Source organism: Cololabis saira, chromosome 5 (assembly GCF_033807715.1).
Source record: "Cololabis saira isolate AMF1-May2022 chromosome 5, fColSai1.1, whole genome shotgun sequence".
NCBI lineage: Eukaryota > Metazoa > Chordata > Actinopteri > Beloniformes > Belonidae > Cololabis > Cololabis saira.
Genome location: NC_084591.1, coordinates 47801564 through 47857070, shown reverse-complemented (window position 1 = coordinate 47857070; position 55507 = coordinate 47801564). Strand labels below are relative to the sequence as shown.

At 42.3% G+C, this 55507-nt stretch overlaps 2 protein-coding genes and 1 pseudogene across 3 annotated transcripts; all 3 read right to left on the bottom strand.

The window, feature by feature from the left end:
- Positions 1–3661: 3661 nt before the first annotated feature.
- LOC133444824 (cytochrome P450 2F2-like) lies at positions 3662–20618 on the bottom strand (annotated as a pseudogene).
- A 3860-nt stretch (positions 20619–24478) lies between these two features.
- On the bottom strand, positions 24479–41799 carry syt19 (synaptotagmin XIX). 2 transcript variants are annotated; one of them, XM_061722312.1, is made up of 9 exons: positions 41643–41799; positions 38993–39226; positions 38822–38895; positions 33986–34105; positions 31944–32183; positions 29930–30082; positions 28134–28253; positions 25058–25163; positions 24479–24962 (listed from the first exon to the last, which is right to left on the bottom strand). In XM_061722312.1, exons 2-9 carry the CDS (start codon positions 39192–39194, stop codon positions 24655–24657), a joined length of 1323 nt encoding a protein of 440 aa, XP_061578296.1. In that variant the 5' UTR covers positions 39195–39226; positions 41643–41799; the 3' UTR covers positions 24479–24654. The 2 variants fall into 2 exon arrangements, with proteins under 2 accessions (XP_061578296.1, XP_061578298.1); XM_061722314.1 differs by lacking the exon at positions 33986–34105.
- A 3221-nt stretch (positions 41800–45020) lies between these two features.
- On the bottom strand, positions 45021–54523 carry si:dkey-12e7.4 (uncharacterized protein LOC558132 homolog). The gene is made up of 6 exons (XM_061722724.1): positions 54286–54523; positions 53526–53577; positions 52993–53180; positions 50689–50859; positions 48215–48325; positions 45021–45354 (listed from the first exon to the last, which is right to left on the bottom strand). The coding sequence occupies exons 1-6, from the start codon at positions 54436–54438 to the stop codon at positions 45241–45243; spliced, it is 789 nt and encodes a 262-aa protein (XP_061578708.1). The 5' UTR covers positions 54439–54523; the 3' UTR covers positions 45021–45240.
- Positions 54524–55507: the final 984 nt, after the last annotated feature.

Here is a 55507-nt window from a genome sequence, read left to right as displayed (position 1 = left end):
TTCATCAGACCGGGACCTCCAGCATGTGCTGGGGCGGTTTGCGGCCGAGTGCGACGCGGCAGGGATGAGAATCAGCACCTCCAAGACCGAGGCCATGGTTCTCGACCGGAAAAGGGTGGCATGCCTTCTCCGGGTGGGTGGAGAAGTCCTGCCTCAGGTGGAGGAGTTCAAGTATCTCGGGATCTTGTTCACGAGTGAGGGAACAATGGAGCGTGAGATTGACAGACGGATCAGTGCAGCGTCCGCAGTAATGCGGTCGATGTACTGGACCGTCGTGGTGAAGAGGGAGCTGAGTCGAAAGGCGAAGCTCTCGATTTACCGGTCAATCTACGCCCCTACCCTCACCTATGGTCATGAACTTTGGGTAGTGACCGAAAGGACAAGATCGCGGATACAAGCGGCCGAGATGAGTTTCCTCCGCAGGGTGGCTGGACGCTCCCTTAGAGATAGGGTGAGGAGTTCGGTCACCCGGGAGGAGCTCGGAGTCGAGCCGCTGCTCCTTCACGTTGAGAGGAGTCAGCTGAGGTGGCTTGGGCATCTGTACCGGATGCCTCCTGGACGCCTCCCTAGGGAGGTGTTCCAGGCATGTCCCACCGGGAGGAGACCCCGGGGAAGACCCAGGACACGCTGGAGAGACTATGTCTCTCGGCTGGCCTGGGAACGCCTTGGACTCCCCCCGGAAGAGCTGGAGGAAGTGTCTGGGGTGAGGGAAGTCTGGGCATCCCGGCTGAGGCTGCTGCCCCCGCGACCCGGTAACGGAAAAGCGGGAGAAGATGAGTGAGAGTGAGTGAGTGATATAATGAGTTTTACGCGCGCGTGAAACCTTTAGGTGCGGGTGTTTAAGCCTAAATTAGGGTCCCGCGTTAAAACGACGCAGAGCCTACGGCGTAGGGTACGCGGTGACGCACACCTATGCCGTAGGCTCTGCGTTGGTGACGCAGAACCATAAACCTTCCCTGAGCAGCTCTGAGGGGAGACGGGAGGGGAGGAGGGGGAGCGGGGGGTGAAGTGGGGCTGCCGGGCCTTCGCACAGGGTGTGATTTGCAGTTAATGGCTGATCCTACAGTTAGTTTTTAAACTATAAAAAGTGGGGGGGACAAAAACATGATTTTGAAAAGACGGGGGGACATGCCCCCCCTGTTGCGCCGGGGCACTCACGGCGTTCCGCGCAGCAACGGCGTGCTGCCACTCACTCGCTGTATTTTATACTATTTATTTTTCTACTTTTACTGTGACCACAAAATAATGTCGTTTTCCTGTCCTCCACCTCATCCACAACATCTCGATCTCAGATCTCAGTGAAATTCAGTGGCACGGTGGCTCGACACATCTCATTCATTTTGAAGCCAAACAGGCTGCAGGAAGCCACTGCGCATGCTCAGCAGGCTCATTCATATGCAAAAACATACCATTCATGGTATGAAGTGGGCGTGTAGAGGGCGGGATATGAGGTGGATTCAGCTGCACAACCTTCCAGCTGGACTGTGATTTATAAAGAGAACATTGCGTGCAAGTCGCACGCGGTTTTATAGATCCGGATTTTTTTTTGCGCCTGCCATTTTCGGCTTTTGGGTGTACGTGCACTTTTAGTATGAATTCTACGCACTCCATTTTAAATGAGGCCCCAGCTCTTTGAAAACGCCCGGTTCTCCAAATCCTCCAACAGTGCAAGATAAGCCATGGTACTTGTATTTTCTTTTCAGGTCGTCCTGCCACAGCTGTCTTTAATAGTTTGTCACACCAATTATTCAAAATGTCTGCTAAATTACTAATGGAGAATTTTTATTAATTGGAGGAAACAGGGAACATGTGTGAAGTTTGAGATCGCTGAACACTGTGACTCTTTTACTGGGTTCTATTTGTAGTTTCACTGTTCTACCACTAGGTTTTGTGTGTACGCATGGTCGGAGTTGTGCTTACATTTACACACGTTCCTATGCACAAGTACATGTTGATAAATTCCATACTTTGCGTGTGAATGTTCTTACGCACACATTACGCACATATCTGTGCGTACGCACGGTTGATAAATGAGGCCCCAGGAATTTTGGGAAGATACCCTTTGCCTGATTTCAAGATTAACAGAGTGTACAATTCCTGTTGAACCTAGATTATGTCTATTACATAGAAACCCTGAAGACTTTGGTGCAAATGCAAAGAAAAGAAAGCTCATAGATTTTTGTTTGTTACAAGTCAAAAGTGTGATAGCCTTGAAGTGGAAGGATGTCCAGAGTCCTAATTCCACCCAGTGGTTAAAAGAGATGTCTTCACACCTAGTATTAGAAAAACCATCATACATTTTCAGAGGTAAAGTTGAAGAATTTAATGACATGTGGTCACCCTTCTTACATTTTATGGACAATCTGCCCAATGATTCTCATGTACAAAGATTAGATGACAATTAATTTTTTTATTATTTTTCCCTTTGAGTTAAGTCCTTTTATTTTCCTTTATTCTTTACTTTTGATTATTACTAGTTATTTTATGTATTCACATATTTTCTGTCGAGTACTTTTGATGAGGACTTTGGGGTGGTGTTGGGCTTGTTATGGTTATTAGAGTGAAAATCAATAAACAATTTGGAAAAAAAAGTGTATTTACTTTACTTTTCTCCTCTCATCTCTCTTACACCAGTCATAAAGCCCCTGAGCCATTTTGAGTTACTGACACACACACACACACACACACACACACACACACACACATACCCACACACACGCATACCCACACACACACATACCCACACACACACATACAGACCCACACACCACATAATCTGAAGTTTGTGTTTACGTTAGTCAGTGTTTTGTGTAGTTTAGCCATCACACTTTATCCGAGGTGTTTATCATCTTCTTGACACTTGTGTAAATAAATTCTGATTAATTTAATTGAGAGAAGTTGTTTGTGCTTATTGTATGCATATTTTTCACAACTGCTGGTTGACAAAGGCCTGTGTTCAAACTCCTCCCTTCATTATTATTCTGAAGAATAATCTACCTTGAGACTGATTTCTGCTGTTTAGTTATTATTTTTCCTGATTACATCAGGTGGTGCCCCGTTTTGATTAAGTCATTTTGATAATTCAATTTGCTAAATAATCTATTTTATTAATTATGAAGTCATTAATAACTCTTGATAACTGAACCAGCACGCCCCCTGTTGCACAACAGAGCGTACCTTTGACTTTCATGTAACTTGGTACAGTTGTAGTCAAGGAGTTGCTGAATCCAGGCAGTGGTATCTTTATGCATACATGCATTGTTATCATGGTGTTTTCCACTGTGCAAACTAAAAAAAGGATAAAAATGTCATTTTCTTTCTTTGGTTTATCACAATTTGCTCAGGTATGTCAACATTCACAATTTTTCTGACGCTGGAAATGCATGCTGTGAGGTCTTAGCTATCCATTGAGACCAAGATTATGCATATTGTCCTTATAATAAGATATAGTTGATTTAATTTGGATAGGCCTGTTTAGACGAAATTCACCTTGAAAAATCCCTACGGATTAACAGGTTACTTAGGGCACTTAGGATCGATCAAGTTTTGTATTCAATGTTGTATTTTGTTATAAATAAAAGAGCAACACACCCAACCTCTCTAAATGTTTTAATCAAATTTTAACAAGATAATCCAAACTGAATATTCATTGGAATTTTCATCAGTTTCTGCTGAGCATCTGCACTCAAGACGTGTGGACTGTTGACCTCCGTTGGACCTTCATGTGATAAGGTTTGGGAGTTAAAGTGGCACCAAAGACTGGAGTAAAGTCTGGTTCTCCTGCATCTTCAGGCCAGATGAAGTTAAACCTCCTCAGCAGAGTCACCATGATGAGGAAGAGCTCCATACGAGCCAGACTTTCTCCGAGACATATTCGAGGACCTGAGGCATATAAAGACATCAAAGTAAACAACATTTGATTCCAGTACTTGAGTTGTAAAATAAAATCAGGGGGGACGGTGGATTTTAACATATGGGGACAGATAATTTGTGCTGATTACAAATAATATAATATATTACAAATAATAGCAGTGACCAAAACACCTGCAGAAATAGTGCAGGAATGACATAGCAGCAGTTAAATGCAGCCTTCTGTAAGCTTTAAATATCCACTGGGCTTACATCAAATACATCAAAACACAACAATAAAACACACTTTTCTGAACTTATCAATATGATTCTTTCCTTCACAGGATAAGTAAAATGGATCACTGCAAAAACTCAAAATCTTAACAAGAATATTTGTCTTATTTCTAGTTAAAATGTCTCATTTTAGTAAAAAAATCTCATTACACTTAAAGCTGCACAACGTAACTTTCAGCTTTTCTGAGTTTGGCGGCATCTTTTGGACAAAAGCGGTAGTGCTTTACCAGAAAGAACACTACGTTTCCCATGAGCACCAGCGCGTACTGCCGGAAAACTCCTGTCCCGTCGCGTGCATTTGTTTTGAGAGAAGACGGGACGCTTTTCTGTTTCACCAAGTGAACAGACGGAACGCAAAAAAAAAAGATGCTAAATAAACTGCTGGAAAGGAACTGGAATTTACCGGGATACCTTAAACAAGGAAGCCAGGGAGCGGTATATGGAGAAAATAATGATTATTAACGGTCTGGATCCATATGAAATCCCTACTAAAGAGTGGCGCTCCTCGTCGGAGCTCCACTCTTTATAAGGGATTTACTGCTGCAGTTCTGCAGAACCACCGTCTCCGGCTACCTTGTTTAGGAGTGTTTGGCAGCTGCTTTGGTAAATGTTTGACTCGCCATGTGTTTCAATAAATTAGTATAATAGTACAACAAACAGTACATGTTTTGTATTACTCTTACTTTTCTTTTCTTTTTTTTTGACTGCTTTGAAGAGGCTCCGAGGCGTGAGCAATATTTTTGTTTCCTCGTGAGATTATTTTTTTCCTCTGCAGCTACAAATCAAATAGTTAATATTTTTTCCTCAACAAAATTAATCGCACCGCAGAGAGCTGGCCAACAACTGCGTTTAGCTGGAGAAGTGGAGAATAAAACCCGTTTGAATGATCCGACCCCGTTCTGTGAGTGTTTGTTTGTGGTTTAATAAACCCGTGTTTTGATCCGACGCCCGTCTGGGTGCGTGTTTGTTTGTTTACTGAGGAACGTTATGTTTGGTCGGACTCGTTACAGTCGCGATCCAACCGAGCCGACGACTCTTTTACTTTTTTAATTTGTTATCTCAGATACTTGGCCTCCGTGGTTCTGCCTCCGAGCAGGAAAGCGGTGAAAAGTTAAACCATTAGGATCTTTTCCCCACGTCTGTTGTGTGGAGCTGCTGCAGCCACAACGCAGCAACGGGTTACCAGCTTCTGCGGAGCTGCGCTCCACGCCCCGCCCATTTTCGTCTCGACTACGAATCGGGAAGGAGGGGGAAGTGACGTATGTGCCGTAAAGCAGTCAAAGTCGTAAAAATGTGTAGTTTTTTAGTGTGGCAGGGTTCCTACCATGCTCCTCAAAGTTACATAGTGCCAGTGAAGGCGATACAGACCCCTCAGACCATGACAGAGGTTCATTAAACCTGTTGGAAGTTGATGTACCATCACAATGACTCTGGAAATATGATATTAAGGTGGAAAAGTTACATAGTGCCGCTTTAAAACAAGACTCATCACTGGAAAAAACAACAATTTTCACCTGTTTCAAGTAGATTTTCACTTAAAATAAGTAGAAAAATGTACCAGTGGAACAACATTTTTTTGTTTGTAATGAGAAGATAAATCTTGTCCCACTGGCAGATTTTTCTACTTATTTCAAGTGAAAATTTACTTGAAACAGGTGAAAATTGTCAAATAAGTTATTTTTCTGGTGATGACTCTAAATGTTGAAATAGCAGTAAAACCACATTAATTGATGAAATGAAATAAGGGATGGAAAGGAGGGATGGTAGTTTTACAGGGGGGATGATTTGGACCGTTTTTATTTCAGGGGGGGATGATTTGGACCGTTTTTATTTCAGGGGGGGATGATTTGGACCATTTTTATTTCAGGGGGGGAATATTTGGACCGTTTTTATTTCAGGGGGGGATGCCATCTTCACTCATCCCCCCTCAACTCCAGTACTGCATCTATCTGTGTATGCTACCACAGATGCAACATCATTTTTATGTACCAGCAGAGAAAGGCATAAAGGCTTCTGGTTTGAAGAACTCTCCCTTCTCATTGAGAAAGTTTTCTGGGTTAAATTCCTCAGGATATTTCCACTGTCCTTCCTCCCTCAGCACAGAGCTCAGATTCGGAATGACCGTTGTACCCTGAAGAGAAACCAAAAGGACAAAAGTCATGAAGTATTGGGCTCCGATACCCAAATCTTTTAACCAGGTGCCTCTTACCTTGGGAATAGAATATCCCATGAGCTCCGTGTCCTTAGTTGTGCAGTGAACGACACTGAGAGGAACAGTGTTGGCAATCCTCTGCAATTCATTGGATCACAGCCTGGATAAAGAGAGATATATTACTTATACTTGTGAGAGATATATTACTTATGCTTACTTAACGATGAAAAAGAACAAAACAGGGGGCAAAATTGCAAACTATTCAAACTTTAGTCTGGATTACTTCCAGCAAAATGTCGACAGCTAGCAATAAGGTATGTTTATGGAATGGAAGATATCGCCAAAAATGGATAGATCTAGAAACCATTAAATTTGATATTTCAGCTTGTGTAATGCTGAACAGAAAACTAGACCCAGGTGCTGACTTGATGAAAAAAGTGAGGACATACGGGACCTCGCGCGTGCAATTTGCACCAATTATGGTCAAGGACTCAAAACTAAGTCCGATGACACCACCCATGACTCTTTATATCAAACCATTCAAAAGTTATGGCAGAAAGTAGGAACTATCAAATATCGACCAATCAGAAGAAGGGGCTAATTCACACCAATTATGGTCAAGGGTTTAAAAACCATGTCCAATGACACCACCCACAAGTCTTTATGTCAAACTATTCAAAAGTTATGGCAGAGAAAAGTATTCTAGGGGGCGCTGTTGAGCTGTTAGGCAACGCCCATTAATGCAAACCATGAAGTATCAAATTTATCACCAGGCCTGGCTTGGTGCAAAATTTGGTGACTTTTGGGGAACTATCAAATATGGACCAATCAGATGAAGGGGAGGCACGCTTTTTGGCGTCTAGCGTCGCCACGGTAACGCTTTTGAAAGATAAAAGTAATGCGCGTAGTCGCAGGATGGAGACGCACATTTTGATGTATAACACACCTGGGTGCACGTTACGGTTCGGGCCACATTAACTGCCGAAGAAATAGCATAAATTGCGCCAAAATTAATTCAATTCAATTAAATTTTATTTATATAGCGTCTAATACAACAGATGTTGTCTCTAGACGCTTTCAGGAGGGCCCCCCCTTACGAGCCTGGTCCTGCTCAAGGTTTCTTCCCTCCTAAAGGGGAGTTTTCCTTGCCACTGTTTGGCTTAAGGTTTTTCTCCCACTAGGGGAGTTTTTACCTGCCATTGTTTATGTAATAACTGCTCGGGGGTCATGTTCTGGGTATGGGTCTCTGGAAAGCGTCTAGAGACAACTCTGTTGTATTAGACGCTATATAAATAAAATTGAATTGAATTGAATTGAATTTCCAGAGATCCAGAACATGAACATAAACATAAACATTTACACAATTAATTGAAAATGGCCGACTTCCTGTTTGGTTTCGGCCATGGTGCCAAGAGACTTTTCTTTAAGTTGTGCCATGATACAGGTGTGTACCGATTTTCGTGCATGTACGTCAAACCGTATTGTGGGGCTTGAGGCACAAAGTTTTCTAGGGGGCGCTGTTGAGCCATTTTGCCACGCCCTTTAATGCAAACCATTAAATATCAAATTTATCACCAGGCCTGTCTTGCGAGCAAAATTTGGGGGGCAAAAAAGGCCCTCCTTTCGTCAGAAGAATAATAAAGAAAAATTCCTACAGATACAATAGGGCCTTCGCACTGTAAGTGCTCGGGCCCTAAATATGTGTGATGAAGTAAAAGAGAGTACTGTACCTGCATGTACGGCATCTTGTGTCTGTCCTCAAAACTGACCCGATCCTTCCCCTCCGCTACCTGGTCTATCTCCTGCTGACATTGTTCTGCAAAAGCAAATGGAATCACACTGAGTGCGTTTACATGGAAAGTTTAATTCCTCTTTCATTTTAATTCTAAATGAAAGAGGAATTAAACTTCACATGTAAACGCACTCAGTGTGATTTAGAGTTTGTGATCGTAGAGTTTGTGATCGTGTCTTCCCTGCGATATATGATGTTCCTTTTTTTTTTGTCCTGTGATTAAATTTCTTGCTCCAGCATAGTGTTCTCTGCAGCTTTCATCTCTTTGATTGGTCGAGCTGACTCTCTGGGCCCTAATACAGATGTTGATGCATTACTGTCTCACTTTAACTTAAACTGTCAAAGCATTTTGGGTTGTTGTTTCATGTTGGATGAAAGTGTGCCACCACTGAATAAGAGGAAAACAAATCTAGACCTGAGCACCTGGATGCACGCGGTGAGACAGGAGTGCAGAAAGCTAAATGGAAGGACAAGCAACACTTTTTCCAACTTATCTTTTCTTAGAGTTTACTTAGAGTTCAATTTTGAAAAATGCAATTTCTGAACTTCGGAGAGAAAAGAAAGGTAAAATCGTTTTCAGTTAATTATTTTATCTACACAGGTATACCTTGTATGTGTGGGTAGTTCATCAGGTACAGAAAAGCAGTGAGCAGAGTGCTCGACGTGGTGTCAGTCCCAGCTAGGTAAAGATCAAACGTGCTTCTCAAGAGTTGCTCCTCTGAAAAGGTTGAATCATCACTTCTCTGAAAAGCAGTAAGTAATTATTCTAAGAAAAACACAGAATTGGGAAAAAAGCAAAATAACCACAGGCGATCCAGAAAGAAACACTGTAAGAGATGAAAAGTGTCCACAAGTATCCATCCATCCATTTTCAACCATTTATCTGTGGTCAAGTTGAGGGGGCAGTAGGCTAAAGGCTGAATTATGGTTCCCTCTCGGTCTGTGTTGGGTCTGCGTCGCCTCGACGCGTAGTTAAATTTTTTGGGAGGTGCAGGTCAGTGACGGCGTAGGCTACGGAGAGACTCCCGTGTAGCCCAAACCCTACGGCGTGGGTTTAACGCAGAACCATAATTCAGGTTTAAGCAGGGAAGCCCATACTTCCCTCTCTTTGACCAGTTCATGAACATCTGCACCTCAGAGTTGGATCATGAAACAGACTTTTGTGCTGCCGTTGCTGGTCGAATAAAATGAACAAGAAGCCGTCAGAGTCTCTTTCTCTGATTTCCTCCTCCTGACTCAGACGTCTGACTCCAACCCCCCGACCAATTGGTGGCCTGTAGTGTGATGACGTCAGATACAGCCGACTCAGCAGCTTAAAACCTCGGCGGAATAGTTACAGAAAAAGTGTCTACTCGGCACGTTAGACACCTAGTGGAAAAGAACCAAACCGAGGCGACTCGAGTCGAGCTGAGTAGGTGCTGGTGGAAAAGCGCCATTTGAGAACCAGTTTTTTGATTCTCATCTGAGGACCACTCCTCAGACCACTGGTACCAAGGACCAGGCTTTAACACTGGATTTACAGGGACTGGACATCCCGTATAAGGGATTCCAGTAACTCCCAGAATGACCCCCACAGGAGTCTCTGAAGAAGACTGTCAGATGCCTTATCCAAGTCCAAAAAAGCACATGTAGACTGTTGGGGCAAACTCCTATCATCCCTCCAGGACCCTACTGAGGGTGTAGCGCAAGTTCACTTTTCCAAGGACAGAAAACCACTGCTGGAATCCAAGGTTCCACTATGCAACGGACCCACCTCTCCTCTACCCCTGAAAAGACCTTACCAGGGAGGCTGAAATGTGTTCTTCTTCTGTAGGTGGAGCACACCCTCTAGTCCCCCTTTTCCCCCAAGTATGTACATTCAACATTCATCTATGAGCAGAATAACAGTGGAAAGTGAATGCTTATTTTGCTACACACCTTATCCAGTTCATCCAGATAGCAGTCAACAAAATCTCGTGGCTCGCCCGGTTCTCTGGTCTTTTTGTGTTCAGTCATAATATGGTGAACAATACCTAAATAAGTCTGAAAAACAAAAACAAAAGGAAAAGGTTAGTGAAGTCTAGTGAAAGTGCTGCATTTACTACAAACTTGCAGAAGCGTGTATGATCTCAATAGTATATAGTACTGTGGCAGGGTGCAGGATTGGGGCGTGGTCTGCAGGGGAGAGAGGGAGTGCGGGGGAGTGGCGCACAGGTGACGCGGCTGGAACAGCTGACGATACACAGAGAATGATAAGATTCACCTGTGTACCGTCAGCTGTTCCAGCCGCGTCACCTGTGCGCCACTCCCCCGCACTCCCTCTCTCCCCTGCAGACCACGCCCCAATCCTGCACCCTGCCACAAGTACATAAAGAAAGAAATTCTAGCACTGGCATGGCAGCACCTGTGTCCAACTGGACTCACAGCCGTCTGACCAGCACGGATCCAGCTGGACCTTCCCATGGGATTTCTTGATTGTGTTCTTTCAGATGTAAGTCGCTTTGGATAAAAGCGTTACAGTAATAATAGTGGTAGTAGTAGTAGTATATCAATGATTTATCCTTATACACCTACTAAGATGTACTGTGATGTACACAACTGAGTTTTTCTAGGAACTACTAGTTTTAAGGAATATGATACAGTTAAGTGCGCAGAAGTCAGAAAAGGGCGGGGTGCCCTCTCCGAGTCAGGATTCAGAAAATGCCCCAAGTGGCGGAGTTCAAATATTTTGGGGTCTTAAAAAAAAACAGAATAACAGGAGCGCTGCTGGTGTCCCCACAACCAACGGTGCTCTTGCAATGTGTGCAACAGTGAACTCAAAAGAAAAAAATGCAGGCACTCTGGTGGATTGAAAAAAGTTTAAAAAAAAACTTTATTTAGACTGGGTTACATCTAAAAAACACCAACGCGTGTTGGCTTGCGCCTTCCTCAGGGTGTATGGAGACAAGAGACAAAAAACAAACGTAATTGTAGGGGATTGGGTTCAGCTGTGGCTCCTCAGGTCTATGCAGTTCTCCTCCAGGCCTGAAGGAGGCACCGGCAGGAGCACCCACATATTCTGCTTCCTGAACAATCAAACAAAATAAATTGACCGGTAATAAGTTACACAGTGTAGCAGTATAATGTAAATCATGGGTGCCTAAATGAAAACCATACAAAGAATAATAAACTAAATATATAAAGAAAATATCCCCTCCCTTAAACAAAACATGACAGTAAATCACAAAATGGGCTAAAAAGTAATGCCAAAACAGAAGAGCAACGTGAATATAAATGCAAACAAAGAAACCCAACAGAAGAAGACTGACATTTCCTACGTTGACTAAATCATAGAAAAGATGAAAGGTCAAAATCGTCATTGAGGCCAGGGAAGCTGGTGGCCCTCAGGACATGAATCCAATATATATATATATATATATATATATATATATTACCAACGAGCATTAAACACACTTTCATCATCCAGCAATATTAGCGGGATCCAATTTAAAAACGCCTAATGTTTCTTGGCTGAACTTGGGATCCCCCCTGATGAGCTGGACGAAATGAGGGGGAAGTATGGCTTTCCCTGCTTAGGCTACTGCCCCGCGACCCGATGTCTGACAAGTGGAAGAAAATAGATAGATGCATAGATAGATGCACAGCAAAAATCCTTTTACTACTTACTTATTCATATACTTGTGGAAAGTTGCGTATTATCAATCAATTAGAAGGATTTAACATGATTAACACAGTTTTTTACTCTCAAAATCATACATCAGACACAATTACAGTTTATTTTGGGTTCAGGGTTCTAGTGAAAGGTTTGTCCTTTTCTCAGATTTTCATAGATTTTGTGTTTGTTTAAATGGATTTCCACCATTACCTCAACATTCTCAAAGGCCTTTCTGAAGGGCAGTGGCAGGGAACGCACCATCGGAACACTGTTGTACAGCTGAAAATAACATTAAGAAATCATCATTAGTTCATACAAATTTGAACCAAAATAATAATTCCGCTTCTAGAGATAAAGTATTGAGAACAACCTGTCCTATCTCCAAATATTGTCTTACTAGGCAGTTTCACAAGTGCTTAAAAGACAGGAATTGAAAGTCTTTCTCAGGCAAACCCCTAAGAGCTCATCTTGTATAATTTCAGATTTTTGTGAAATACATCCAGATTCTATACATATTATCCACAATATCTCATTGTAAATTGTGTGATAGGCATATTGTTTGCTATGAGGAAAAAAATCTGTTTCAGGATTTGTAAAAGCATTTTTGCAGATTGTTGATTCAATTCAATTCAATTTTACTTGTATAGCGTCTAATACAACAGATGTTGTCTCTAGGCGCTTTCCAGAGACCCAGAACATAAACCCTCGAGCAATTATTGCATAAACAATGGCAGGTAAAAACTCCCCTAGTGGGAGAAAAGCCTTAAGCCAAACAGTGGCAAGGAAAACTCCCCTTTAGGAGGGAAGAAACCTGGACCAGGACCTGGATCATAAGGGGGGTAGAAACCTGGACCAGGACCTGGATCATAAGACTGGGGGGTCGGGGACGTCAGCAGCACACAGCAGTCATGTGGAAGCAGCAGCGGGATGACCAGAGGGGCGGGGGGAACCGCAGGCAGGTGGAAGCAGCAACGGGATGACCGGGGGGGGGGGGGGGGGGGTTAATTTTTACAAGATTATTTGGGTTAACGCCTCCATAACGCCGCACCTGGGGAACTGCAACCACTTCTATTTTGCTAGGCACCTGGTTAGAGTCGCCAATTACATAATGCAATCCTACAGTTTTAGAGTCCCCAATTACATAATGCAATCCTACAGTTTTGTTGGCAGGCGTTGGTCCTCGGGAAGCAGCAGAGAAACGTGTTAAACTGCAGCTCTGCATCCTGGCCTGGACCCTGCATTGTCAGGGGGAGTGTCTAATAAAACTTGACAAATTACTAGAGACAAGAGCTGCACCACCCCGGGTGGGATGAATGCCGTCTTTTCTAATCAGACCGGGCTTTCCCCAGAACGTCTCCCAATTGTCAATGAAGTCCACGTCGTTTTCTGAACACCACGAGACAACCAGTGGCGCAGCGAGAGCATGCGGCTAAACATGTTATCGCTGGTCAGATTGGGGAGGGGACCAGAGAAACTTACGGAGTCCGACATACTTTTGGCGTAGTTACACACCGAGACAATATTCATTTTAGTGACTTCCGACTGGTGAAGACGGGAGTCACTAGCTCCATTTATTTTATTTTATGACATTTATGATAACTTTACCAAATTTAAGATTACTCCTCACCAGCAGCTTCAAATTTGCTTCAATGTCGCCCGCTCTGGCCCCTGGAATGCACCTAACTATCGTTGCTGGAGTCAGCCTCATGACTGACTATGGAGTCTCCAATCACCAGGGTTGGCTTCTCAACAGATGTGTGGCTGAGTGGGGAAAATTGGTACAAATGAAGCGGGTGGTGGTGTTCCGTGCGCCCTTTAGGACTAGGCTTCCTCCGAACCGTCACCAGCCGCCCTGACTGGCCGGCTGCTCGGGAGCTGCAGGGGAGCAGCTAGCAGCTGCTGCTACAGGCTGGTCCGCCACTAACTTAGCCTGGTTAGCTGACGAGTCTATCGGACTATGGTCAAGTTGGCGGAACAGGACCTCTAACTGACTAAGCCTCGCCTCCAGTCCTGCAAATAAACTACACTTCAAGCACTTACCGTCTTCGCTAAAGGAGGCAGAGGAATAGCTAAACATTTCAGACACTGAGCAGCAAAGAGGTGAAACGGTGGGAGACGGAGAGGCCATGCTAAGAGGCTAACAGAGGCTAACAGACAGAAAATGTATTGGTGATTGGGGACAATGAAAGTTGCGGAAGAGAAAAATGTGCAAGTGTTGAAATAAAGACAGAAATTTACCAGATATGGTATTATTTTACCAGAAAACAATCTAAGTTTAGACCTAAAAGTCTGTAGAGATCAGAACCTGCAACGCCGTGCAACGGCAACAGACCAGGAAGTGACGCGATGCTTTCTAAAATGATTTCTAAAAGATGAATAGGACGTAGAATTGATTAATTGGCTTTTTATTAATTGGGATCATTTGGAAGGAGCTGAATTATATTGTTGAAGTGCCTTGAGACGACATTTGTTTTGATTTGACGCTATATAAATACAGCTGAACTGGAAATTTAATAGAACTGTCACAGAACTGCTAAGTAAACAAAAAAGTTTATTTTTAGCACTGCTCAATTTTCCACACTTTCTTGCCTATATCATTTTTAAGATATTTAAGACACTTTTTTTTAAGACATTCAAAATGTGCAAATATTTTTAATGAAGACATGTTCATTACCTTAGAAACATACATTAACTCACCATAGCCCACGGTCCATTGGATATTTTAGCAATTTCTGCGAAGCATCGAACAATCACTTTGATTGTCTCGTCTTCATGCTCATAGCGTGTACCAAACAGAACCCGGCAGATGATGTTAGAGGCCGTATTATGAAACAAAACCTGAGGACTCATGGTTTTACCTGGGAAGGAAAATATTTTAAAAACGATTTTAAAAAATTGTCAATATTTAAAATCATATGTAACAAAACTGTAAACAAATCCAGAATAATATTGAAAAAGGGAGACCACAGCACAACTTTTGAATTCTTGGGAGAGTAGACCCAAAGATGGCGTACCAATGCTCTTTTCCAGTATGTCAATAGTATATTGAAGCTCGTCATAAATTCTTGCCTCCATTGATGTTTTCCCCAGACCGAAGTTCCTCAAGGTCATCAGAGCAAAGCGACGATGTTCCCTCCATCTCAAACCATAATCTACGAAGAGCAATCCTACAAAAACACAGCACCCAAAACAGCAACTAGCTCTTAAAACCATTATTGTTTTGTTTTTCTTCTATTGTAATGCGCTTGAATAAGAGCTCTACAGTACGTGCGAATGTTACCTCTATATTTACATATTTTACTTTTGTGCTGTTATTTGCAAAGTCTTGCCCTTATTACCAGCTGCATCTACTTTACAATTTTGTACATATCACCTCTGTGGCATATCTAAGTCCCATTTGAATGATTTTCTGAAAAAGGATGTTTTTCCGTCCAAACTTTGTCTGAAACACCTTAGCGTGAGACTTGCCAATAAATCAACTGTTTGCATTTTTTTGACAGAATCATTTTCAGAGAATTAGTAATAGTATATTAAGTGGTTTGGAAAACGGCCTTCCTATAAATCATTTTACTTTTGACATCCTCACTCAATACTAAAGACAGTGGCCACGGTTACATGATGTTTCTTAATTCGGAATTAAATAATTCAGAATTAAACTATTTTCCTTCGAGTTTACATGGAAATAGTAATTCCGAATTGAGGTTTACATGGAAAACACGTTTCATCAGCTTTGTCCAATTCCTCTACAGGTCTGGGGGTTGGGAAGGTTCTGATTGGATATGGGGGCGGACCGGAAGTTAAACTACCAGAAGAAAAACTAACTTAGCCCCTACAACTTTGAAAAGCTCACAATTGTTATGTTTCCTGTTTCCATCTGTTCTTTTAATTATTTCTATTTATTAAATAAATAGTCTCTGCTCTTGACCAGCGTTTACTGCGTGCTGCATCTTGAAACTTTGTTTGGAAAACCAGCCCAGCGTGGAATATAAGCGTCATGGAGACAGACGGGCGAGGGAACGAGCAGAAAGAAAGACTGGAATTAATTTAAAGAGGAATGAGTGTAAACATGATCCCTGAATTATTCTATTCGGATTTAAAATCGTAATAAACCTGCCACTTACTTCGGAATTAAGTTTAATTCGGAATGGCCATTTTCATTCGGAATTAGGTGTTTACATGGTCATTTTTACTCATTTTAGATCCGGTTTAATTTCAATTCTGAATTAAAGAGGAATTAAACTTCCCATGTAAACGCAGTCTGCTCATTACAGGCAAGAGGCATTGATGCAACAGTATTCCATCAAAGATTTTTGTGAAAAAACATAGTTCTTTCCCATCCCAGTAAACTTCCACCCCTGGTTTTTCCATTTCATATGGAGTTGCATCTGCTTCTTGTGCATTTATTAGGGCCCGAACACTTACAGTGCGAAGGCCCTATTGTAACCGTAGGAATTTTTTATTTATTTATTTTTCCGACGAAAGGAAGGCCTTTTTTCCCCCTAAACGTGCCCCAAAAGTCACCAAATTTTGCACGCAAGCCAGGCCTGGTGAAAAATTTGATATTTAATGGTTTGCATTAATGGGCGTGGCCTAATGGCTCAACAGCGCCCCCTAGAAAACTTTGTGCCTCAAGCCCCACAATACGGTTTGATGTACATGCATGAAAATCACTACACACCTGTATCATGTTGCAACCATGATACAGCGCCATGTCCGAAACCCAACAGGAAGTCGGCCATTTTGAATGAATCGTGTAATTTTGGCGAAATTTATGCCATTCCTTCGGCAGTTAATACGGCCCGAACCGTAACGTGCACCCAGGTGTGTTATACATCAAAATATGCATCTCTATCCTGCGACGACGCGCATTACTTTTCTCTTTCAAAAGCGTTACCGTGGCGACGATAGACGCCAAAAAGCGCGTCCCCCCTTCATCTGATTGATCCATATTTTATAGTTCCTACTTTCTACCATAACTTTTGAATGGTTTGGTATAGAGAGTTGTGGGTGGTTTCATCCTCTAAATGTCCAGGCCTGAAGAATCTACATCAAGTCATACAAGCTTCCACTGCAGCCTGAACGTGCACAAGGGTGCGAGGGCCTGTTCATTGCTGCTTGCAGCTTTAATTCTACCTTTTCTCTGGAAGACGTCACAAAGCAGCAGATCTTGGGGTCGTCCAGCAAAATCTGTGGCCTTGATCACCATCGCCTCCTTTAGGGCCTTCAGCCCATTGATGACAACAGCTGGTTTTGTACCGAAGTACAGACTATAGACGTCTCCATAAGGCTTCCTCACCTAGAAGGAAGGAAGATGGATGTGTCATATCTTACATTTACTGTAGATAAAAGGAATTTAAAAAAAAATCTGTGTTTTTATGGAACAGAGAAGTATGGTACAAACAGCAGAGCAGGATCAATAGGGACAGGATTAAAGATTTAACCCTTACTGTCTTTGGGTCAAAATGACCTAATTCTCCTGTTCCTTCTTTCCTCCTGCTCTCTCCTTCCTTCTCCCTTCCTCTTTTCTCCCTTCCTTCCTTCTTTCCTCCCTTCCTTCTTTTTTCCCTTCTTTCCTTCCTTCCTTCCTTCCTTCCTTCCTTCCTTCCTTCCTTCCTTCCTTCCTTCCTTCCTTCCTTCCTTCCTTCCTTCCTTCCTTCCTTCCTTCCTTCCTTTCTCCTTTCCTTCCTTCTTTCCTCCCTTCCTTCCTTCTTTCCTCCCTTCCCTTCCTTCTTTCCTCCCTTCCTTTCTCCTTTCCTCCCTTCCTTTCTCCTTTCCTCCCTTCCTTCCTTCTTTCCTCCTTTCCTCCCTTCCTTCCTCCTTTCCTCCCTTCCTTCTTTCCTCCCTTCCTTCCTTCTTTTCTCCCGTCCTTCCTCCTTTCCTCACTTCCTTCTTTCCTCCCTTCCTTCCTCCTTTCCTCCCTTCCTTCTTTCCTCCCTTCCTTCCTCCTTTCCTCCCTTCCTTCTTTCCTCCCTTCCTTCCTTCTTTTCTCCCTTCCTCCTTTCCTTCTTTTCATTATTCCTTCCTTCCTTCTTTCCTCCCTTCTTCTCATCCTCCTTCCTTGACCCAAAGACAGCACAAGGGTTAAAAATGATGAGCAATCCTATAAAAATACTGAAAAGTGTGAAAGCTTTCTAAAATTAAACCAAGCCCTTATTCTGAAATTTGCTGTAACATTTGAATCTTTATTCAACAATTCAAGTATAATTTTCCCTCACTCACTTAATTGCATTTACAGTGAAAGATTAGATGTGGATATGTACACAAGTTAATTATGCATCAAAGTATTTATCCTTATGGTGAAATAAATTAAATTCAGAGTACCTAATCTTAAAATTCTTGACTATTTAAAGGAGCCGTCTGTAAGAAATGTCCAAAACTGGTACTGCAGTCACTTTCAAAATATTGTTGAGCGGCGTGTACCCTCCCCCTCCTCCCCCCGACCAGAGGTTGCCAGGTAGGCTGCAGAATGCAGCAGGAACGTAGGCTGCCATGGCTGCCATAATTAGAGCCGAGCTGGCAACCCGGATGCCGAAACACTATTGACTTGGTGATTGGGAGATAGGTGGAGGGTGGAGCTTCAGAAACAATACTGACTTGGTGATTGGGAGATAGGTGGAGGGTGGAGCTTCAGAAACAATACTGACTTGGTGATTGGGAGATAGGTGGAGGGTGGAGCTTCAGAAACAATACTGACTTGGTGAATGGGAGATAGGTGGAGGGTGGAGCTTCAGAAACAATACTGACTTGGTGATTGGGAGATAGGTGGAGGGTGGAGCTTCAGAAACAATACTGACTTGGTGATTGGGAGATAGGTGGAGGGTGGAGCTTCAGAAACAATACTGACTTGGTGATTGGGAGATAGGTGGAGGGTGGAGCTTCAGAAACAATACTGACTTGGTGATTGGGAGATAGGTGGAGGGTGGAGCTTCAGAAACAATACTGACTTGGTGATTGGGAGATAGGTGGAGGGTGGAGCTTCAGGCCAAAACAAAAAATGACAACATAAACATCAGTTGAGGGCTGCAACTCCTCTTTTTAAACTGGAATATCCTGGTTTGAGTGCTGTTGTCAGTGACATAAGTATTTGAAATGAACATGATTTTTAAATGTCTGTTGACATATCGGGGTCATTTTATGATTCATTTTATTATTGCTCTTACATACAGCTCCTTTAAAGTACATTTTAAATACATATTGACTGGATGGTTGCATTATTCTCTTACTACACTCCCCAGGCATACATCCACTATTTAGAAGACAAACAACTTTAATCTCATATGTCACAGATTTGCAACTCCAAAATAAAGGGAATAATAACAGAACGAGCCAAAAATCAGAGAGTAGAGAAAAACATCAGTGAGGCTTAACGCAGTGTTAAAATATTACATTCTTTTGAATAACCTGTAAGAGTAAATCCTCTTGAACTCGTTATTTAGGCAGCATATTCTTATTCCTGGCGAGCCCTGTATTTATTTTAACTCACGGTTTCGTACATATGTCAAACATAAAAGAAAATGTATCCAGTTAATTCACTTTAACCTGTTTATTGTTTATTAGGTGGTTATATTGTTTCAGAACCAAATCAGTAAAAACTAAATCTGTTATAAAACACAGATTTAAAAAAAAAAGGAAAACAAAGCTCCGTTAAGAACATTTTGGGAAAAACTCCTTTCACAATGAGGATGTCTGTTTTCATGCTGTCATGACTGAGCATCTTTAAGAGCCATTTGTCTGAAACTCAGAACAAACTTTCCAACTAGATTTGGCTTGATTTCAGTTTTCTACTGCAGTTCCATACTGGGACAAAAGTATTTAAAGTATGTCAAAGGCAAAATATTTCCAAATGTGGTGTTACCTGAACCCCTTGTGCACACTCAGATAACTGTTCAGTTTTTTTGTTATTAAACTTTTTATTAGAGAAATAAAGTCAGTTATACAAGTTGCACATCATTACAGTATCAATCGAGTATTTATTTTTCATAAAAAAGGAGAAAAAAAGAAAAAAGAGGTGGAGGAGAAAATAAAAAATCCATCAATCAATGAATAAATAAAACAAATCATCAACCAAAATCCGATGTACAGTCAATCCAAAACTAATACCAAACAAATAAATAAATCAAGAAGAAATCAAAAAGAAGAAGCATTTGTAAGGAGATAGCAAAAAAGGGATTTTCACTTTCGTCCCTCGAACATTCTGAGAAGTCACCTTAAAATACTAAATTCCACCTTCCAGAAAAAATTTATGAATAAAATAAAATAAATGAATAAATAAATAAAATAATAAAATAAAATAACTTAAAAAAAAATTATTTGGTACACCATCAGCACAAGTTATCGGTCGACAATAATAGTTATAGAACCAATATACACATTTACCTCATGTAAACTCTTTGACCTTCATATCTGTAAACAAAACCTAGAAACAAAAATAATAATCTTAAACAACGTCCATTAAACGCCAAAATCTGTGTATATATCACGACAACGACAACCAATTGACTTTGCATAGGTACAATATCCGTGGTGCTCACACGGAATTTCACCACTTTCCGTGCTAGTGCCACGGAAAATATTGGTAAGAAGTCGTGGGCATTTCACGGATTTTTGTGAGATCAGGCTGAGGTGCTTTATCATTACTATTATCATAATCATTATTATTATTATTATTATTATTAAGAAATACGAGGATTTAAATCATTCAAAGGGCTAACAGCATTAACTTCAGCATTTCTTACCCTCTCCAATCCTTTCAAGAGGTCCCCTTGAGTCAGGGTTAAAAGGTTCCCCAGAACCGGCAGTGCTGGAGGTCCCGGGGGGAAGTTCTTGGGCCTCCGGGATTTCAGTTGAAGGATGATGAAGAAAACACAGAGGAACATCCAGACTGTTGACACCAACATGGTAACTGGAGTGAGTGAAGAGGCCAGCTGGTTGACTGGTAAAATGTTGGTCTGACTGTGAAGTCGGTTCCTCTATTTAAAGCATAAGAGAAACCTTGCAGAGACAGGGAATGGGTTGTTAATGTGTAATCGGTACACAGCAACTGCTTTATTGTGTACAGGACTGTCTCAGAAAATTAGAATATTGTGATTTTCTGTAATACAATTACAAAAACAAAAAAATGTCATACATTCTGGATTCATTACAAATCAATTGAAATATTGCAAGCCTTTTATTATTTTAATATTGCTGATCATGGCTTACAGTTTAAGAAAACTCAAATATCCTATCTCAAAAAATTTGAATATTCTGGGAATCTTAATCTTGAACTGTAAACCATGATCAGCAATATTAAAATAATAAAAGGCTTGCAATATTTCAGTTGATTTGTAATAAATCCAGAATGTATGACATTTTTGTTTTTTTAATTGCATTACAGAAAATAAAGAACTTTATCACAATATTTTAATTTTCTGAGACAGTCCTGTAAATATGGACTTAAAAGTTTAACACTCAACACAAGAAACTTGTTGGTTTCAACTATTTCACAGGTGTGTTTATTAACTATACAATAGTTATCCTCATATAAACACTGACAAATGTAAACGCAAAAATTACCCAAAAGTTTGTGAGGTTTTTTTAATTTTTTGACAGACTTTAAAAAAAAAAAAAAACAACAACAAACAGTGTTTTACTTCAAATTGCATACACCATGTATTGATAAGTGGGACAATATTTTTAATACATCTAAGTGAATCATTAAATGGTGCTTAGGAACAAGGTTTTCTTTTAGGGAACAAGGTTTTCTTTCAGGGAACAAGGAACGTGCTGTGCTGGTCAAAGATTAGATGCTCTAAGTAAAGTACCATGCCATCGGAGACAACACTGTCAATAATTTGTAATGAAAGGAACATAAAGTTCCTGTCACAACACCAAGCGGCCAGAGGACGCAGATGCAGGGATAGGAGGAACAAAAAACCTTACTGTGAATGCCACAATAGGAAGACACTTCAAGAAAAGGAAACAGAAAAAATAGGCTACAAAAACTACCCACACTTCTTCCAACTGGGAAGTTTAGTTTAGTTTTTAGTTTAAGTGTATTTCAGTCATATATACCTTTCAAGGGTAAGAAACAAATTTTACAATCTGCAAACATGCACAAAAGAGAAAAAAGGGGGCCAGCACGAGAAACTACAGGAACGATGGAGATTCGTCAGTCCTTTTTTTCTCTCTCTTATTGTTGCGTAGAACCGTTTATACTGTATACACGTATTTCCATGCTTTACACGAATGGCCCTGCCCCTTCTCAACCTTTCCCCGACCCTGTACCCCAACCTGGGACTTGCTGATTGGGCCGGAGCTTCGGGAGCTGCGTGCTGGCCTGCGGTCCCCACCCCCGGTCATCCCGCTGCTGCTTCCACCTGCCTGCTGTGCTGTTGCCGTCCCTGACCCACCAGTCTGGCCTTCGGCAGGAGGGTCCCCCCTTACGATCCAGGTCCTGCTCAAGGTTTCTTCCCTCCTAAAGGGGAGTTTTTCTTGCCACTGTTTGGCTTAAGGTTTTCCTCCCACTAGGGGAGTTTTTTCCTGCCATTGTTTATGTAATAATTGCTCGGGGGTCATGTTCTGTGTATGGGTCTCTAGAAATATATATATATATATATATATAAATAAAATTGAATTGAATTGAACTGAATGTAAAAATCATGAAACTTAGTATTTCATGAATCATTAATAAAACAAAAATATCATTGAAAAGCGCTCTCTCTCTTTCTCTCTCTCTCTCTCTCTCTCTCTCTCTCTCTCTCTCTCTCTCTCTCTCTCTCTCTCTCTCTCTCTCGCACAACTCTTTTTTTTTTATTAATATTTTTATCCCCGATTTTTTCCTCATTTTATCACCCAGTGCTCCTACCTAACAGTCCTGGGCATTGCCATCCTCTACCAACCCCGGGAGTTCCTGCACTGAGCTCAGGTCTCCTCCTTAACCTGAGGAGTGAGCAGCAGCAGCAGCTTCTTTTCACCAGACAGGGTGGGGATTCTCCGGCCGGATGTAGCGTGTGGAAGGATCACGTTATTCCGGCCGGATCCTCCCCACCCCATCTGTTCCCCGGTTGGCCAGAGGGGGCAGTAGAGCCCAGGACTGCTGCATGTTTTTATGAGGGTAGCTCACATTAGCTACTCAAGGGAACACGGGGAGAACATGCAATATGCAAATATATGAACCAGTGTATATATAGCAAATCTACTCTTATAGTTATTCAAGTATATTGTTATACCATTGCTGTCTATCGTTCTCTATTATATTGTATTATAGTAAAGTAATGATAATGTAATACTATGCATTATAATTACTTCTATTATTACATACATACATAGTAGAACAACTAAATGCTGGACGTTTGTTTTGTCTTCTTTTGTTTGCTTTGATTTGTTTTGATTTTGACTATATTTATATATACATATAATTGAGTATTATATCACTGTATTGAACAGTTATTGAAACTCGTGTTATTATATGTAAGAATGTATGTAGATTCAGGGGTAGGACTCGATAAGTGGTTACTTCATTCCATTTTGAGCATGTTGGGGATCCGTGAACTATTATTATATGAAGTGCTGTACATATATACATATATATATTTGTATTCAGTTTTTTCACTTTTTTGTATGCTTTTTTATGCATGTTCGAAATAAAATCTTCAAATCAAATCAAATCAAATCTGGACGTCAGTGCAGTGTCCCATTGAAACCCACGTGTAATACCCAAGTCGTCCACAAGAGGGAGACATAGCTCCACAACTGTAGCAGCGACACCTCTTAGTGAACCAGGACAAATGTCAACTGAAGTTGCAGATCAAGCTAAAATTATTGTAGGCTACTACGGCAGTGATATGTGTAAACTTTACTTGAAATCCAAAAGATGTTTGCAACTTTTCTAATTTTTATGTGTATCACACAACGTTACTGTTAATCAAAGTGCACTTTTGAGTTTGAGTTGTATGTTTTTGTCTGCTTTTTGGTACTTTGTGGAGTCACAGGAATTCACATATTAAAGAGATGACAGAACGTCAGGTTTTACTGTCGGACGCCTCTGGGATGATTTGGAAGACGGTGTGTCCGGATTGGTTTGGGACCCTGTGGCAGCCGTCCCAGATCTATGAAGACGCTGTCAGGATTCACACCAAAACCCAGAACAGATTCATCCGGAGGTCTAGAATATATCAGGCTCTTTCCGTGTGGAACAAGTTGCCAATTATGATTATTGAAGCACCGACTGAGGCAAGTTTTAAAAAACACATTAATTTGAATCCAAATGTTATCTAAATTCGAGGGAACTAGATGGGATATACTGTAGTTGAATGTATTGTGATGTTTAGTTTTAGTGTACTTTAGTTTGTTTTAATTTGAAGACTATACCGTTAGTTTTTATGTTTTGTTTTTATGTCTTGCATTGTTTTTGTATGTTTGCTTTACTTGTTTTTATAGTTTTTATGTTTTGTCAGACATGATATCTGTTGTGTGTCATGTGATGTTTTGTTGATGTCTTATTGTGTTTATGGGTTGTTTTGTTGATTTATTGTGTCTTATGTGATGTTTTGTTGTGTGTGGACCCCAGGAAGATTAGCTGCCACTCGGGTGCCAGTCTAATGGCGCTTTTACACTAGTACTAGTAGCTTCTTCTTCATTTTATTCTACCAAAAATTGCAGCGCAAAAGTCTGTTCTGGTCCAACTCTGAGGTGCAGATGTTCATAAACCTGGTGGCTGAGGAGAGAATTAAAAAGGGATCTAGATGGAGATAAGGATCGACAAAATCCACCAGGATAAATACAATTTATTTTTCCTTTGTAAGCAAAGGTGGTGGCCCAATGAGTTTATTAAATTAAGTAGGAACTCTACAGTGGAGTTGGAAAGAAGAATCATCTTCATTAACAGCCTGATGCAAACAGATGTAAACAATCAAAGCAGCACATTGGAGGATATTTAAGAGATATTTATATTTAAATCAGAAGGCCGTGCCACTTTGCCACCGGCTGACGGACGGAGCGCAGCATCAAGGTCCAGTGCTCGTCTTCTGAGCTGCTCTCCTTCGCCACGCTTAACTGTCCAATCAAACGTTTGCTTGATTTCTTGGGTGTGCGAGTCTCGTACAAAGAGACTAATATTTTACACTGCTCCAAAGGAAACTCCGGCAGGGAGAACATGAGGACCTCGTTGAAGACGGTCACCAGGCAGCGCGGCACTGCAGAAGTCTTCTGATACCTCAGTTTACTCTGGTTGCACTGGATGCTGATCCGGGCATACATGGCTGCAAGACAAGGAAGCACAGGAGCTGCGTTTAGATTTGTTGATTCAAATCAATACTATTCATTTGTTAGTTTCATTTTTATGGATTACCAGTACCTGAGTCCGTCTCAGAGACGGCCAGTCGGACCTTCAGCAGACCGACCTCCAGCCTCTGAGAGGTGGGAAGAAACCTTAATGACAGGAGCACCTCTCCTACAAGATCCTGGGCAAAGAGAGAATTACTCCATCAACATTATGTACATGTGTATGTAAAAATGAGATGGCAATACTGTTAGCCCTTGTAGCACCCTATAATGTAATCGTTTCCTATAATGTAATCATTTCCTATAATGTAATAATTTCCTATAATGTAATAATTTCCTATAATATAATAATTTCCTGAAAATGTAATAACGCCTGAAAATGTAATAAAATTTGCACTTAACTCAATCGAAAATGTAATAAAATCCAATAATGTAATAACTTCATCAATAGTGTAATAAAATATCCTGACTGATATTGTAATAACATTTTTTACAGATAACCTTACATTATTGGGAATTTATTGCATTTTTAGGTGGGCCTTTTTTTTCAAAATTGATAATGTAATATAATGTAATATATAGACTATGTTCATTGTTCAAAAGTGAAAAAACAGAATACAAATATATATATATATATATATATATATATATATATATATATATATATATATATATATATATATATATATATATATATATATATATAGATATATAGATATATAAATATGTAGAGCACTTCATATAATAACAGTTCACGGATCCACCAACATGCTCGAAACAGAGTCCTACCCCTGAATCTTACATACATTCTTACGTATAACTAGACGAGTTTCAATATATGTTCAATACAGTGATATAATACTCAATTATATGTATATATAAATATAGTCAAAATCAAAACAAATCAAAGCAAACAAAAGAAAATAAAACAAACGCCCAGCATTTAGTTGTGCTACTATGTATTTATGTACTAATAGAAGTAATTATAATGCATAGTATTACATTATCATTACTTTACTATAGTACTACAATATAATAGAGAATACCATAGGTGAGGGTAGGTGCGTAGATTGACCGGTAAATCGAGAGCTTTCGCCTTTCGACTCAGCTCCTTCTTCACCACGACGGTCCAGTACATCGACCGCATAACTGTGGACGCTGCACCGATCCGTCTGTCAATCTCCCGCTCCATCGTTCCCTCACTCGTGAACAAGACCCCGAGATACTTGAACTCCTCCACCTGAGGCAGGACTTGCACGAGGGACACGGTCAAATGCCTTCTCCAGATCCACAAAACACATGTAGACTGGTTGGGCAAATTCCCATGAATCCTCGAGCACCCTGCGGAGGGTATAGAGCTGGTCCAGTGTTCCACGACCGGGACGAAAACCGCATTGTTCCTCCTGAATCCGAGGTTCGACTATCGGCCGTAATCTCCTCTCCAGATGATTTGGTGATTTGGATTGTAGAAATAATTGATTAGTGTGATCCTGGTAACCTTGAGAGAATAAAAGATGGCTAACAACGCGTCACTGGTATGGAGACAAGAAAAGAAAGTACACTGCAAAAACTCAAAATCTTAACAAGAATATTTGTCTTATTTCTAGTTAAAATGTCTAATTTTTAGTAAAAAAAAATCTCATTACACTTAAAGAAGACTCATCACTGGAAAAAACTATTTTCACCTGTTTCAAGTAAATTTTCACTTGAAATAAGTAGAAAAATCTGCCAGTGGAACAAGATTTTTTTGCTTGTAATAAGAAGATAAATCTTGTCCCACTGGCAGATTTTTCTACTTATTTCAAGTGAAAATGTACTTGAAACAGGTGAAAATTGTCAAATAACAAGTTATTTTTCTGGCAATGACTCTTGTGTGATGAGATTTTTTGACTGAAAATGAGACATTTTAACTAGAAATAAGACAAATATTCATGGTAAGATTTTGAGTTTTTGCAGTGTATTTCTTAAAATCTTTCTGCTCTTGTGCTCTGTATTCTGTTCTTTACAGCTTTACTGAGATCACACAGATAAAAAGAATCATTCCTATAGCGACTATCCTGCCAAACAATTAGCCACTCGGCTGGGTGCGGGACGGGACTTCTTTTTTGACACGCCCAGCTGGATGAGTGAATGAATGAAAAGTACACAGCAACGTCCACTGTCGGGTGAGGTTCCCATTTATTATCGTTACTGTATATTTCAAAGCATGTTTGTATTATGGAAAAACTGTTTATGGAGTGATCTGGATTAATTGTGATGGTTCTGGCTGGTAGTAAAGCTGTCTTTAAAGAGCGGTAAAAAACCGTGCGGCCTCCCCGTCACCCATGCATTAATTGGCCGCCCAGAACACCTGCACCTAAATACCAATTGCACCGGTAGTGACGTGGACCCAAATCACCATCTAACCTGCCACCAATTGACAACTTCAGGTAAATAAACAAAAAGACTGAAATAAGCAGACAAATAATGGCTCCTACAAGTCCTTTATTATTCCCACAATAAGGAAATCCTCGCTATAGCAGAAAAAGATATTTAATTTGGAAAATATTGATTTTAATTAAAAAATGAATATAAACAAATGAAGAATATCAACAAAGCCACAGCACTGTTCATTATGTTGCCCATTTAACGGGAATATTCAACATTAAGAATCTCTTGCATGTGGGAGTATATGTTCTTGTGTGTGTGTGTGTGTGTGTGTGTGTGTGTGTGTGTGTGTGTGTGTGTGTGTGTGTGTGTGTGTGTGTGTGTGTGTGTGTATGTTTGTGTGTGCGTGTGTGTGTGTGTGTGCGTGTGTGTGTGTGTATGTTTGTGTGTGCGTGTGTGTGTGTGTGTGTGTGTGTGTGTGTGTGCGCGTGCGTGTGTGTGCGTGTGTGTGTGTATGTTTGTGTGTGCGTGTGCGTGTGTGTGTGTATGTTTGTGTGTGCGCGTGCGTGCGTGTGTGAGCGTGTGTGCGCGTGCGTGCGTGTGTGCATGTGTGGGTGTGCGTGTGCGTGTGTGTGTGTGCGCGTGTGCGTGTGTGTGCGTGCGTGCGTGCGTTCGTGTGTGTGTGTGTGCGTGCCTGCGTGTGTGCGTGTGTGCGTGTGTGCGTGCGTGCGTGCGTGCGTGCGTGCGTGCGTGCGTGCGTGCGTGTGTGTGTGTGTGTGTACCTTCTGGGGTATCTGTAGATCTTCCTGCAGCTCCAGGGGGTAGGAGATGTTGAGGTTTCCCAGGGGAATCCTCACCTCACCCAACACGGTGTGTCTGGAGAATTTATCAAAGTCCCTCACCTGAGACGACACAGTCAAAACACAGGCAGTTTTAATGTGTGATTAAACACATTCAAATATCTTCATTTTTCCTCATAAACCTTTTATAATTTAAAATGTATTTGTTTGTTTATTTCAGGCCTGCAAAAAAAAAATAAAAAAAAATGGGACAATCCAGCTTATTATCTGTTTTCACAACTTTTGCATTGGCCACGGTTACATGATGTTTTTTTAATTCGGAATTAATTATTCCGAATTAAATAATTCAGCATTAAACTATTTTACTTTGAGTTTACATGGAAATAGTCATTCTGAATTGAGGTTTACATGGAAAACACGTTTGATCGGTTTTATCCAATTCTTCTACAGGTCTGGGGGTTGGGAAGGTTCTGATTGGATAGGGGGCGGACCGGAAGTTACGTCTAGCCCAGGAGTCGGCAACCCGCGGCTCATTACACTTACTCTAGAACCTCATGCGGCTCTTTAGCGCCGCCCTAGTGGCTCCTGGAGCTTTTTCAAAAATGTTTGACCTTTTTTTTCCTTTTTTCTTCTTTTTTTCCTTTTTTTCCTTTTTTCTTCTTTTTTGCTTTTTTCCTTTTTTTCTCTTTTTTTCCTTTTTTCTCTTTTTTTCTTCCTTTTTTCCTTCTTTTTCCTTGCCTTTTTAATCTCAACATTTCGACTTTTTTCTCGAAATTTTCACTTTTTTCTCGTTCATTTCGACTTTTTTCTCGACATTTCGACTTTTTTCTCGAGGTGCATAATAAAAAAAAAGATCTTCCCCCAGTTCTAACTAATATAGATAAATGCAGCATGTGTTGCCTTCATTCTAAGGTTCATACAAGACTTTTCATTTTTTGCGGCTCCAGACATTTGTTTTTTGTATTTTTGGTCCAATATGGCTCTAAAACATTTTGGGTTGCCGACCCCTGATGTAGCCGCTACAACTTTGAAAAGCTCACAATTTTGACGTTTCCTGTTTCCATCTGTTCTTTTAATTATTTCTATTTATTAAATAAATGGTCTCTGCTCTTGACCAGCGTTTACTGCGTGCTGCATCTTGAAACTTTGTTTGGAAAACCAGCCCAGTGGAATATAAGCGTCATGGAGACAGACGGGCGAGGGAACGAGCAGAAAGAAAGACCGGAATTAATTTAAAGAGGAATGAGTGTATACATGATCACGGAATTATTCTATTTGGATTTAAAATCAGAATAAACCAGCCACTTACTTCGGAATTAAGTTTAATTCGGAATGGCCATTCTAATTCTGAATTAGGTGTTTACATTGTAATTTTCACTCATTTTAAATCGGATTTAACTTTAATTCTGAATTAAAGAGGAATTAAACTTCCCATGTAAACGCACTCATCTGCCATGAAGGCAACCTAGTGATTAAACATTTAAGTTGGTATTTTCTACCATTTCTCTGCCAACATATCTTAAGGTGTAACAGTATGCACCCATTATTGTTATTTTTTTTTTTTATTTAAATGATCAGCAATATTAAAATAATAAAAGGCTTGCAATATTTCAGTTGATTTGTAATGAATCCAGTATGTATGACATTTTTGTTTTTGTAATTGCATTACAGAAAATCACAATATTCTAATTTTCTGAGACAGTCCTGTATATGATGAAAAGAGTATTGCGAGTGCAGGTAAAATGATCGGAGTGACGTGTGTTGGTGTAGTGCAGCACCTCCATCCTGAGGTCGATGTGGGAAAGGGTGTCCTTGTCTTCCGGCAGAATGCAGCTAAACTGATCACCAAATAACGGGTTACAGCTGCCTTTCACGATGCGAGTGTGCCACTCCTCTAGCACTGTACACAGGACGAGCGGCGTCGCCTCGGCCTAGGAGATCACAGCCGTCAGTATTTAGATTTGAATATGATACAGAAAGGTGCAAAATGTCAAACGTCAAAATGTCACTGCCAACGTTAAACAACGATGCATCTCAGTGACAGGAGCTAATCTGTGGAACAGCTTATATACAGAAATGAAAATGTGTAGCACGTTATTACAATTCAAAAGCACCTATAAATACAAAATGATTAATACATATAAAACAAAGATATATGTATATGTATAGGTATGTATATTTTTTTTCTCTTTTTTTTTCTTTCTCTTTTGTTCATGGTGCAGCATCAACTGCTGGTGGTGAAGAGCATCTCTGAATGCACAACACCGGAACCTGCAGCGTGGGCGTGAGAGGGGCAGGGTAACGGCCCAGTCTGGCGGGGGAGAGATTTGTCCGTCAAGACTCCTCTCCCTGGCCCTGCCCCTTCTCAACCTTTCCCGGCCCCTGCACCCCAACCTGGGGCTTGCTGATTGGGCTGGAGCTTCGGGAGCTGCGTGCTGGCCTGCGGTCCCCACCCCTTGTCACCCCGTTGCTGCTTCCACCTGCCTGCGGTCCCCACCCCCGGTCATCCCACTGCTGCTTCCACCTGCCTGCTGTGCTGTTGACGTACCCGACCCCCAGTCTGGCCCTCGGCAGGAGGGTCCTCCCTTATGATCCAGGTCCTGGTCCAGGTTTCTACTCCCCTTATGATCCAGGTCCTGGTCCAGGTTTGTTCCCTCCTAAAGGGGAGTTTTTCTTGCCACTGTGGGAGTTTTTACCTGCCATTGTTTATGTAATAATTGCTCGGGGGTTCATGTTCTGGTCTCTGGAAAGCGTCTAGAGACAACTTTTGTTGTATTAGACGCTATATAAATAAAATTGAATTGAATTGAATGTGTATGTATATTTTTCATCATATATTTTTTTGTGAAAAGGATAGCCGTCATAAGTTTAGCTTCAGTCTACACCTTTTGGTCTTTGGTTTTTAGTTAAAATTGTATAAAATTGTATAGCAAAATATATTTTTTTGTATAACACTGACGATTTACACATGTACTTTGGGTTATTTGTGTTGTGTTGTATTGTGTTGTTGGAAATTAAAAGGACCAATAAACTAAACTAAGCTAAAAAAAACCCTGAAAAATGTTTTATATTTTTGCATAAGTAGCACGTGCAGAAAAAAGTGGATGCAATTTAAAGGTAGGGTAAACTGATCTCTCTGATTTCTAAGCCAAAACACTGTCACATTCAGTTAATCTCCTCACCAATTGACCAAAGCCCTTGACCCAAAAAGCCTGTTAACGCTGTTATGAGCTTAGTCTTTTTCCTTAAACTATACTGTAGTTTTTGGGGGCATGGTGGTGCAGCTGGTAGTGGTGCCATCTCACAGCAAGAAAGTTCTGGGTTCGACGCTGTGGGCGCTGAAGTGCATGTTAAGTTCCCCCATTACTTCAGTGCCCACACCCTGGGTGGGGTTGGAGAAAGGGCCTTTCTTTCAGTGTGCATGTTCTCCCCGTGTTCCCTTGGGTAGCTAATGTGAGCTTGCAACAGTCCTGGGCTGTACTGCCCCCTCTGGCCAACCGGGGAACAGATGGGGTGGGGAGGATCTGGCCGGAATAACGTGATCCTTCCACGCGCTACGTCCGACCAGAGAAGCCCCACCCTGTCTGGTGAAAAGATGCGGCCTGCTCACTCCTCAGGTTAAGGAGGAGACCTGAGCTCAGTGCAGGAACTCCCAGGGTTGGTAGAGGATGGCAATGCCCAGGACTGACTAAGGTAGGAGCATTGGGTGATATAATTGGAAAAAATCGGGGATAAAAAAAAACTATACGGTAGTCTTAAGGTCATAGGGAAAGCTTGTATTTCTGTTACTACCTGGCCTTGCCTTAAGCTCTCCACTTCTGCTGCCTCTGATCCAGCCCACAAGAGTCGGACCTTAACAAATGGCTGCAGGCTTGTGGCCCGGCTGTGGTCCTGCAGGCTCGTGGCCCGGCTGTGGTCCTGCAGGCTTGTGGCCCGGCTGTGATCCTGGAGCCCCTCCACCTGCAACACGCACACCACCAGACGGGACTGCACCCGGTCAAAGTAGACGGAGAACCGCAGCGAGCCGTGAACCTGGGACAAGATCAAAGCAAAACGATGTTGAAGCCGGATGAAACAGAACCGTTAGCTAAACTTCAGGCATGTCTTAGGGACATTAAGGACTGGGTGTCCAGAAATTTCTTGCTTCTAAATTCAGATAAAACAGAGGTTATCATTCTTGGTCCAGAGCATCTTAGGAAGGGATTAGATGGTGTTGCGATGGCTTCCAGTGCAACTGTGAGAAACCTTGGTGTTGTTTTCGATCAGGATTTGTCGTTTAAACCATATGTTAATCAGGTTTGTAAAATAGCAGTTTTCCATCTCCATAATATCGCAAGGATTAGGAAAATCCTTTCGCAGAGTGATGCAGAAAAACTAGTTCATGCATTTGTATCTTCTAGATTAGATTACTGTAATGTGTTGTTAGCAAGATGTCCAAGTTATTTGCTGAATATCCTCCAGCTGATCCAAAATGCAGCAGCACGAGTGCTGACAGGAATCAGCAGGAGAGACCAATTCAATTCAATTCAATTCAATTTTATTTATATAGCGTCTAATACAACAGATGTTGTCTCTAGACGCTTTCCAGAGATCCAGAACATGAACATAAACATAAACATAAACATCAACCCCTGAGCAATTATTACATAAACAATGGCAGGTAAAAACTCCCATAGTGGGAGAAAAGCCTTAAGCCAAACAGTGGCAAGGAAAAACTCCCCTTTAGGAGGGAAGAAACCTTGAGCAGGACCAGGCTCATAAGGGGGGACCCTCCTGCCGAAGGGCAGACTGGGGGAGTCGGGGACGTCAGAGAGACCACGTCTCTCCAGTGTTAGCGTCGCTCCATTGGCTACTCGTAAAATTCAGAATCCAATTCAAAATTTTATTACTTGAGTATAAAGCCCAAAACGGCTTAGCTCCGCATTATTTGCAAGACCTGATAGTGCCTTATGTTCCTGGCAGAGCTCTCCGTTCTTGGAGTGCAGGTTTACTCGTAGTTCCTACAGTATCCAAATGTAGATTTGGAGGGCGGGCGTTCTGCTATCAGGCACCATTACTTTGGAACCAACTTCCAATCTGGGTTAAGGAGGCTGACACCACCTCCACCTACGCCGTAGCCTACGGCGTAGGGTACGCGGCGACACGCACCATTCTGCGTTGGTGTAATGTGGAACCATAAATCAGCCTTCAGTGTGCGCTCTGTGTGCTGTTCTGAACTTCTCTGTTGTGCTCATTTCGCTGGGACTTCAGGTCTACTTTTGCGGTATGCGTTCATTGTTGTGTCTAAAAATGATGCGTAGAGCCCACCCAATCAGAAACGGTACAGATATTCTGTGATATTTTTTTATATTTATAAAAAAATAAAATTATAAAAAAATAAGGGATCCCCATAACTTTGATTTGGTGGGCAGGATGCACATTTGGGTGGGAACAGCCCACCCCTGCCCCCCCTAAAACCGGCCTCGCTTACAGGTGAATGAGATATGGGGTAATTTTGTTGAAAATGTGCTGTCCAAAATGTCCTGGGAAACTCGACTCCTGCAAATGCGCGTTCCCCAAAGTTTGTGGGGGCGTGGCTTTGGACGGAGCGCTGACGGGAGGGGGGGAGGGTGCGGGGCTTAGAGGAGAGGCGGAGCTTAGAGGAGGGGGCGGGTCTTAGAGGAGGTGCCACTTTCAAATCTTGCTAGCTCTCCAACATTACACACTATACCTTTAACTGTTCCTTTGGCTAAAATCCAGATGTAATTAGAATTTAGCAGATTTGTACTATAGGGGCTTCAATTAAAAACAATAAAACCTAACATATGAGAGCAGCAGTTTCCAGTGTCTGTTACCTTTTTAATGGAGTCCTGCGGCCTTGTGTCTATGTCTGCTTGTACAGACTCGGAGGAGGAGAACGAGTTCTGGAGCAGACAGCGACTCATTCTGTTGGATTCAATGTTTACATCCTCCACCTGCAGTACAAACACACTCATTTCTTCTACTTCTATTTTTTTTTTTTTTAAGGTAGCACCTTTACTTAGTATTTGTTGTCTGACTTTGTCCCTTTGTTTAAACAAATGTCCTCGAGACTCTTTATTTACACAGATAACTTACTACTGTACAGGGTCAGAGTAAACTGGCATTACAATAAAACAAGTGGTAGTTATAACTTGCTGTGTCACACTGAACTCTTGCGACAAATAAGCCCTAAGAACATTTTTAACTTCATATTTTGAAAGCGGATGCGTTTCAACTCAGCAGGAACTTCACTGTCACTTCAGTCACGAGATCTAAAGGAAAGAATTGACTATCCAAATAAAGTCAGCGCTCTCAAACACATCTCCCATGTAACAGCATTAAAACACCATTACTGCACCACTGATTTCCGGTTCCGGTTCGTGAAGCAGTAGTGAACCTTCAGCGCTCTTTTCTTCGTGTGTGTGTGATTTTTTTTTTCGGGTTGTTTTGGTTTTTTGCATAATAGTTGTCCTTATGTCTTTGATTCACTGTGACTGGAAAAGCCGGAAGCTAAACAAAGTATCAACTAGTGCTCTGGGGGGGTACTGCACCGTGGAGAAATGGAGGGACGGAGAAGTCCGAGGGTTCACGACAGTGTCACGGCAACGGCGTAGGTTCTGCGTTGGTTTAACGCAGAACCTTTTTTCGAGAAGTAGCAGAAGTAGAAGCTTCTTTTGCCCAGATGCTCCACAGCGAGATTTAGGAGGTCCTTTGTTCCTGCAGCAACCAGACATTTTAACTTGGACTGCTGATGTCATGTCTTGCTGCTATATTATATTAACGCTTGTACTGCACATTGCACTTTAAACTGCAGCCACTCTTTTAGACTGTCATAACTTGCTGCCATATTCTCTTGTACAGTGCAATTTTAATTGCAGCTATATTTTTAGCTGTTTAATTTGCTGCTATACTTGTCTTGCACATTGCACTTTTAAATGGATTTGTATTCTTTTTCTTTTATCTCCCTTTTTTGGGGGGTCATTTTCTGTTTAATTTTTTGTTGTATTGATCCACTGCTGTCCCTAGGTGGAGACATGTTAATGTGTATTGTTGATTGTTTCATGTTGTATTGTTGTGGCCATGGTGGCAATGACGTTTCCCCTTTGGGGATTATTAAAGTTGAATCATGTCCTATTCTATCCTATCCTATCCTATCGTATCCTATCCTATCCTATCCTAACCTTAAATCAGCCTTAAGACACCATATATTCAAAATCCAGCTCGACTCTGGTTTTCACTTGACTTTTAAATTTTCCATCCATCCATTGTCCACCGCATTATCCGAGTCCGGGTCGCGGGGGCAGCAGTCGGAGCAGGGATCCCCAGACTTCCCTCTCCCCAGACACTTCCTCCAGCTCTTCCGGGGGGACTCCAAGGCGTTCCCAGGCCAGCCGAGTGACGTAGTCACTCCAGCGTGTCCTGGGTCTTCCTCGGGGCCTCCTCCCGGTGGGACATGCCCGGAACACCTCACGAGGGAGGCGTCCAGGGGGCATCCTATACAGGTGCCCGAGCCACCTCAGCTGGCTCCTCTCGATGTGGAGGAGCAGCGGCTCTACTCCGAGCTCCTCCCGGGTGACAGAGCTCCTCACCCTATCTCTAAGGGAGCGCCCGCCACCCTGCGGAGGAAACTCATTTCGGCCGCTTGTATCCGGGATCCCGTTCTTTCGGTCATGACCCAGGTGAGGGTGGGAACGTAGATCGACCGGTAAACCGAGAGCTTTGCCTTTCGGCACAGCTCCCTCTTCACCACGACGGACCGATGCAATGACCGCATTACTGCGGCCGCCGCACCGATCCGCCTGTCGATCTCGCGCTCCGTTCTCCCCTCACTCGTGAACAAGACCCCAAGATACTTAAACTCCTCCATCTGAGGCAGGAACTCTCCCCCGACCTGGAGGGTGCAAGCCACCTTTTTCCGGTCGAGAACCATGGCCTCAGACTTAGAGGTGCTGATTCTCATCCCAGCTACTTCACACTCGGCTGCAAACCGCCCCAGTGCATGCTGAAGGTCCTGGCTCGAGGGAGCCAACAAGACCACATCATCTGCAAAAAGCAGAGATGAAATCAAGTGGCTCCCGAACCGTACCCCCTCCGGCACTTGGCTGCGCCTAGAAATTCTGTCCATAAAAATAATGAACAGAACCGGTGACAAAGGGCAGCCCTGCGGAGTCCAACACGCACCGGGAACAGGTCTGACTTACTGCCGGCAATGCGAACCAAGCTCCTGCTCCGGTCATACAGGGACCGTACAGCCCTCAGCAGAGGGCCTCCGACCCCATACTCTCGGAGCACCCCCCACAGGATGCCACGTGGGACATGGTCGAAAGCCGTCTCCAAGTCCACAAAACACATGTTGACTGGTTGGGCAAACTCCCATGCGCCCTCGAGCACCCTGCGGAGGGTGTAGAGCTGGTCCAGCGTTCCACGGCCAGGGCGAAAACCGCATTGTTCCTCTTCAATCCGAGGTTCGACTATCGGCCGAATTCTCCTCTCCAGCACCCTGGAATAGACTTTCCCCGGGAGGCTGAGGAGTGTGATTCCCCGGTAGTTGGAACACACCCTCCGGTCCCCCTTTTTGAAGAGAGGGACCACCACCCCGGTCTGCCAGTCCAGAGGCACTGTCCCCGACTGCCACGCGATGCTGCAGAGGCGTGTCAGCCACGACAGCCCCGCAACATCCAGAGACTTGAGGTACTCAGGGCGGATCTCATCCACCCCGGTGCCTTGCCACTGAGGAGCTTCCGAACTACCTCAGTGACTTCAGCTTGGGTAATGAATGAATCAACCTCTGAATCCTCAGCCTCTGCTTCCTCTACGGAAGGCGTGTCAGCGGGATTGAGGAGATCCTCGAAGTATTCCTTCCACCACCCGACGATGTCCCCAGTCGAGGTCAACAGCTCCCCTCCTCCACTGTAAACAGTGTTGGCGGAGCACTGCTTCCCCCTCCTGAGGCGCCGGATGGTTTGCCAGAATTTCCCCGAGGCCGACCGGTAGTCCTCCTCCATGGCCTCCCCGAACTTTTCCCAGACCTGAGTTTTTGCTTCCGCGACCGCCCGGGCTGCAGTCCGCTTGGCCTGCCGGTACCCGTCGGCTGCCTCGGGAGTCCGCCGAGCTAGCCAGGCTCGGTAGGACTCCTTCTTCAGCTTGACGGCATCCCTTACTTCCGGTGTCCACCACCGGGTTCGGGGATTGCCGCCGCGACAGGCGCCGGAGACCTTACGGCCGCAGCTCCGGACGGCCGCGTCAACAATGGAAGTGGAGAACATGGTCCATTCGGACTCAATGTCTCCGGCCTCCCTCGGAATCCGGTCAAAGCTCTCCCGGAGGTGGGAGTTGAAGACCCCCCTGACAGGGGAATCTGCCAGACGTTCCCAGCAGACCCTCACGATACGCTTGGGTCTTCCAGGTCTGACCAGCTTCCTCCCCTGCCAGCGGATCCAACTCACCACCAGGTGGTGATCAGTTGACAGCTCAGCCCCTCTCTTCACCCGAGTGTCCAAGACATACGGCCGGAGGTCAGATGAAACGACAACAAAGTCGATCATTGACCTCCGGCCTAGGGTGTCCTGGTGCCACGTGCACTGATGGACACCCTTATGCTCGAACATGGTGTTCGTTATGGACAGACTGTGGCTAGCACAGAAGTCCAATAACAGAACACCGCTCGGGTTCAGATCGGGGAGGCCGTTCCTCCCAATCACACCTCTCCAGGTAACACTGTCGCTGCCCACGTGAGCGTTGAAGTCCCCCAACAGAACGATGGAGTCCCCAGTTGGGGCACTTTCCAGCACCCCTCCCAGGGCCTCCAGGAAGGCCGGGTACTCTGCACTGCCGTTCGGCCCGTAGGCCGAAACGACAGTGAGAGACCTATCCCCGACCCGAAGGCGCAGGGAAGCGACCCTCTCGTTAAGTGGGGAGAACTCCAACACATGGCGGCTGAGCTGGGGAGCTATGAGCAAGCCCACACCAGCTCGCCGCCTCTCACCATGGGCAACTCCAGAGTGGAAGAGAGTCCAACCTCTCTCAAGGGGTTGGGTTCCAGAGCCCAGGCTGTGCGTGGAGGTGAGCCCGACTATCTCTAGTCGATACCTCTCAGCCTCCCGCACAAGCTCAGGCTCCTTCCCCCCAAGCGAGGTGACATTCCATGTCCCTAAAGCCAGAGTCGTCGTCCGGGGATTGGGTCGCCGGGGCCCCCGCCCACGGCTGCCACCCAAATCACACGGCACCTTCCCCTTATGAACCCTCCCGCGGGTGGTGGGCCTACGGGAGGGCCCACGTCGCTCGTTCGGGCTGCGCCCGGCTGGGTCCCGTGAGCCAAGACCCGGCCACCAGACGCTCGCCCGCGAGCCCCGACCCCAGGACTGGCTCCAGGGTGGGGCCCCGGTAACGCCAGTCCGGGCGACGTAAACTTCCTTGCTCTTTTCTTCTTCATAAGGGGCTTTGAACCGCTCTTTGTCTGACCCGTCACCTAGGACCTGTTTGCCTTGGGAGACCCTACCAGGGGCATTAAGCCCCAGACAACATAGCTCCTAGGATCATTCGGGTGCTCAAACCCCTCCACCACGGTAAGGTGGTGGTTCAAGGAGGAGCTTTTTAATTTTCATTAAGGAAATGTGGTTGCAGCTAATATTATTGATTGTGAGTATTCTTTTCTTATCACATGTTCTTACCTTAAGACTTGGGGGTCCTGAGTAGTTTCCTGATGTTGCTGGCTTATCATGTGAGTACAGCAGATCACCGTCCACTGGATCACAAGTTGAACACATTTAGAACAAACACGTGTCAGCCAGCCTTGTCAATATTCGCTGCATTTTTCTGACAGTAATACAACCTGCACTCACCTACGTCTTGCTGGTTACACGTAGTGTGTGTTTGTGAGAAGCACCTGAAGATCTGCCAGGCCAGAATGGCCAGCGCCAGCAGGAGGAGCAGGACAGAAACGCCCAGGATGGAGAACTTTACTGCGTCTGAGAACGGCATCGTCAGCTCTCCGGCCTGTGACAGCAGCCCCGCGGGCGGTGGATAGGTAACCATGGTAACCATGATGCTCTGCTTCCATGTGGTCACTAGATGTTCTGAAATACAGGATTCATTCATTCATTCATTCATTCATTCATTCATTCATTCATTCATTCATTCATTCATTCATTCATTCATTCATTCACAGGAACACAGGCCATGTAGCGGTCAGACGGACACACTCACGGTGGCTCAAACACCAGAAAAGGAACACAAAAAAACTCATATCTGATTTCATTCTAATTTTTTAACCCTTGTACTGTCTTTGGGTCAAAATGACCTAATTCTCCTGTTCCTTCTTTCCTCCTGCTCTCTCCTTCCTTCCTTCCTTCCTTCCTTCCTTCCTTCCTTCCTTCCTTCCTTCCTTCCTTCCTTCCTTCCTTCCTTCCTTCCTTCCTTCCTTCTTTCCTTCCTTCCTTCCTTCTTTTCTCCCCTCGTACATTCTTTCCTTGTTTTCTCCTTTCCTTCCTTCCTTCCTTCCTTCCTTCCTTCCTTCCTTCCTTCCTTCCTTCCTTCCTTCCTTCCTTCCTTCCTTCCTTCCTTCCTTCCTTCCTTCCTTCCTTCCTTCCTTCCTTCCTTCCTTCCTTCCTTCCTTCCTTCCTTCCTTCCTTCCTTCCTTCCTTCCTTCCTTGACAGTACAAGGGTTAAGTCATTGCAGTGTTTGATTCCTGCATAACCCAAATTGTTACTTGATTGTTATTTGCCACTAAATACAGGTTTTCGCCATCAAATTATTTGCTTTTCTGTTTTACTTACAGTTGTTTTTAGTTAAACAATTAATGCAAAATTCACAGCTGAGGACTGGGAATATTTTAGATTTATATTTTTTTTTAATTTGTAAATTGAGCTACTTTTTTTTAGTTCCTCATCCAGGCGGTTCCACAGTTTACTACTACTTTCTACTCATTAGGGTGGAAGGATGGAGTTTCGGACGCAGCCCTGGGATACTGACGTGTCTGATATTTCATTGTCAATGTGACGCTCAACCTCTGTAAAGCTTAAAGAAAGCCTTCCCCTTTGCAGACGGAGTTAAGCAGCATATGTGTGTAGATTTGTATTGTAGTGCTTGACAAAGTTTCCAAACCCTTTGTGAGTTGCCTATCAACTTCGTAACGGCTAAACTTAGATCTGTATGTGTTAAACTACATGTCCTGGAAAAGTTGTCCCCTCATTATTTTACCCGGAATGTGCAAAAAGGTTTGTATCAGGACCCGTATCCATTTATTGTTACAATCTTCTTTGAATTTTTTTACAAAGAAAAACATATATTTATCCCAGACCAACAACATTTATATTTGGTGTAAAGTTGCACAAAAAGGTCAGATATACTTTACAGGCAGCAGAACTAAAATACAACCACCACTCGGTCGTAAAGACAGATCAGATATGCTGTAGCCAAATGACACTAGACCGACTCACTCACTATGTAAATAATAATGAACGTTGAAGTAATATCATCTAGTAGTAACGAGAAGTCTTTTAAAACAGAGGAAGCACCTGCTTTTTTAACACTACGGACATGAAAGCCTTTTCTAAAACACTCATTAACCATTGTGCTGTCTCCGGGTCAAGGAAGGAGGGAGGGAAGAAGGGAGGAAGGGAGGTAGGAAGGATGGAGGGAAGAAAGAAAAGAAGGAAGGGAGAAAAGAAGGAAGGAAGGACAGAAGGATGGAAGGAAGGAAGGAAGGAAGGAAGGAAGGAAGGAAGGAAGGAAGGAAGGAAGGAAGGAAGGAAGGAAAGGAGAAAACAAGGAAAGAATGTACGAGGGGAGAAAAGAAGGAAGGAATGGAGGAAAGAAAGAAGGAAGGGAGAAAAGAAGAGAGGAAGGGAGGAAAGAAGGAAGGAAGGAAAGAAGGGAGGAAAGAAGGAAGGGAGGAAAGAAGGAAGGAATGGAGAAAAGAAGGAAGGAAGGGAAGAAAGAAGGAAGAAAATGAAAGAAGGAAGGGAGGGAGAAAATAAGGAAGGAAGGAAAGAGGGGAGGAAAGAAGGAAGGAAATACGGAAGGAAGGAAGGAAGGAAGGAAGGAAGGAAGGAAGGAAGGAAGGAAGGAAGGAAGGAAGGAAGGAAGGAAGGAAGGAAGGAAGGAAGGAAGGAAGGAAGGAAGGAAGGGAAAAAATAAGGAAGGAAAGAAGGAAGGAAGCGAGGAAAGAAGGAAGGAAGGGAAAAAAGAAGGAAGGAAGGAACGGAGAAAACAAGGAAAGAATGTACGAGGGGAGAAAATAAGGAAGGAATGGAGGAAATAAGGAAGGAAGGGAGGAAAGAAAGAAGGAAAGGAGTAAAGAAGGAAGGAATGGAGGAAATAAGGAAGGAAGGGAGGAAAGAAGGACGGAAGGGAGGAAAGAAGGAACAGGAGAATGAGGTGATTTTGACCCAAAGACAGTACCAGGTTAAAGGCGTAGACAGACTCAGATCAGTCTCTTTTCATTTGTATCGAGACTAAAGCAGTAAAAGCAGAAGATGACAGACTTTTACCTCCAACAAAAAACGAAAGCTCAGCTCTTCTTTTTCTTCAGAGAAACAAGCATCCTTCTGCTCTACGGGTCCACACCGTGAGCTGTTCGCTCTCATTCCAAACAAAAGAGCTCGTCTGTGGGAGAAATTCAAACTATCTTACTCTCTTATCACATAACCGTTCTTCCTGCTTTGCACACTCGTCCTCCTCCTCCCTCTCTCCCTCTCTCCCTCTCTCCTCACACTCTCAACGCGTGACCTCCTGCACAGCAATCTGGAAAAACAGGTTCATTAGATTTGAGCAGCAAAAATTGTACTCAAGTAAAAGTACTGTTCAGAATAATAGGACTCAAGTAGAAGTAAAAAGTAGTCATCCAAATAATTACTTGAGTAAAAGTAAAAAAGTACTTGGTGAAAAAACTACTCAAGTACTGAGTAACTGTTGAGTAACGTCTGATTTATTTTTTTAACACAACCATTCAAACAGACAAAAGTACAAAATAATCATCTTCAGGCAAATTAAATCAATAAAATAATAAAATAAATTAAAATTAATAAAAAATAGCTTAAATTAAAATAATCTAAAAGTAAATTCAAGTGCTCTAATAAATAATAAAATAAATTAATTAATAACAGAATAAAAACATAAATTAAGCACAAGTAGCACAAAATGTCCAGCTTTTGTACTTTTCTTTTTTAACCAGCAGAACTAGAACAAACATGAACTCATAGAAACTCTGTGTGTGTTTGAGTCTGTGTAAATGTGACAAAACATGCAAAAACTAACATTTTCCCCAAAGAATCACCCAGTGATGTCATGAGATTGACGCGTACGTGGATAAAAGGGATAAAAGAAAAGTAACAGCTCAACGTAGCCTAATGTAGCGGAGTAAGAGAAACAGTTTCTTCTTCACAAATCTACTCAAGTAAAAGTAAAAAGTATAGTGATTCAAAACTACTCCTAAAAGTACAACATTTCCCAAAACTTACTCAAGTAAATGTAACGGAGTAAATGTAACTCGTTACTACCCACCTCTCTCCTCAGGAGACTCAACGCGTGACCTCCTACACAGCAATCTGGGAAAACAGGTTTTATTAGATTTGAGAGATATTTCAGGAAGCCCACCTGGCTCAGGTAACAAATAAAAAAATTAAAAACGAAACACGTTTAACTGTCGCAGCCGCAGGTGACGAGAACCATCTGTGAAAAATCTGTTTTCAGAAGTTATTTCTCCTACGAAAAACTATTTTGTTCACAAATTCTAATTAGTCAGCTGGGCAAAGGATCCGAAGCACTCAATTTATTAATTTATTTGAAGATTTTATTTTTGAAGATGCATGATAAAAAAAGAGTACAAAAAAGTAAAAATACAGAATACAAATATATGTATATATATATATATATATATATATATATATATATATATATATATACAAATTATTTGTATATATATATATATACAAATAAATACACAAATACTGTACGTATATATATGTAATATAACAATAACAATATATCCATATACATACCTACATATAACATATCTATAACCATAATATACACCTATATATCTACATATATTAACAAATGTACATATTTACATGTTTATTCGCATCTTTATTTTGAATAGAATGTTTCTTTGTATCTTTTTTTAAATGGTGACATGTTTTGACTTGGTTTTAGCTCCAAGTTCAGGCTGTTCCACAGTTTCACTCCGCAGGTCGACTCAGTATGATCATTTTCTACAACATATGTTAAATCTCAGCTGAGTTTTATCAAATGTGCACAAACCAACTGCGTGTTGCGTAACGACTGGAGCGTCCCTAACGTCAGTAACGAGTGTCCACATTCTTGTCGTCTGCTGGCATTAAAGCTTGATAACGAGGAAGTAACTCCTCAACAATGAAATGTCTTCACGCCCTGATGAAAGAGAGGAGTTGCTGTTCCAGGAATGAGGAAAAAAGACAAAAATAAATTTTTGAAATGAACTTCTCAGCTTTCTTGTTTGACACTCTCAGATGAACAGCCTCTTTTATGAGGCCCGTGTAGACCTGACTGGACTCACAGGTCCATGCTGATGGAAAAAGTACTCCCGTTTAAAATGACATCTAAGGCTCGTGCACTTCCTGGGCGATATGACCACACAAGAAAGTCCCAGGGACCCCAACACAACTCCCCACAAACATTTGCACCATTAGCATTAGCAACACCAGCACCCTGAAAATCTAGTATTTGTACATGAATACTGCAGTATTTGGTTATCGTTTTTTTTTTCAGTCTTTGACTGCATCAAACATTAAAATGCATCAGAAAAAACACTATAAATAATAATAATAATAATAATAATAATACAGGTTGCAAGCGTTCAGGCGTGCTGCAGTGGAAGCTTGTATGACTTGCATGTAGATTCTTCAGGCCTGGACATTTAGTGGATGAAACCACCCACGACTCTCTATATCAAACCATTCAAAAGTTATGGCAGAAAGTAGGAACTATCAAATATGGACCAATCAGATAAAGGGGGGGCGCGCTTTTTGGCGTCTATCGTCGCCACGGTAACGCTTTTGACTAGTAATGGGCGTTATCGCAGGATGGAGACGCACATTTTGATGTATAAAACAACTGGGTGCACGTTACGGTTCGGGCAAAGAAGCGGCCGAAGAAATGGCATAAATTCTGCCAAAATTACACGATTAATTCAAAATGGCCGACTTCCTGTTGGGTTTGGGCCATGGTGCCAAGAGACTTTTCTTTAAGTTGCGACATGATACAGGTGTGTACCGATTTTCGTGCATGTACGTCAAACCGTATTGTGGGGCTTGAGGCACAAAGTTTTCTAGGGGGCGCTGTTGAGCCGTTAGGCCACGCCCATTAATGCAAACCATGAAATATCACATTTTTTACCAGGCCTGGCTTGGTGAAAAATTTGGTGACTTTTGGGGCACGTTTAGGGGGAAAAAAAGGCCCTCCTTTCATCGGAAGAAGGAAAAAAAAAAAAGAGAAAAAAAAAGAGAAAAACAAGAAAAATTCTTACAGATACAATAGGGCCCTCGCGCTGTCAGTGCTCGGGCCCTAAATAAAGTCCTGTAATGATGGCTTTTAGTTTTGGTTCCACCCCAAGAATTTAAGTGGCCCCATCTGGCCCCCCTAGGAAACACTTTTGGAGGCGCCCCTGCCCGTAGAGATGTCAGTATTTGTGGAGTTTCTGTCCTTCTTCCATCCGTTTACCAGGTCTGAAGTCTGAAGAAAACCTTCATCTTCATGAGGTAAGAGCTTCAACAAATGGTCAAAAGTACTTTTTATCTCTTGATTCACAGCTTTTTTACACACTTGAAACACTTATTAACCTTTAACAGGGATGAATAACCAGAAGAAAAAACTAGACAACGTTTAGGGTCCTGTGTTTAGTCTTTTTATTTCATTATTAAATCACATAGCATCCTTCAACAGTCTACTTGACGTAACTACTTCAATAATCTGAAAGTATTGATCTTCAGAAGTGTCCTTCTTTTTGCCTGGATGAGAGAAATAGCATAGCCTGACACGTTCATTGTCTCATACTTTAAAGATATTCACATAATATTCAAATTCTGACTTATTACTGGGACGATCAACAGGTCACCATGGTAACTGCTCCCCTGTAAAGTTGAGAAATGATCCGTGGTCCTTTTCCGTCAGCCCTCCGATCACAGATAAGAGGGAGGAGACGCTCTCCTCAGGACTCAGCGGAGCCTCAAAGGAAACAGAGAAGAAAGTCAAATACTGACTGGACACCGTTGTTCGGGTGAATGAACAAACACCAAAAATGTTTGGGTGAGCGCACTGGCGAGTGGGGATTACAACACAACTATAAACTCGACTCCAACATACATTTTTTTGTTATTTTTTTATTACATATCACTACATATACTACATATACATATACATGTAGCATATTTTACATAAACATATTTTTAAATTTTCAAGTAACAAAATAACATATTTGAACCATTTTTCATTGTTATTATATAGCGATATTGACAGATATTGTCTGAAAAATGGTTCAAATACATTATTTTGTTATTTGAAAATTTGAAAATTTGTTTTGTTGATGAGAAAATATGTCTCTATATTTCTTATTTTTGTGAGGGGGGATATATATTGTTTTTCGGCACTACCTTGTTCTCTATAACTGATATAACATGAATTACTCCTATGTGGGATCAATAAAGTTCTTATTTTTGCCATCTGAGAAAATTAAATATATTATATTTGGTGCCTAAAGGCTGAATTATGCTTCTGCGTCAAAATGACGCCGTGTCTACGGCGTGTGGTTTGGATCGACGCAGAGGACACGCCGTCACCTGCGCCGTCTCTGACGTGCACCTCCCGAAAATTGTAACTACGCGTCGAGGAGACGCCGTCCACTCGCAGACGGAGAGGGCTGTGATTGGTTCGTTTGAAAGCGAAGCATTTCCGGTTTCCGGTTTGAATCAGTAGTGAACTTCCAGGGCTCTTTTCTTCGTTTATATGTGATTTTTTTTTGTTTTTGTTTTTTGCACAATAGTTGTCCTTATCTCTTTGATTTACTGTGACCGGAAAAAGTCGGATAAACCCTTCAGAAAAAGATCGCTAACTAGTGGCCGCGGGGGGTACTGCACCGCGACCAAATGAAGAGACGGAGAAGTCCGAAGGGTTCAGCACGGCGTCACGGCTGCGGCGTGTGCTCTGCGTTGGTGTGACGCAGAAGCATATTTCAGCCTTAAGTGTTTCCCAAGTATATTAGTGCGTGTGTAAATGAATAAATGAGACGTAAAACGTACATTTGTTTGTAGAAAGGCGCTTTATGAAAATAAGTCAATTTACTTGTATTAGTTTACTGTTTTTACTGTCTTCTGTTTTTTATCATGCAAGTTCGAAATATAATCTTCAAATCAAATCAAATCAAATCATGTTTGCTTTGCTGCGAGTGCAAGTGCCAAGAGATGACTTTTGTTAGGAACTGGACCAAAAGAAATAAACTAGAAAGTGAATTTCAACACCAGAGAGCCTGGCTCACCTCCATCCCCCCCATGTCTCACCTCCGTCCCCCCCCCCCCCCATGTCTCCCCTCCGTCCCCCCCATGTCTCACCTCCATCCCCCCCATGTCTCACCTCCATCCCCCCCATGTCTCACCTCCGTCCCCCCCATGTCTCACCTCCGTCCCCCCCATGTCTCAACTCCGTCCCCCCCATGTCTCACCTCCGTCCCGACCATGTCTCACCTCCGTCCCCCCCATGTCTCACCTCCGTCCTCCCCATGTCTCACCTCCGTCCCGCCCATGTCTCTCCTCCGTCCCCCCCATGTCTCACCTCCGTCCCCCCCATGTCTCACCTCCATCCCCCCATGTCTCACCTCCGTCCCCCCATGTTTCACCTCCACCCCCCATGTCTCACCTCCATCCCCCCATGTCTCACCTCCATCCCCCCCATGTCTCACCTCCATCCCCCCATGTCTCACCTCCGTCCCCCCCCATGTCTCACCTCCATCCCCCCATGTCTCACCTCCATCCCCCCATGTCTCACCTCCGTCCCCCCCCATGTCTCACCTCCATCCCCCCATGTCTCACCTCCATCCCCCCCATGTCTCACCTCCACCCCCCCATGTCTCACCTCCGTCCCCCCCATGTCTCACCTCCGTCCCCCCCATGTCCCCCCCATGTCTCACCTCCGCCCCCCCCATGTCTCACCTCCATCCCCCCCATGTCTCACCTCCATCCCCCCCATGTCTCACCTCCACCCCCCATGTCTCACCTCCATCCCCCCATGTCTCACCTCCATCCCCCCATGTCTCACCTCCGTCCCCCCCATGTCTCACCTCCGTCCCCCCCATGTCTCAACTCCGTCCCCCCCATGTCTCACCTCCGTCCCGACCATGTCTCACCTCCGTCCCCCCCATGTCTCACCTCCGTCCTCCCCATGTCTCACCTCCGTCCCGCCCATGTCTCTCCTCCGTCCCCCCCATGTCTCACCTCCATCCCCCCCATGTCTCACCTCCATCCCCCCCATGTCTCACCTCCATCCCCCTCATGTCTCACCTCCACCCCCCCATGTCTCACCTCCATCCCCCCCATGTCTCACCTCCATCCCCCCCATGTCTCACCTCCATCCCCCTCATGTCTCACCTCCACCCCCCCATGTCTCACCTCCATCCCCCCCATGTCTCACCTCCATCCCCCCATGTCTCACCTCCATCCCCCCATGTCTCACCTCCACCCCCCCCATGTCTCACCTCCCTCCCCCCCATGTCTCACCTCCATCCCCCCATGTCTCACCTCCATCCCCCCATGTCTCACCTCCACCCCCCCATGTCTCACCTCCATCCCCCCATGTCTCACCTCCATCCCCCCCATGTCTCACCTCCACCCCCCCATGTCTCACCTCCATCCCCCCCATGTCTCACCTCCATCCCCCCATGTCTCACCTCCACCCCCCCATGTCTCACCTCCATCCCCCCCATGTCTCACCTCCATCCCCCCATGTCTCACCTCCATCCCCCCATGTCTCACCTCCATCCCCCCCATGTCTCACCCCCGCCCCCCCATGTCTCACCTCCATCCCCCCCATGTCTCACCTCCATCCCCCCCATGTCCGTGCGGACCCAGCCAGGGTGGATGGCCATGCAGAGGATCCCGTCAGGCTGCAGGTCCACAGCCATGCAGCGACTCACCATGTTTAGAGCGCTCTGGGAGGAAAAAAACAGAAACGCTTCTATAAAACATATAAAACAAACACCAATGTAGATTTAGCTGCCATTTACCTTTTAAATTCCTTGCATTTCTTAAAGAAATTGCGTTTTCCACGTGGTATAGGAGAATAGTAGGGATGCACCGATACCACTTTTTTCACACCGAGTATTTTAATTTGTGTACACGCCGATACCGAGTACTGATACGATACTTCTACCACAAAAATAACTAGGCCAAAAATGCAATGAATTGGAATACAGGTTTTATTTGCAACAGGAAACTCAATTTTAAACAAAACTCAGCCGGCCGGGCTTTCCTCCGCGGTCCGCCGCCCTCTGAAAAAAATTGTATTTTATTTGAAAGACACAAAATACCAAACAATGCTGTGCGTTTGCCCTATTGTTACAGTTTGTAATGCTTTATAACTGTTTAAGTTTTAAAGAGAAAGCCAGGCCAACCATTTTCCACAAACTGAACTAAAAGTAAATGTCAGGTTTGCATTATGCATCTTCAGTTTCATACAAGTACAAATATTTTGCCACAAACTGAATAGTTTCTCTCATGTATGATCTGACTTTTTTCTTTTCCAGAAATTTAACAACTAAAATTAAATAAATAAATAAACTATGAAAAGTCCCACATGACTGTTATTGATCTTGTTCCAGAGCTCAGAGCTTCACCTGCTCCAGCCTGAGGCCGTAAGGGGAACCCGGTATCGTTTCATCCTCCCACCTTTGGGGACGACACAATCTTTACATCATAAAAAACATTGATTCATGCTCATCTTAGAAGTAAAAGCTGGGAGTTTTTGTATCGCGAAATTTCGTGGCACGATATATTGTTACACCCCTAGTAAACATGTTCACATCTGACAACAGATGACTTCCTGATGAATGTTTGGCAGGATGTTTGGTTGTCTTTCGACCTCCGAGTCCCTGATCTGGTTCAGATTCAGCCTCACGCAGCCTAATGCACACACTTCTAGATGTACAACAGATCCCTCCGACTGTATGCAAAATGTCTGTTTCCAGACATGTCGGTTACGTGTTTGAAAACTATGACGGAGTATTAGGACCAAACTAAGACAAAAAAAACTATTGGAAATTACGAGAATAAAGTCATAATAATGTGAGAATAAAGTCATAAAATTAAGAGAATAAAGTCATAATAATATGAGAATAAAGTCGTAATATTACGAGAATAAAGTCATAATAATATGAGAATAAAGTCATAAAATTAAGAGAATAAAGTCATAATAATATGAGAATAAAGTCGTAATATTACGAGAATAAAGTCATAATAATATGAGAATAAAGTCATAAAATTACGAGAATAAAGTCATAATAATATGAGAATAAAGTCGTAAAATTACGAGAATAAAGTCATAATAATATGAGAATAAAGTCGTAATATTACGAGAATAAAGTCGTAATATTACGAGAATAAAGTCATAATAATATGAGAATAAAGTCATAATGTTGCGAGTATAAAGTCGTAATATTACGAGAATAAAGTCATAATAATATGAGAATAAAGTCGTAATATTAAGAGAATAAAGTCATAATAATATGAGAATAAAGTCGTATTATTACGAGAATAAAGTCGTAATATTACGAGAATAAAGTCATAATAATATGAGAATAAAGTCATAAAATTAAGAGAATAAAGTCATAATAATATGAGAATAAAGTCATAAAATTACGAGAATAAAGTCATAATAATATGAGAATAAAGTCATAAAATTACGAGAATAAAGTCATAATGTTGCGAGTATAAAGTCGTAATATTACGAGAATAAAGTCATAATAATATGAGAATAAAGTCATAAAATTACGAGAATAAAGTCATAATGTTGCGAGTATAAAGTTGTAATATTACGAGAATAAAGTTATAATAATACGAAAATAAAGTCGTAAAATTACGAGAATAAAGTCATAATGTTGCGAGTATAAAGTCGTAATATTACGAGAATAAAGTCATAATAATATGAGAATAAAGTCGTAATATTACGAGAATAAAGTCATAATAATATGAGAATAAAGTCATAAAATTACGAGAATAAAGTCATAATGTTGCGAGAATAAAGTCGTAATATTACAACTTTATTCTCGCAACATTATGACTTTTTCTCGTAATTTTACAAATTTATTCTCGTAATTTCCATTTTTTTTGTCTTAGTCTGGCCCTAATACTCCATCGTAGAAAACAGCGTCAAAACCAACAACATAATATTCTTCATGTAAGAGAAACTGCAGGAATCTTGAGCTGTATTTTTCATCTCCTCATCAGTGAAATGCTGAGAGCAAAATCAGTTGCTCAATTGTAGGGGGAAGTGTTGGTTACTCCACTGTTGCAGTACCTTAGATGTCCTGTAGGGGTACCATTTGAAGTTGTTGGCCCGGTCCCCCCAGTTGAGCTCCACAGATCCCAGCAGGGACGTCATGTTGATGACGGCTGCTCTCTGGATCCCCATGCTCCCCGAGCTGGACGCTCCTCTTCCTGCAGCTCGCTTCAGGAGAGGCAGGAACGCCTGACCAGTCCAAGAACAAAACATGAGTGAAATGAAAGTGACCTTTCTTGCCTATTTAGTTATGGGTTTTGTTAACAATAAAATCACAAAGCCACAAACGTCTTCACTGTACCAAAGTGCAGCCTTGTGGGTCAGAGTGCTTGGAAACTCTGTGTCAGTGCTGCCCTCTAGTGGGGGAATGAGCCTCTAACACACAAATCACCTGGATTCGTTATATAATCCATTTACAACACTCACTTTATCACACTGCAGCCGGGAGGGGTGGAGGAGCCTAACCCAGTTGTGATTGGATGAATGATGCAGTACAGCAGGGGTATTCTACTACATTATTCAGGGGCCACATCTGCAAAAAGACTGTATGGAGAGGGCCGCACTGCCTTCGCGCACAAAGCAGGCGGAAAATTTGGGGGTTTTCAAAATGTATTTTGCACTCAAAGACGAAGATTTGTGTATATATATAATACATTTGTGCACAGGAATGAGCAGGAGAATATCTGTCTAGTTTACATATGAATTATGTATTCATTGTCTCCAGATTTAGTCATTGTGAATGTTAAATATATAATATTCAGATAAAGAAATATTATTTTAAATGCAAGTTCATTTTGAAACCATGCATTTTACAAACTTAATGAAGTTGATATTGACCTACTTTTAATAAAACACGCCATAATGACAAAGCACCACTTTCCACCAAGATTTCCTTATTTGAATATTATATTAAGCATTGAGCACAAGCATTTCAGTCCATAGTAGCCAGTTTGATGTTATATAAGCAACCAAAATATTAACCATAAGCTCCTTTATTTATGACACATCTGTGCATTATATCAACAAAAAAGTGGCTGGTTTATTCCAATTTTAAATCCGAATAGAACAGGGGTCTCAACCCGCGGCTCTAGAGCCGCCCTAGTGGCTCCTGGAGCTTTTTAGAAAATGTTTGACCTTTTCTTTCCTTTTTTTCTCTTTTTTTCCTTTTTTTCTTTTTTTTTCTTCCCTTTTCCTTTCCTTTTTAATCTCGACATTTCAACTTTTTTCTTGAAATTTTGACTTTTTTCTCAAGATTGTACTTCAACATTAATCTTGACATTTTGACTTTTTTCTCGACATTTCGACTTTTTTCTCGAAGTGCATAATGAAAAAAAATTATCTTCCCCCAGTTATAACTAATATATGTATATATATATATATATATATATATATATATAAAAAAAATATATATATATATATACATACAGCATGTGTTGCCTTCATTCTAAGACTTATACAAGACTTTGAGATATATTTGTAATACTAATATACTACACTATAGTCAAAGTAGCTTTATATATATATATATATATATATATATATATACATATATATATACATACTGCACTATATACTAATATACTAATATGTATACTTAATATACTTATACTTACACTTACTAATATACTTTGTAATACTAATATAGAAACATGCAGCATGTGTTGTCTTCATTCTAAGGCTTATACAAGACTTTACATTTTTTGCGGCTCCAGACATATTTGTTTTTTGTGTTTTTGGTCCAATATGGATCTAAAACATTTTGGGTTGTCGACCCCTGAATAGAATAATTCCAGATCATGTATCCACTCATTCCTCTTTAAATTAATCCCGGTCTTTCTTTCTGCTCGTTCCCTCGCCCGTCTGTCTCCATGATCTTATATTCCACTGGGCTGGTTTTCCAAACAAAGTTTCAAGATGCAGCAGCAGTAAACGCTGGTCAAGAGCAGAGACCATTTATTTAATAAATAGAAATCATTAAAAGAACAGATGGAAACAGGAAACATCAAAATTATGAGCTTTTCAAAGTTGTAACGGCTAAGTTAGTTTTTCTTCCGGTAGTTTAACTTCCGGTCCCCCCCCTATCCAATCAGAACCTTCCCAACCCCCAGACCTGGAGAGCAATTGGAGAAAGACCATCAAACGTGTTTTACCATGTAAACCTCAATTTGGAATTACTATTTCCATCTAAACTCGAAGGAAAATAGTTTAATTCGGAATTATTAATTCCAAATTAAAAAACATCATGTAACCGTGGCCAGTGAAACTCAGAGCTTTATCTGACAGAAACTGTGTTGAGGTAACGACTGTAAAACTACACATTACCTTGGTGATCATCAGAGGAGCCACGGCGTTGGTGTGGAAGTTTTCCATCATCATCTCAGCGGTCACAGAGGGAAAGTCAGCGACCACGTTGATGCCGGCGTTGTTGATCAGACAGTTCAGACCGTCTCCCTGCAGCAGCCCGTCCACCTCCGCTGCACACTGCTCTATGCTCTCCTGACTCACCACGTCTGCACAACACACACAACACACACCACACAACACACACCACATATCACACACCACACACAACACCACACATAAGCAAGATCCTGTGCTTAATACATTTCAACATTTAGAGACCCCGATTGCATATGATTGTTGGAGAAACTCATTCACTGTCAGTCTGTGGACTCCCTGAAATAGCCCTGGCCCCCTCTGGCCCCCCCAAGGTTAAAAGTCTAGCTCCGCCACTGTATACTACATTTTTGATGGATCAATAACACACAGACCCGTGTCCTGTTTATGATAGGTTGTGTTATGCATTTACATATTATTTCTTTACAAACTGCAGCCAGCGCTTCTCTCCCACTTACCCAGCGGTACTATGTGGATGTTGGGATGCTTCTCTGCCAGGTCCTGAAGATTCTGCAGTTCAAAAGTACAAAAGGGTATTATTCAAATCAGAAAACCCCCCAGCACCCAAACAGTGGATCAATGAACTTGCATCGTATAGTACTCAAGAAACAATACTGTATTCCGTTAGAAAAAAAACTGGAGACTTTGACCTTATTTGGGAAGCTTTTTTGGATTTTTTGCCTTTATTGGACTAATGATCTGAATAATCTACTATATTAATGAATGTGTTTACGCAGGACTTGATTATTTAATTTATTATTCATTTGTTCCAGTATTGCTAGGCATATGTGAAAAGAAGTTAAATGATTTTGAATGATGTAATCTATTGACCATATGAGGGAGGGAAGGGAAGAGGGGTGTGTTGTTGTATTTATTTTTATTTATTTTATTTTTTTCTCCTCTCTTATTATTATTATTTATTTATTTTTGCTTAATTAAGGTTATGAAAAGTAAAAAAGGGGGGGGGGGGGGGGATATTGAGAATTATATTGTTGTAAATCTTATTTTTTTTTCTTTTTTTTCTTGCCCTCAATAAAGATATCTATACAAAAAAAGGGTATTATTATTCACACCAGGGACGGAGCAATGGCGCCCTCTGGTGGCCGGTGGTGATATTACTGTGTAAGGTCCATGTAGGTCGACACATGGCGCAGGCTCAGCTTGTTCTACTTATAAAACTAATGACAGGCTCTGTAATCATCTGTTTTCTCTGTTTACCTGGGCGCTGGTGGGGTTTCTCGCCGTGGCGATGATTTTGCCGGGAGAATAACCTCCGCTCGCCAGACTGGTGACTAATTCCAGGCCGAGGCCGCGGCTCGCCCCGGTCACCAGCACGGAGCCGCAGCCGCTGAAACTCCCGGCCCCGCTCATCGTCCTCCCGGTCTGTGTGGAGCTTCTGCTGGAGCTTCTGCTGGAGCTTCTGCTGGAGTTCCTGCTGCCGCTGCTGGTTATAATCCGACCCAACGGTTTATACGCAGCTTTGCCGGCAGAGGGCAGCACTGCACCACCCACATATTTATTTTTTTCATTTTTTATTATTGAAAATTCTTGAATTTACAAACAAACAAGGCACATCAAAGCTGCCATGTAGCCAGCACAAATGTAAAAAAAAAAAAGTCATGTTCCAGATGGGTTATGAATCCAGTACAACTGTATTGTATACATGGGCTTAAATAATATTGTTAATGTTAATTTCATATTATGTAAATATGTTGTAACTTTAGCTTGTATAGTTACAATAAAACGGCTTGGATCATTTAAATAAAAAAAAAGAAGAAAAGGCCTGTACTGGGTGGACAAATGAATGAAATAGAAAATAAGGAACAAAAAAAACTTCTTTTTCTAAACATCATAAATATTATTTTATTTATTTATTTAATTGGGACAACGCACATTAATTAACATGAGCACTTGAGTCCATCATGTAAATGTGCCAGATTTAGCCATACAGGCTAATTTACATCTGCAGTCCCTGGCAGGTTGATGTCATATATATTATGACAAAATAATGACAGAATGACAGAAAACGAGGATAAAATACATTTTGCAGTTATAATTTCCTACTGGTAGGATTATACATCATTTCAGAATCTATTAATTTATAACCCTGAATGTAATTCAGCAGTTTGTTCGCAGATTTGAAGTTCATATACTTGAGGGATTTACAGTACAACTTAAATTCGTTATAAAAGGCATTGAAGATAGGTGGGGTTTTCATGAATTTGTGAATGTAGAATTTGGCCATTATGAGGATTGTGTTAGTCCGCAAATGATCTTGTCTCTTTTCCATCGCTACTCTATACATGTTATCTACATGTGATTTGAGTACATTCTTTTGTCTAAACCATTCTTCCACTTGGTTCCAGAATCTTTGGGAGTGGCTGCAAGAGGAGAAAATATGTTCCGTGGTTTCAATTCCAGAGTTGCAAAATGAGAAGCA

Excerpts from the sequence above, each read along its gene's own strand:
- si:dkey-12e7.4 (XM_061722724.1), bottom strand. The coding sequence starts at position 54,438 with ATGAGCGGGGCCGGGAGTTTCAGCGGCTGCGGCTCCGTGCTGGTGACC. Across the intron at positions 48,326-50,688 it reads ACCCCTACAGGACATCTAAG|AGCGCTCTAAACATGGTGAG; the intron begins GTACTGCAACAG and ends TTTTCCTCCCAG. Across the intron at positions 45,355-48,214 it reads CGGACATGGGGGGGATGGAG|GCTCCGCTGAGTCCTGAGGA; the intron begins GTGAGACATGGG and ends GTTTCCTTTGAG.
- syt19 (XM_061722312.1), bottom strand. The coding sequence starts at position 39,194 with ATGGTTACCATGGTTACCTATCCACCGCCCGCGGGGCTGCTGTCACAG. Across the intron at positions 38,896-38,992 it reads GTGTAACCAGCAAGACGTAG|TGGACGGTGATCTGCTGTAC; the intron begins GTGAGTGCAGGT and ends CTTGTGATCCAG. Across the intron at positions 34,106-38,821 it reads CAGGACCCCCAAGTCTTAAG|GTGGAGGATGTAAACATTGA; the intron begins GTAAGAACATGT and ends TTTGTACTGCAG.